Source organism: Oncorhynchus masou, unplaced genomic scaffold, assembly GCF_036934945.1.
Source record: "Oncorhynchus masou masou isolate Uvic2021 unplaced genomic scaffold, UVic_Omas_1.1 unplaced_scaffold_1511, whole genome shotgun sequence".
Classification (NCBI taxonomy): domain Eukaryota; kingdom Metazoa; phylum Chordata; class Actinopteri; order Salmoniformes; family Salmonidae; genus Oncorhynchus; species Oncorhynchus masou.
The window spans coordinates 16,911-79,410 of record NW_027005130.1 but is presented as its reverse complement, the minus strand read 5'-3'; the positions used below and the strand labels follow the sequence as shown (position 1 = coordinate 79,410).

Below are 62,500 nucleotides of genomic sequence, written 5' to 3'. Positions count from 1 at the left end.
AGCATAGACTTGCTATTGAGAAATTGAGAGAGAGACGTGTAACTTGACATACATGTATCAAACTCAAGTCACTTACCAACACACACGGGAGGTTCCCTGGTCCATTGTCCAGACACACAGCTGTTGGTTCTATATCCATGGATCTTATAGCCAGGGTTACAGGTGAACGCCACATACAGCCCACTGTAACGGAAGAATGTTCTACCGTTCTCCACGTGTCTGAAACTACTGCATTCTTCACCCAATGACCCTGGAGACAGAACAGAGATCAACATAAAGACAGTCTGATGCCATGAGGAGTTCCCATTGATCTCAAGTCCTTTTTTACCAACCAAACAGAAACAAGAGATCCAATAGATGAAATCCAAACCAGTTGACATGGTAGACAGACTGACTGACCTGGAGGGAGGGTCCATAGCAGAGCGACTAGCGCAGAGAGAAGCCCTGTCAGAGCCCCCATGGTCTGTCCCTGCAGCAGACTGAGGTGCTCTACTCTTTCTCTCTCTCTCCCTCTCTCTACTCTCTCTGTCTCCCTCTCTCTACTCTTCTCTCTCTCTCTCCCTCTCTCTCCCTTCCTCTCATCTCTCTCCCTTCCTGTCCCTCGCTCTACTCCTCTCTCTCCCTTCCTCAACTCTTCTCTCCCTCTCCCTCTCTTAACTCTTCTCTCCCATCCTCCCTCTCCCTCAACTCTTCTCTCCCTTCCTCTCCCTCTCTCTTAACTCTTCTCTCCCATCCTCCCTCACCCTCAACTCTTCTCTCCCTTCCTCTCTCTTAACTCTTCTCTCCCTTCCTCTCTCTTAACTCTTCTCTCCCATCCTCCCTGTCTTTCTGCGTATTTGTGATTCTCTGGCGCCGTGTAGTTCTGAGTGTGCGTGTTCGCGTGCACGTGTGATCCTGTTTGTGTTGTCCTGTGTGTGTGTTGTCCTGTTTGTGTGTGTGATCCTGAACACCAGACCTGTGGAATGCCTCCGACCCTCCTGAGAGAGGCTGGTCCTGCCATTTGGCCTCCCTCCCTGCCTCCCTGTCAGTCAGAAGTAAGAGGTGTGCTTAACAGTGCTCACACATTGCTTTATAATTATGGGGCTTCCAATACACACCCACCTCTACATGCATGCACAAACATGTGCATACACACACACACACCGAATACAAATGTGAACCAACCGAGTAAGGAAACGGTCAAGGAAACAGCCAGTAAAGAGCATTTAAAGCTACACATCACATTATACAACATAACAGCAACCTTACCGGTTCACTAGTTGATATAGAATAGTGAAGTCTTAGACAAGGCAGCCTTGTCTGAGATAGAACAGCCAATAGGAGCAGGAGTCTGAGATAGAACAGCCAATAGGAGCAGGAGTCTGAGATAGAACAGCCAATAGGAGCAGGAGTCTGAGATAGAACAGCCAATAGGAGCAGGAGTCTGAGATAGAACAGCCAATAGGAGCAGGAGTCTGAGATAGAACAGCCAATAGGAGCAGGAGTCTATTTCCTGTTTCTGTAGTGAGACAGTTTGATGCACAGTACACCCCCTGGACAGGACACTAGTCTATCTCCTGTTTCTGTAGTGAGACAGTTTGATGCACAGTACACCCCCTGGACAGGACACTAGTCTATCACCTGTTTCTGTAGTGAGACAGTTTGATGTACAGTACACCCCCTGGACAGGACACTAGTCTATTTCCTGTTTCTGTAGTGAGACAGCTGGATGTACAGTACACCCCCTGGACAGGACACTAGTCTATTTCCTGTTTCTGTAGTGAGACAGTTTGATGTACAGTACACCCCCTGGACAGGACACTAGTCTATCTCCTGTTTCTGTAGTGAGACAGTTTGATGTACAGTACACCCCCTGGACAGGACACTAGTCTATCTCCTGTTTCTGTAGTGAGACAGTTTGATGTACAGTACACCCCCTGGACAGGACACTAGTCTATTTCCTGTTTCTGTAGTGAGACAGCTGGATGTACAGTACACCCCCTGGACAGGACACTAGTCTATCACCTGTTTCTGTAGTGAGACAGTTTGATGTACAGTACACCCCCTGGACAGGACACTAGTCTATCTCCTGTTTCTGTAGTGAGACAGTTTGATGTACAGTACACCCTCTGGACAGGACACTAGTCTATCTCCTGTTTCTGTAGTGAGACAGCTGGATGTACAGTACACCCCCTGGACAGGACACTAGTCTATCTCCTGTTTCTGTAGTGAGACAGCTGGATGTACAGGACACTAGTCTATTTCCTGTTTCTGTAGTGAGACAGCTGGATGTACAGTACCCCCCCCCCCCTAATGAATTATAATCAGATTCTGTTCATGTTTCTATTGACATGAAATGCCAGGATCGGCCATCAACTGTTTTTATTGAGAAATGGTAATATACATCCAAGTCAGCATCATGGACCGTCAGCTCTGGTGGACAGTCCTGCAGTCAATATGCCAATTACATGCTGCCTCGAAACTTGTGACATCTGTGTTGTGTGACAAAACTGCACATTTTAAAGTGGCCTTTTATTGCCCCCCCCCACACAGCACAAGGTGCACCTGTGTAATGATCATGCTGTTTAATCAGCTTCTTGTCATGCCACACCTGTCAGGTGGATGGATTATCTTGGCAAAGGAGAAATGCTCACTAACAGGGATATAAACAAATGTGTAAACAAAATTTGTGCATAAAATTTGAGAGGAATAAGCTTGGAACATTTGTGGGATTGTTTATTTCAGCTTCATGAAACATGGGACCAACACTTTACATGCTGCCTTTTATATGAGGTTGGAATAATACTGTCAAATTTAGAAAATTACGATGATGACCTTTCAAGTGTAAGAGGTGTTTAAAAATACATATCAGCCTGTTCTGGTGGGATGGTTTTGACCTGCCTGGTGACATCACCAGGAAGTAAATGAGTTAATAGACCAATAAGAAAGACGTCGAAACCTCTCTGCCAATAACAGATTATTTTCAGTTTTCCAGACCACTCCCAGACTGTCATCGCTAAATTCTTGCTTGAGAAATAGCTCTTTGCTAAAATAAGCTATTTTAGTTTATTTTTGACCATTTTAATGAAAAACAATCACAGTAAGGTACTTACCCAGAAATGCTTTAATATTGAGATTGATATTTTTTTAAACGTCTGCATTGGACCTTTGACCCTTGAAGAGAGGATGTAGCAGTCTGGTCTCAGAGTTACAGCCTCAGTCTGGTCTCAGACCTAGAAAAGATGGGGCAAAGTGCAGTTGGTCTGCAGAGCAGAGCGAGGACATGCCGCGGGGAGCTCTTGTCTGCGTTGTCTGTAGAAACCTCACGTGTGTTGGTCCGCCTCCATATCACTAGCTGGTGAGAGTAGTGTGTTCTCCTCTGAGACATGTTCTACACCACAGGGAGAAGGGTGACCACATCTCCTAGATATATTCCTGACGCATGCAACTGCACTGAGTGTATGGTTGACCACAAGACTGTTTAAGCCTGCAGAGCTAAAGTCAAGGCGAGCATGGCTCCCCTCAAGCCTGCTGCTGGTCTTTGTAGTTCTCGCTCAGCATAGAGGCTGTTTTTTTGTAGTTCTCTCTCAGCATAGCAGCTGGTCTTTGTAGTTCTCTCAGCATAGCTGCTGGTCTTTGTAGTTCTCTCAGCCTAGCCACTGGTCTTTGTAGTTCTCTCAGCATAGCTGCTGGTCTTTGTAGTTCTCTCAGCATAGCTGCTGGTCTTTGTAGTTCTCTCAGCCTAGCCACTGGTCTTTGTAGTTCTCTCAGCATAGCTGCTGGTCTTTGTAGTTCTCTCAGCATAGCCGCTGGTCTTTGTAGTTCTCTCAGTCTAGCCACTGGTCTTTGTAGTTCTCTCAGCATAGCCGCTGGTCTTTGTAGTTCTCTCAGCATAGCTGCTGGTCTTTGTAGTTCTGTCAGCCTAGCCGCTGGTCTTTGTAGTTCTCTCAGCATAGCCGCTGGTCTTTGTAGTTCTCTCAGCATAGCTGCTGGTCTTTGTAGTTCTCTCAGCTAGCCACTGGTCTTTGTAGTTCTCTCAGCATAGCTGCTGGTCTTTGTAGTTCTCTCAGCCTAGCCGCTGGTCTTTGTAGTTCTCTCAGCCTAGCTGCTGGTCTTTGTAGTTCTCTCAGCCTAGCTGCTGGTCTTTGTAGTTCTCTCAGCATAGCTGCTGGTCTTTGTAGTTCTCTCAGCCTAGCTGCTGGTCTTTGTAGTTCTCTCAGCCCTGCTGCCAGTGTTGGCTCACTGAGCTAAAGCCAAGTCATTGCCCGGGTAGCTAATGTGAGTCTTCAGCACAACAACAAGGTTTCTCTCAGCCCTGCTGTTGGTCCTTAACATCCAGTTTGTGCACCACCCTGAAGGCCTCTAGGAACTCGTTGAAGTCGATGCTACCATCCTTGTTGAAGTCTATACTCTTAGCCAGTTCATCTATGGCCCGGTCATCCACCTCCACACCTAGGTGAGCACTAAACAGATGCCAGGTCTGACGGAACTCCTCGATGGATATCTGACCTGGATGGGGAGAGACAGTGAGAGAAACTAAGGAATACTAAAAAGGTTTTCTGTCTAACACTCAAATGGTTAATGTAGCATGATGTGAACTAGCAGGCTTATGAGCTGTAAAAGTCATCATCAGAGTAACGTACCAGATTGGTCTTTGTCCATGATGTTGAAGATAATCTCAAGGTCTGTTCGATATCTGTAAAGAGTTTCAGCTAAGTTTGGAGTGACCTGAACAAAACACAGAGAGAGATTTTGTGAAAGGAGCAGCTTTATTCAACAGCTTTATTGATTGCCAAATAAAATCAAATCAATTGTTTGTTCAGTCTCTTCCTGGTTCTGACCTGGGGTATGGGTTGTCCCGGGCCCATGTCCTCGAAGCAGGACTGGTAGTCGATGCTGCCATCTGGTGCCAGCCGTGCCAGGCGCGGGCGCAGAGTCCTCCAGGGCAGGTCCAGTCTCACAACTGACTCCAACACCAGGGCCCACTCACTGACAGAGATACAGCCTGGAACAGACAGTCTAACTCACTGACAGAGATACAGCCTGGAACAGACAGTCTAACTCACTGACAGACAGAGATACAGCCTGGAACAGACAGTCTAACTCACTGACAGAGATGAACAGACAGAAGATACAGCCTGGAACAGACAGTCTAACTCACTGACAGAGATACAGCCTGGAACAGACAGTCTAACTCACTGACAGAGATACAGCCTGGAACAGACAGTCTAACTCACTGACAGACAGAGATACAGCCTGGAACAGACAGTCTAACTCACTGACAGAGATACAGCCTGGAACAGACAGTCTAACTCACTGACAGAGATACAGCCTGGAACAGACAGTCTAACTCACTGACAGAGATACAGCCTGGAACAGACAGTCTAACTCACTGACAGAGATACAGCCTGGAACAGACAGTCTAACTCACTGACAGACAGAGATACAGCCTGGAACAGACAGTCTAACTCACTGACAGAGATCAGCCTGGAACAGACAGTCTAAGTCACTGACAGCATAGCCTGGAACAGACACAGCACAGAGTCACTCATGATACACAATGATGGGCGCGTTCCAGGTGATCTTTGGGGTGTTCTTTAACAGCTGGCAGGCGTTATAGGGTGTTATTGCCAAAATATCTTACCACTGTTACTTGTGTCATACTGCTGAAAGGCAGCCATGAGTTCTGAGCGGTGGGAAAACAGCTTCTCCTGTACAGCCCTTACAGCCGAACCCTCTGACACATTCACCCTGCGGACGGACGGACACACACACACACACACACACACACACACACACACACGATAATCAACTCATTGTCACTCTCTGTATGTAGAGACCAGTAGGAACCGTGATCCCCCAGCCCCTACCTCCACCTCCACCCCATCCACCCCTACCTACCTCCACCCCAGCCCAGCCCAGCCCCTCCCTCCACCTCCACCCCTACCTCCACCCCAGCCCCCCCTCCCTCCACCTCCACCTCCACCTCCACCTCCACCTCCATCCCCTACCTCCACCTCCACCCCCCTACCTCCACCCCTACCTCCACCCTCTACCTCCAACCCAGCCCCTACCTCCTCCCCAGCCCCTACCTCCACCCCAGCCCCTACCTCCACCCCAGCCCCTACCTCCACCTCCACCCAAGCCCCTACCTCCACCCCAGCCCCTATCTCCATCTCCACCCCAGCCCCTACCTCCATCTCCACCTCCAGCCCCTACCTCCATCTCCACCTCCAGCCCCTACCTCCATCTCCACCCCAGCCCCTACCTCCACCTCCACCCCAGCCCCTACCTCCACCCCAGCCCAGCCCCTACCTCCACCCCAGCCCCTACCTCCACCTCCACCCCAGCCCCTACCTCCACCTCCACCCCAGCCTCTACCCCTACCTCCACCCTCTACCTCCACCCCTACCTCCACCCTCTAACTCCACCTCCACCCCTACCTCCACCCCCTACCTCCACCTCCTACCCAGCCCCTAACTCCACCCAAGCCCCTAACTCCACCCCAGCCCCTAACTCCACCCCAGCCCCTAACTCTACCTCCACCCCAGCCCCTACCTCCACCCAAGCCCTTGCCCCTACCTCCACCTCCAGCCCCTACCTCCAGCCCCTACCTCCACCTCCACCTCCAGCCCCTACCTCCACCTCCAGCCCCTACCTCCACCTCCTAACCAGCCCCTACCTCCACCTCAGCCCCTACCTCCACCTCCACCCCAGCCCCTACCTCTACCTCAGCCCCTACCTCCACCCCAGCCCCTACCTCTACCTCCACCCCAGCCCCTACCTCCACCCCAGCCCCTACCTCCACCCCAGCCCCTACCTCTACCTCCACCCCAGCCCCTACCTCTACCTCCACCCCAGCCCCTACCTCTACCTCCACCCCAGCCCCTACCTCTACCTCCACCCCAGCTCCTACCTCTACCTCCACCCCAGCCCCTACTTCTACCTCCACCCCAGCCCCTACTTCTACCTCCACCCCAGCCCCTACCTCCACCTCCACCCCAGCCCCTACATCTACCTCCACCCCAGCCCCTACCTCTACCTCCACCCCAGCCCCTACCTCTACCTCCACCCCAGCCCCTACCTCTACCTCCACCCCAGCCCCTACTTCTACCTCCACCCCAGCCCCTACTTCTACCTCCACCCCAGCCCCCCCCTACATCTACCTCCACCCCAGCCCCTACCTCTACCCCAGCCCCTACCTCTACCCCAGCCCCTACCTCTACCTCCACCCCAGCCCCTACCTCTACCTCCACCCCAGCCCCTACCTCTACCCCAGCCCCTACCTCTACCCCCTACCTCCACCCCAGCCCCTACCTCTACCCCAGCCCCTACCTCTACCCCAGCCCCTACCTCCACCCCAGCCCCTACCTCTACCTCAGCCCCTACCTCTACCTCAGCCCCTACCTCCACCCCAGCCCCTACCTCCACCTCCACCCCAGCCCCTACCTCCACCTCCACCCCAGCCCCTACCTCCACCTCCACCCCAGCCCCTACCTCCACCTCAGCCCCTACCTCCACCTCAGCCCCTACCTCCACCTCAGCCCCTACCTCCACCCCAGCCCCTACCTCCACCTCCACCTCAGCCCCTACCTCCACCTCCACCCCAGCCCCTACCTCCACCTCCACCCCAGCCCCTACCTCCACCTCCATCCCAGCCCCTACCTCCCCTCCACCCCAGCCCCTACCTCCACACCCCAGCCCCTACCTCCACCTCCACCCCAGCCCCTACCTCCACCTCCACCCCAGCCCCTACCTCCACCCCAGCCCCTACCTCTGAGTCAGGGTGAGTTTCCTGGTATTCCTGCTGACCTGGTACTGGAAGAAGCGAGGGACCAGCTCTCTGCCCAGTTTAATGTAGGCTCCACGGTTACTACCCTCCTCATAGTAGTTAGACGCAGAGAAAATGGTGATCACCTGAAAGAACAAAATACACTTAGATCTTATAGAGTCAGGTGGTCTACTAGAGTCAGGTGGTCTACTAGAGTCAGGTGGTCTACTAGAGTCAGGTGGTCTACTAGAGTCAGGTGGTCTACTAGAGTCAGGTGGTCTACTAGAGTCAGGTGGTCTACTAGAGTCAGGTGGTCTACTAGAGTCAGGTGGTCTACTAGAGTCAGGTGGTCTACTAGAGTCAGGTGGTCTACTAGAGTCAGGTGGTCTACTAGCCATGGGGGGGGCGGGACCCAGACACAGACACATTAACTATCATATATCTTATAGAGCTAGTCCTGTTGTCTGCTAGCCATCATATATCTTATAGAGCTAGTCCTGTTGTCTGCTAGCCATCATATATCTTATAGAGCTAGTCCTGTTGTCTGCTAGCCATCATATATCTCATAGAGCTAGTCCTGTTGTCTGCTAGTCATCATATATCTTATAGAGCTAGTCCTGTTGTCTGCTAGCCATCATATATCTCATAGAGCTAGTCCTGTTGTCTGCTAGTCATCATATATCTTATAGAGCTAGTCCTGTTGTCTGCTAGCCATCATATATCTCATAGAGCTAGTCCTGTTGTCTGCTAGCCATCATATAACTTATAGAGCTAGTCCTGTTGTCTGCTAGCCATCATATATCTTATAGAGCTAGTCCTGTTGTCTGCTAGCCATCATATATCTCATAGAGCTAGTCCTGTTGTCTGCTAGCCATCATATATCTCATAGAGCTAGTCCTGTTGTCTGCTAGCCATCATATATCTTACAGAGCTAGTCCTGTTGTCTGCTAGCCATCATATATCTTATAGAGCTAGTCCTGTTGTCTGCTAGCCATCATATATCTTATAGAGCTAGTCCTGTTGTCTGCTAGCCATCATATATCTTATAGAGCTAGTCCTGTTGTCTGCTAGCCATCATATATCTTATAGAGCTAGTCCTGTTGTCTGCTAGCCATCATATATCTTATAGAGCTAGTCCTGTTGTCTGCTAGCCATCATATATCTCATAGAGCTAGTCCTGTTGTCTGCTAGCCATCATATATCTTATAGAGCTAGTCCTGTTGTCTGCTAGCCATCATATATCTCATAGAGCTAGTCCTGTTGTCTGCTAGCCATCATATATCTCATAGAGCTAGTCCTGTTGTCTGCTAGCCATCATATATCTTATAGAGCTAGTCCTGTTGTCTGCTAGCCATCATATATCTTATAGAGCTAGTCCTGTTGTCTGCTAGCCATCATATATCTTATAGAGCTAGTCCTGTTGTCTGCTAGCCATCATATATCTTATAGAGCTAGTCCTGTTGTCTGCTAGCCATCATATATCTTATAGAGCTAGTCCTGTTGTCTGCTAGCCATCATATATCTTATAGAGCTAGTCCTGTTGTCTGCTAGCCATCATATATCTTATAGAGCTAGTCCTGTTGTCTGCTAGCCATCATATATCTTATAGAGTTAGTCCTGTTGTCTGCTAGTCATCATATATCTTATAGAGCTAGTCCTGTTGTCTGCTAGCCATCATATATCTTATAGAGCTAGTCCTGTTGTCTGCTAGCCACCATATATCTTATAGAGCTAGTCCTGTTGTCTGCTAGCCATCATATAACTTATAGAGCTAGTCCTGTTGTCTGCTAGCCATCATATATCTTATAGAGCTAGTCCTGTTGTCTGCTAGCCATCATATATCTCATAGAGCTAGTCCTGTTGTCTGCTAGTCATCATATATCTTATAGAGCTAGTCCTGTTGTCTGCTAGCCATCATATATCTTATAGAGCTAGTCCTGTTGTCTGCTAGCCATCATATATCTCATAGAGCTAGTCCTGTTGTCTGCTAGCCATCATATATCTTATAGAGCTAGTCCTGTTGTCTGCTAGCCATCATATATCTCATAGAGCTAGTCCTGTTGTCTGCTAGCCATCATATATCTCATAGAGCTAGTCCTGTTGTCTGCTAGCCATCATATATCTCATAGAGCTAGTCCTGTTGTCTGCTAGCCATCATATATCTTATAGAGCTAGTCCTGTTGTCTGCTAGCCATCATATATCTCATAGAGCTAGTCCTGTTGTCTGCTAGCCATCATATATCTCATAGAGCTAGTCCTGTTGTCTGCTAGTCATCATATATCTTATAGAGCTAGTCCTGTTGTCTGCTAGCCATCATATATCTTACAGAGCTAGTCCTGTTGTCTGCTAGCCATCATATATCTTATAGAGCTAGTCCTGTTGTCTGCTAGCCATCATATATCTTATAGAGCTAGTCCTGTTGTCTGCTAGCCATCATATATCTTATAGAGCTAGTCCTGTTGTCTGCTAGCCATCATATATCTTATAGAGCTAGTCCTATTGTCTACTAGCCATCATATATCTTACAGAGCTAGTCCTGTTGTCTGCTAGCCACCATATATCTTATAGAGCTAGTCCTGTTGTCTGCTAGCCATCATATATATTATAGAGCTAGTCCTGTTGTCTGCTAGCCATCATATATCTTATAGAGTTAGTCCTGTTGTCTGCTAGCCATCATATATCTTATAGAGCTAGTCCTGTTGTCTGCTAGCCATCATATATCTTACAGAGCTAGTCCTGTTGTCTGCTAGCCACCATATATCTTATAGAGCTAGTCCTGTTGTCTGCTAGCCATCATATATCTTATAGAGCTAGTCCTGTTGTCTGCTAGCCATCATATATCTTATAGAGCTAGTCCTGTTGTCTGCTAGCCATCACCTGTCCGTCGTGGCAGAGTTCGTAGCCCTCCTGTTTACACTCATGTGATCTGATCAGCAGAGTCATGCCGTGTCTCTCCAGCAGGCGTCTGGTCACGTCTGGCCCGAAGTAACTGCCTCCTCCCCTGAAGGTGTTGGGGCTGCAGCCTGGCTGGCTCTTCGGGTCGCTCCACAGCAAATCTACTACCTTCAACATGACACACAGTCAGAACGGTCACGACTACCGGAATGCAGGATTGGTGCATAGGATAACTTCCTGTTGGACAATGTTTCAACTATATATCAACTTTACTAGGAAGAGAAAAGAGCAGGAAGCCAAATTCTGCAAGTCTATTTTGTAATCTTCTTGATCCACCGAACCACCGCGGTTTGGCCTCCAGCCTGTAGGTGGCGCTCTGCTCTCACCTGTTTCCACTCCAACTCCTCCCTGGGTGGCTGACGGACGGGGAGGGCGGTGAAGGAGTCCAGGAAGGGCACCTAACAATAATAATATTATTAATATTGTTATTATTATTGGTTGTTATTATTATCATCATTAGGAAGAACACCTGGAGGTTGTCGGTGGGGCTCAGCATGCTGGGAGAAAGCCAGCGGCACAGAGTGAGGCGGGACGACCCCCGGGGGGAGCACAGTGAGGATGAGGAGGAAGAGGAGGAGCTGCCCTGTCTGGTGAGGTGACGTCTCTTCTTGGGGGTGTTGCCATGGTCCTGACCCCTGCTCCTACACCTGGGGCTCTCTGGCTGGCCCCTGCCCCTACACCTGGGCCTCTCTGGCTGGCCCCTGCTCCTACACCTGGGGCTCTCTGGCTGGCCCCTGCTCCTACACCTGGGGCTCTCTGGCTGGCCCCTGCTCCTACACCTGGGGCTCTCTGGCTGGCCCCTGCTCCGACACCGGGGGCTCTCTGGCTGGCCCCTGCTCCGACACCGGGGGCTCTCTGGCTGGCCCTGAGTAGCGTAGAGAATCTTTATTATCCCTAAGGGTAGACTTTACAGCTGATAGTCAATAAAATACACATATACAAAATAAAACAAGAACACAATGTAATACTGAACATCCTACTGTATCAGGATGTGACCTGTTAGTCACCTCCATCCTACTGTATCAGGACCTGACCTGACTACTGCTCCTAGTCACCTCCATCCTACTGTATCAGGACCTGACCTGACTACTGCTCCTAGTCACCTCCATCCTACTGTATCAGGAACTGACCTGTCTACTGCTCCTAGTCACCTCCATCCTACTGTAGCAGGAACTGACCTGACTACTGTATCAGGAACTGACCTGACTACTGCTCCTAGTCACCTCCATCCTACTGTATCAGGAACTGACCTGACTACTGCTCCTAGTCACCTCCATCCTACTGTATCAGGAACTGACCTAACTACTGCTCCTAGTCACCTCCATCCTACTGTATCAGGAACTGACCTGACTACTGCTCCTAGTCACCTCCATCCTACTGTATCAGGACCTGACCTGACTACTGCTCCTAGTCACCTCCATCCTACTGTATCAGGAACTGACCTGACTACTGCTCCTAGTCACCTCCATCCTACTGTATCAGGAACTGACCTGACTACTGCTCCTAGTCACCTCCATCCTACTGTATCAGGAACTGACCTAACTACTGCTCCTAGTCACCTCCATCCTACTGTATCAGGACCTGACCTGACTACTGCTCCTAGTCACCTCCATCCTACTGTATCAGGACCTGACCTGACTACTGCTCCTAGTCACCTCCATCCTACTGTATCAGGAACTGACCTGTCTACTGCTCTTAGTCACCTCCATCCTACTGTATCAGGACCTGACCTGACTACTGCTCCGAGTCACCTCCATCCTACTGTATCAGGAACTGACCTGTCTACTGCTCCTAGTCACCTCCATCCTACTGTATCAGGACCTGACCTGACTACTGTATCAGGAACTGACCTGACTACTGCTCCTAGTCACCTCCGTCCTACTGTATCAGGAACTGACCTAACTACTGCTCCTAGTCACCTCCATCCTACTGTATCAGGAACTGACCTGTCTACTGCTCCTAGTCACCTCCATCCTACTGTATCAGGACCTGACCTGACTACTGCTCCTAGTCACCTCCATCCTACTGTATCAGGACCTGACCTGACTACTGCTCCTAGTCACCTCCGTCCTACTGTATCAGGAACTGACCTGACTACTGCTCCTAGTCACCTCCGTCCTACTGTATCAGGAACTGACCTGACTACTGCTCCTAGTCACCTCCATCCTACTGTAGCAGGAACTGACCTGACTACTGCTCCTAGTCACCTCCATCCTACTGTATCAGGAACTGACCTGTCTACTGCTCCTAGTCACCTCCATCCTACTGTATCAGGAACTGAACTGACTACTGATCCTAGTCACCTCCATCCTACTGTATCAGGAACTGATCTGTCTACTGCTCCTAGTCACCTCCATCCTACTGTATCAGGAACTGACCTGTCTACTGCTCCTAGTCACCTCCATCCTACTGTATCAGGAACTGACCTAACTACTGCTCCTAGTCACCTTCATCCTACTGTATCAGGACCTGACCTGACTACTGCTCCTAGTCACCTCCATCCTACTGTATCAGGAACTGACCTGTCTACTGCTCCTAGTCACCTCCATCCTACTGTATCAGGAACTGACCTGTCTACTGCTCCTAGTCACCTCCATCCTACTGTATCAGGAACTGACCTGACTACTGCTCCTAGTCACCTCCATCCTACTGTATCAGGACCTGACCTGTCTACTGCTCCTAGTCACCTCCATCCTACTGTATCAGGAACTGACCTGTCTACTGCTCCTAGTCACCTCCATCCTACTGTATCAGGAACTGACCTGTCTACTGCTCCTAGTCACCTCCATCCTACTGTATCAGGAACTGACCTAACTACTGCTCCTAGTCACCTTCATCCTACTGTATCAGGAACTGACCTGTCTACTGCTCCTAGTCACCTCCGTCCTACTGTATCAGGAACTGACCTGACTACTGCTCCTAGTTACCTCCGTCCTACTGTATCAGGAACTGACCTGACTACTGCTCCTAGTCACCTCCATCCTACTGTATCAGGAACTGACCTGACTACTGCTCCTAGTCACCTCCATCCTACTGTATCAGGAACTGACCTGACTACTGCTCCTAGTCACCTCCATCCTACTGTATCAGGAACTGACCTGTCTACTGCTCCTAGTCACCTCCGTCCTACTGTATCAGGAACTGACCTGACTACTGCTCCTAGTCACCTCCACCCTACTGTATCAGGAACTGACCTGACTACTGCTCCTAGTCACCTCCGTCCTACTGTATCAGGAACTGACCTGACTACTGCTCCTAGTCACCTCCATGCTACTGTATCAGGAACTGACCTGTCTACTGCTCCTAGTCACCTCCATCCTACTGTATCAGGAACTGACCTGACTACTGCTCCTAGTCACCTCCATCCTACTGTATCAGGAACTGACCTGACTACTGCTCCTAGTCACCTCCATCCTACTGTATAAGGTACTGACCTGACTACTGTATCAGGAACTGACCTGACTACTGCTCCTAGTCACCTCCATCCTACTGTATCAGGAACTGACCTGACTACTGCTCCTAGTCACCTCCATGCTACTGTATCAGGAACTGACCTGACTACTGCTCCTAGTCAACTCCATCCTACTGTATCAGGAACTGACCTGACTACTGCTCCTAGTCACCTCCATCCTACTGTATCAGGAACTGACCTGACTACTGCTCCTAGTCACCTCCATCCTACTGTATCAGGAACTGACCTGACTACTGCTCCTAGTCACCTCCATCCTACTGTATCAGGACCTGACCTGACTACTGCTCCTAGTCACCTCCATCCTACTGTATCAGGACCTGACCTGACTACTGCTCCTAGTCACCTCCATCCTACTGTATCAGGAACTGACCTGACTACTGCTCCTAGTCACCTCCGTCCTACTGTATCAGGAACTGACCTGACTACTGCTCCTAGTCACCTCCATCCTACTGTATCAGGAACTGACCTGACTACTGCTCCTAGTCATCTCCGTCCTACTGTATCAGGAACTGACCTGACTACTGCTCCTAGTCACCTCCGTCCTACTGTATCAGGAACTGACCTGACTACTGCTCCTAGTCACCTCCGTCCTACTGTATCAGGAACTGACCTGTCTACTGCTCCGAGTCACCTCCGTCCTACTGTATCAGGACCTGACCTGACTACTGCTCCTAGTCACCTCCATCCTACTGTATCAGGACCTGACCTGACTACTGCTCCTAGTCACCTCCATCCTACTGTATCAGGACCTGACCTGACTACTGCTCCTAGTCACCTCCATCCTACTGTATCAGGAACTGACCTGACTACTGCTCCTAGTCACCTCCATCCTACTGTATCAGGAACTGACCTGACTACTGTATCAGGAACTGACCTGACTACTGCTCCTAGTCACCTCCATCCTACTGTATCAGGACCTGACCTGACTACTGCTCCTAGTCACCTCCATCCTACTGTATCAGGAACTGACCTGACTACTGTATCAGGAACTGACCTGACTACTGCTCCTAGTCACCTCCATCCTACTGTATCAGGAACTGACCTGTCTACTGCTCCTAGTCACCTCCATCCTACTGTATCAGGACCTGACCTGACTACTGCTCCTAGTCACCTCCATCCTACTGTATCAGGACCTGACCTGACTACTGCTCCTAGTCACCTCCATCCTACTGTATCAGGACCTGACCTGACTACTGCTCCTAGTCACCTCCATCCTACTGTATCAGGAACTGACCTGACTACTGCTCCTAGTCACCTCCGTCCTACTGTATCAGGAACTGACCTGACTACTGCTCCTAGTCACCTCCATCCTACTGTATCAGGAACTGACCTGACTACTGCTCCTAGTCACCTCCATCCTACTGTATCAGGACCTGACCTGACTACTGCTCCTAGTCACCTCCATCCTACTGTATCAGGACCTGACCTGACTACTGCTCCTAGTCACCTCCATCCTACTGTATCAGGAACTGACCTGACTACTGCTCCTAGTCACCTCCATCCTACTGTATCAGGAACTGACCTGACTACTGCTCCTAGTCACCTCCATCCTACTGTATAAGGAACTGACCTGACTACTGCTCCTAGTCACCTCCATCCTACTGTATCAGGAACTGACCTGACTACTGCTCCTAGTCACCTCCATCCTACTGTATCAGGAACTGACCTGTCTACTGCTCCTAGTCACCTCCGTCCTACTGTATCAGGAACTGACCTGACTACTGCTCCTAGTCACCTCCATCCTACTGTATCAGGAACTGACCTGACTACTGCTCCTAGTCACCTCCATCCTACTGTATCAGGACCTGACCTGACTACTGCTCCTAGTCACCTCCATCCTACTGTATCAGGAACTGACCTGACTACTGCTCCTAGTCACCTCCATCCTACTGTATCAGGAACTGACCTGTCTACTGCTCCTAGTCACCTCCATCCTACTGTATCAGGAACTGACCTGACTACTGCTCCTAGTCACCTCCATCCTACTGTATCAGGACCTGACCTGACTACTGCTCCTAGTCACCTCCATCCTACTGTATCAGGACCTGACCTGACTACTGCTCCTAGTCACCTCCATCCTACTGTATCAGGACCTGACCTGACTACTGCTCCTAGTCACCTCCATCCTACTGTATCAGGAACTGACCTGACTACTGCTCCTAGTCACCTCCATCCTACTGTATCAGGAACTGACCTGACTACTGCTCCTAGTCACCTCCATCCTACTGTATCAGGAACTGACCTGACTACTGCTCCTAGTCACCTCCATCCTACTGTATCAGGAACTGACCTGTCTACTGCTCCTAGTCACCTCCATCCTACTGTATCAGGAACTGACCTGACTACTGCTCCTAGTCACCTCCATCCTACTGTATCAGGAACTGACCTGACTACTGCTCCTAGTCACCTCCGTCCTACTGTATCAGGAACTGACCTGTCTACTGCTCCTAGTCACCTCCGTCCTACTGTATCAGGACCTGACCTGACTACTGCTCCTAGTCACCTCCATCCTACTGTATCAGGAACTGACCTGACTACTGCTCCTAGTCACCTCCGTCCTACTGTATCAGGAACTGACCTGACTACTGCTCCTAGTCACCTCCGTCCTACTGTATCAGGAACTGACCTGACTACTGCTCCTAGTCACCTCCATCCTACTGTATCAGGAACTGACCTGTCTACTGCTCCTAGTCACCTCCGTCCTACTGTATCAGGAACTGACCTGACTACTGCTCCTAGTCACCTCCGTCCTACTGTATCAGGAACTGACCTGACTACTGCTCCTAGTCACCTCCATGTTACTGTATCAGGAACTGACCTGTCTACTGCTCCTAGTCACCTCCATCCTACTGTATCAGGAACTGACCTGACTACTGCTCCTAGTCACCTCCATCCTACTGTATCAGGAACTGACCTGACTACTGCTCCTAGTCACCTCCATCCTACTGTATAAGGAACTGACCTGACTACTGTATCAGGAACTGACCTGACTACTGCTCCTAGTCACCTCCATCCTACTGTATCAGGAACTGACCTGACTACTGCTCCTAGTCACCTCCATGCTACTGTATCAGGAACTGACCTGACTACTGCTCCTAGTCACCTCCATCCTACTGTATCAGGAACTGACCTGACTACTGCTCCTAGTCACCTCCATCCTACTGTATCAGGAACTGACCTGACTACTGCTCCTAGTCACCTCCATCCTACTGTATCAGGAACTGACCTGACTACTGCTCCTAGTCACCTCCATCCTACTGTATCAGGACCTGACCTGACTACTGCTCCTAGTCACCTCCATCCTACTGTATCAGGACCTGACCTGACTACTGCTCCTAGTCACCTCCATCCTACTGTATCAGGAACTGACCTGACTACTGCTCCTAGTCACCTCCGTCCTACTGTATCAGGAACTGACCTGACTACTGCTTCTAGTCACCTCCATCCTACTGTATCAGGAACTGACCTGACTACTGCTCCTAGTCACCTCCGTCCTACTGTATCAGGAACTGACCTGACTACTGCTCCTAGTCACCTCCGTCCTACTGTATCAGGAACTGACCTGACTACTGCTCCTAGTCACCTCCGTCCTACTGTATCAGGAACTGACCTGTCTACTGCTCCTAGTCACCTCCGTCCTACTGTATCAGGACCTGACCTGACTACTGCTCCTAGTCACCTCCATCCTACTGTATCAGGACCTGACCTGACTAATGCTCCTAGTCACCTCCATCCTACTGTATCAGGACCTGACCTGACTACTGCTCCTAGTCACCTCCATCCTACTGTATCAGGAACTGACCTGACTACTGCTCCTAGTCACCTCCATCCTACTGTATCAGGAACTGACCTGACTACTGTATCAGGACCTGACTACTGCTCCTAGTCACCTCCATCCTACTGTATCAGGACCTGACCTGACTACTGCTCCAGTCACCTCCATCCTACTGTATCAGGAACTGACCTGACTACTGTATCAGGAACTACTACCTGACTACTGCTCCTAGTCACCTCCATCCTACTGTATCAGGAACTGACCTGTCTACTGCTCCAGTCACCTCCATCCTACTGTATCAGGACCTGACCTGACTACTGCTCCTAGTCACCTCCATCCTACTGTATCAGGACCTGACCTGACTACTGCTCCTAGTCACCTCCATCCTACTGTATCAGGACCTGACCTGACTACTGCTCCTAGTCACCTCCATCCTACTGTATCAGGAACTGACCTGACTACTGCTCCTAGTCACCTCCGTCCTACTGTATCAGGAACTGACCTGACTACTGCTCCTAGTCACCTCCATCCTACTGTATCAGGAACTGACCTGACTACTGCTCCTAGTCACCTCCATCCTACTGTATCAGGACCTGACCTGACTACTGCTCCTAGTCACCTCCATCCTACTGTATCAGGACCTGACCTGACTACTGCTCCTAGTCACCTCCATCCTACTGTATCAGGAACTGACCTGACTACTGCTCCTAGTCACCTCCATCCTACTGTATCAGGAACTGACCTGACTACTGCTCCTAGTCACCTCCATCCTACTGTATAAGGAACTGACCTGACTACTGCTCCTAGTCACCTCCATCCTACTGTATCAGGAACTGACCTGACTACTGCTCCTAGTCACCTCCATCCTACTGTATCAGGAACTGACCTGTCTACTGCTCCTAGTCACCTCCAGGACCTACTGTATCAGGACCTGACCTGACTACTGCTCCTAGTCACCTCCATCCTACTGTATCAGGAACTGACCTACTACTGCTCCTAGTCACCTCCGGTACAGGACTGACCTGACTACAGCTCCTAGTCACCTCCATCCTACTGTATCAGGAACTGACCTGACTACTGCTCCTAGTCACCTCCATCCTACTGTATCAGGAACTGACCTGTCTACTGCTCCTAGTCACCTCCATCCTACTGTATCAGGAACTGACCTGACTACTGCTCCTAGTCACCTCCATCCTACTGTATCAGGACCTGACCTGACTACTGCTCCTAGTCACCTCCATCCTACTGTATCAGGACCTGACCTGACTACTGCTCCTAGTCACCTCCATCCTACTGTATCAGGACCTGACCTGACTACTGCTCCTAGTCACCTCCATCCTACTGTATCAGGAACTGACCTGACTACTGCTCCTAGTCACCTCCATCCTACTGTATCAGGAACTGACCTGTCTACTGCTCCTAGTCACCTCCAGGACCTACTGTATCAGGAACTGACCTGACTACTGCTCCTAGTCACCTCCATCCTACTGTATCAGGAACTGACCTGACTACTGCTCCTAGTCACCTCCATCCTACTGTATCAGGAACTGACCTGTCTACTGCTCCTAGTCACCTCCATCCTACTGTATCAGGAACTGACCTGACTACTGCTCCTAGTCACCTCCATCCTACTGTATCAGGAACTGACCTGACTACTGCTCCTAGTCACCTCCATCCTACTGTATCAGGACCTGACCTGACTACTGCTCCTAGTCACCTCCATCCTACTGTATCAGGACCTGACCTGACTACTGCTCCTAGTCACCTCCATCCTACTGTATCAGGACCTGACCTGACTACTGCTCCTAGTCACCTCCATCCTACTGTATCAGGACCTGACCTGACTACTGCTCCTAGTCACCTCCGTCCTACTGTATCAGGACCTGACCTGACTACTGCTCCTAGTCACCTCCATCCTACTGTATCAGGAACTGACCTGACTACTGCTCCTAGTCACCTCCATCCTACTGTATCAGGACCTGACCTGTCTACTGCTCCAGTCACCTCCATCCTACTGTATCAGGACCTGACCTGACTACTGCTCCTAGTCACCTCCATCCTACTGTATCAGGACCTGACCTGACTACTGCTCCTAGTCACCTCCGTCCTACTGTATCAGGACCTGACCTGACTACTGCTCCTAGTCACCTCCATCCTACTGTATCAGGAACTGACCTGACTACTGCTCCTAGTCACCTCCGTCCTACTGTATCAGGACCTGACCTGTCTACTGCTCCTAGTCACCTCCATCCTACTGTATCAGGACCTGACCTGACTACTGCTCCTAGTCACCTCCATCCTACTGTATCAGGAACTGACCTGACTACTGCTCCTAGTCACCTCCATCCTACTGTATCAGGAACTGACCTGTCTACTGCTCCTAGTCACCTCCGTCCTACTGTATCAGGAACTGACCTGTCTACTGCTCCTAGTCACCTCCATCCTACTGTATCAGGAACTGACCTGACTACTGCTCCTAGTCACCTCCATCCTACTGTATCAGTAACTGACCTGACTACTGCTCCTAGTCACCTCCAGATGGTTCAGAGTCCTCCTAGGAAGCCTCAGGGCAGATTTCACCTGCCAGAGGAAAGAGAGTACCGTTATCTTGAATCCCCACTGACTGAATGTCACTCTGTTTCACTATAGATGGAAATGAAGCCAGTCAGACCGGGTCAGTAGAAAAATGTGTCCAACTAGCCCTGCCGTTAAGGATATTTTGTATTTTCAAAGATCTCATGGCACTTATTTCGGACCTGAGCCAGTAAAAATTGTTATCTACGAGCCCGGCTAGCCAGTGGCAACAGTCCTTCAGTTTTATCCCAGCCAGTGTGGATTGCAGGCTAGAGAACAGTAGGATGAATCTTTGTTGTCCCAAATGACCGACTGTTTTGTTGACAGAAAACAGGGTCATATGATTCTCTCAATGGAACAACTACACATTCTGGACCATTTCCTCATAGGCTACTACCCAGGACCTACAGTACAGTACATCTACTGTATCTTGCCTATGCTGCTCTGCACCATCACTCATTCATATCTTTATGTACATATTCTTTATCCCCTTCCACTGTGTATAAGAAATTAGTTTTGGAATTGTTAGATTACTTGTTGGTTATTACTGCATTGTCGGAACTGGAAGCACAAGCATTTCGCTACACTCGCATTAACATCTGCTAACCATGTGTATGTGACAAATAAAATTTGATTTGATTTGATTTACAGGACCTAGTACCCAGGACCTACTGTACAGGACCTCCTACCCAGGACCTATAGTACAGGACCTACAGTACAGGACCTCCTACCCAGGACCTACAGTACAGGACCTCCTACCCAGGACCTACCGTACAGGACCTACTCCCCAGGACCTACAGTACAGGACCTACCGTACAGGACCTCCTACCCAGGACCTACCGTACAGGACCTACTACCCAGGACCTACCGTACAGGACCTCCTACCCAGGACCTACAGTACAGGACCTACAGTACAGGACCTCCTACCCAGGACCTACAGTACAGGACCTCCTACCCAGGACCTACCGTACAGGACCTACTCCCCAGGACCTACAGTACAGGACCTACCGTACAGGACCTACTACCCAGGACCTACTGTACAGGACCTCCTACCCAGGACCTACAGTACAGGACCTACTCCCCAGGACCTACAGTACAGGACCTCCTACCCAGGACCTACAGTACAGGACCTCCTACCCAGGACCTACCGTACAGGACCTACTCCCCAGGACCTACAGTACAGGACCTACCGTACAGGACCTACTACCCAGGACCTACTGTACAGGACCTACTACCCAGGACCTACAGTACAGGACCTACTACCCAGGACCTACCGTACAGGACCTACTACCCAGGACCTACAGTACAGGACCTACTACCCAGGACCTACTGTACAGGACCTCCTACCCAGGACCTACCGTACAGGACCTACTACCCAGGACCTACCGTACAGGACCTACTACCCAGGACCTACTGTACAGGACCTCCTACCCAGGACCTACTGTACAGGACCTCCTACCCAGGACCTACCGTACAGGACCTCCTACCCAGGACCTACAGTACAGGACCTACTCCCCAGGACCTACAGTACAGGACCTACCGTACAGGACCTACCGTACAGGACCTACTACCCAGGACCTACTGTACAGGACCTCCTACCCAGGACCTACCGTACAGGACCTCCTACCCAGGACCTACAGTACAGGACCTCCTACCCAGGACCTACCGTACAGGACCTACTACCCAGGACCTACCGTACAGGACCTACTACCCAGGACCTACCGTACAGGACCTACTACCCAGGACCTACAGTACAGGACCTACTACCCAGGACCTACCGTACAGGACCTACTCCCCAGGACCTACAGTACAGGACCTACCGTACAGGACCTACCGTACAGGACCTACTACACAGGACCTACTACACAGGACCTATCGTACAGGACCTACCGTACAGGACCTACCGTACAGGACCTACCGTACAGGACCCACTACCCAGGATCTACCGTACAGGACCTACCGTACAGGACCTACTACACAGGACCCACTACCCAGGATCTACAGTACAGGACCTACCGTACAGGACCTACTACACAGGACCTACAGTACAGGACCTACCGTACAGGACCTACAGTACAGGACCTACCGTACAGGACCCACTACCCAGGATCTACCGTACAGGACCTACCGTACAGGACCTACTACCCAGGACCTACCGTACAGGACCTCCTACCCAGGACCTACAGTACAGGACCTACTACCCAGGACCTACCGTACAGGACCTACCGTACAGGACCTACCGTACAGGACCTACTACACAGGACCTATCGTACAGGACCTACTACAGGACCAGGACCTACTGTACAGGACCTCCTACCCAGGACCTACAGTACAGGACCTACCTACAGGACCTACTACAGGACCTACTACCCAGGACCTACCGTACAGGACCTACTACCCAGGACCTACCGTACAGGACCTACAGTACAGGACCTCCTACCCAGGACCTACTGTACAGGACCTCCTACCCAGGACCTACCGTACAGGACCTACTGCCCAGGACCTACAGTACAGGACCTACAGTACAGGACCTACAGTACAGGACCTACAGTACAGGACCTACAGTACAGGACCTACTGTACAGGACCTACAGTACAGGACCTACAGTACAGGACCTACTACCCAGGACCTACCGTACAGGACCTACTACCCAGGACCTACCGTACAGGACCTACAGTACAGGACCTACCGTACAATCTGTTTTCACCTTGTGTCTCTCTATAGAGCTGAGGAAATCCAGGTCCGTCATGTCAGATATTCCTCCATGGACGATGAGCACCTTGTTATCGATGACTGTTGCTATGGGGAGGAGGCTGAACACATCCTGGACCAGCAGTAGGATGTCCCTGCCATGTGTCTGTAGAGGAGGGAGGGAGGGAGGGAGGAGGGGGGAGAGAGGGGGAGGTCTGAGGGAGGGAGGGAGGGAGGTCCTCGTGAGTTGCCTCGAGAGGGTCATGTGAGAGAGTGAGAGGTTTTACATGTCAGCAGAGGAGAGAGAGACAGAGAGACAGAGAGAGGGAGAGAGTTCAGAGAGGACCTAGAGAGACAGAGAGAGAGAGACAGAGAGAGAAAGACATAGAGAGAGAGACCTCGGTTCAGAGAGGTCTGAGAGACAGAGAGACAGAGAGGAGAGAGAAAGAGAGGGAGAGAGGTGTACATGTCTGCAGAGTGGTCATGACAAGAAGCTGCCACTAGATGGTGGTGAGTACAACTACATAGGTCCGGTGTGAACAGTGAAGGGGACTTCACCTTGTACTTCTGCATAACTTCTTTAGTGAATCCATATCTGAAAAACAGACAACAGAGCAGCGTTAATATACTGCAATGTTGTGCTTGTCATGCATGTTCTTGTGTGTAGGACAGTTCAAAGCAACATTTGTTGTCTTGTAAATAAAAAAAACATAAATAAAGTTTTGGGATTTTGTATCTGAAGCGTTGTACAGGTGTGCTTGTACTAGAATTGAATAGATATGTGAAACAGCTGGGGTTTGTCGAGGACCAATTAGAATGAAAATGCTAACGTGTTTCTCTATCTGGTTCATGATGTGGTCCTCGTGGTTGCCTCTGTTCAGGGTCATGTGGTCTGTGTGTCTGTAACTACAGGAGGTTCATGAGGTGGTCCTCGTGGTTGCCTCGGTTCAGGGTCATGTGGTCTGGGTGTCTAACTACCAGGAGGTTCATGATGTGGTCCTCGTGGTTGCCTCTGTTCAGGGTCATGTGGTCTGTGTGTCTAACTACCGGAGGTTCATGAGGTGGTCCTCGTGGTTGCCTCGGTTCAGGGTCATGTGGTCTGGGTGTCTAACTACCAGGAGGTTCATGAGGTGGTCCTCGTGGTTGCCTCTGTTCAGGGTCATGTGGTCTGTAACTACCGGAGGTTCATGATGTGGTCCTCGTGGTTGCCTCGGTTCAGGGTCATGTGGTCTGTGTGTCTAACTACCAGGAGGTTCATGATGTGGTCCTCGTGGTTGCCTCTCTTCAGGGTCATGTGGTCTGTGTGTGTAACTACAGGAGGTTCATGAGGTGGTCCTCGTGGTTGCCTCGGTTCAGGGTCATGTGGTCTGTAACTACCGGAGGTTCATGAGGTGGTCCTCGTGGTTGCCTCTGTTCAGGGTCATGTGGTCTGTGTGTCTAACTACCGGAGGTTCATGAGGTGGTCCTCGTGGTTGCCTCTGTTCAGGGTCATGTGGTCTGTGTGTCTAACTACCGGAGGTTCATGAGGTGGTCCTCGTGGTTGCCTCGGTTCAGGGTCATGTGGTCTGTGTGTCTGTAACTACAGGAGGTTCATGAGGTGGTCCTCGTGGTTGCCTCTGTTCAGGGTCATGTGGTCTGTGTCTGTAACTACAGGAGGTTCATGAGGTGGTCCTCGTGGTTGCCTCTGTTCAGGGTCATGTGGTCTGGGTGACTGTAACTACCGGAGGTTCATGAGGTGGTCCTCGTGGTTGCCTCTGTTCAGGGTCATGTGGTCTGTGTGTCTAACTACCGGAGGTTCATGAGGTGGTCCTCGTGGTTGCCTCGGTTCAGGGTCATGTGGTCTGTGTGTCTAACTACCGGAGGTTCATGAGGTGGTCCTCGTGGTTGCCTCTGTTCAGGGTCATGTGGTCTGTGTCTGTAACTACCGGAGGTTCATGAGGTGGTCCTCGTGGTTGCCTCGGTTCAGGGTCATGTGGTCTGTGTGTCTAACTACCGGAGGTTCATGATGTGGTCCTCGTGGTTGCCTCGGTTCAGGGTCATGTGGTCTGTGTGTCTAACTACCAGGAGGTTCATGAGGTGGTCCTCGTAGTTGACTCTGTTCAGGGTCATGTGGTCTGTGTGTCTAACTACCAGGGGGTTAATGATGTGGTCCTTGTGGTTGACTCTGTTCAGGGTCATGTGGTCTGTGTCTGTAACTACCGGAGGTTCATGAGGTGGTCCTCGTGGTTGCCTCTGTTCAGGGTCATGTGGTCTGGTCTGTAACTACCGGAGGTTCATGAGGTGGTCCTCGTGGTTGCCTCGGTTCAGGGTCATGTGGTCTGTGTGTCTGTAACTACCGGAGGTTCATGAGGTGGTCCTCGTGGTTGCCTCTGTTCAGGGTCATGTGGTCTGGGTCTGTAACTACCGGAGGTTCATGAGGTGGTCCTCGTGGTTGCCTCTGTTCAGGGTCATGTGGTCTGTGTGTCTAACTACCGGAGGTTCATGAGGTGGTCCTCGTGGTTGCCTCTGTTCAGGGTCATGTGGTCTGTGTGTCTGTAACTACCGGAGGTTCATGAGGTGGTCCTCGTGGTTGCCTCTGCTCAGGGTCATGTGGTCTGTGTGTCTGTAACTACCGGAGGTTCATGAGGTGGTCCTCGTGGTTGCCTCGGTTCAGGGTCATGTGGTCTGTGTGTCTAACTACCGGAGGTTCATGAGGTGGTCCTCGTGGTTGCCTCTGTTCAGGGTCATGTGGTCTGTGTCTGTAACTACCGGAGGTTCATGAGGTGGTCCTCGTGGTTGCCTCGGTTCAGGGTCATGTGGTCTGGGTGTCTGTAACTACCGGAGGTTCATGAGGTGGTCCTCGTGGTTGCCTCGGTTCAGGGTCATGTGGTCTGGGTCTGTAACTACCGGAGGTTCATGAGGTGGTCCTCGTGGTTGCCTCGGTTCAGGGTCATGTGATCTGGGTGTCTGTAACTACCGGAGGTTCATGAGGTGGTCCTCGTGGTTGCCTCGGTTCAGGGTCATGTGATCTGGGTGTCTGTAACTACAGGAGGTTCATGAGGTGGTCCTCGTGGTTGCCTCGGTTCAGGGTCATGTGGTCTGGGTCTGTAACTACCGGAGGTTCATGAGGTGGTCCTCGTGGTTTCCTCGGTTCAGGGTCATGTGGTCTGTGTGTCTGTAACTACCGGAGGTTCATGAGGTGGTCCTCGTGGTTGCCTCGGTTCAGGGTCATGTGGTCTGTGTGTCTAACTACCGGAGGTTCATGAGGTGGTCCTCGTGGTTGCCTCGGTTCAGGGTCATGTGGTCTGTGTCTGTAACTACCGGAGGTTCATGAGGTGGTCCTCGTGGTTGCCTCGGTTCAGGGTCATGTGGTCTGTGTGTCTGTAACTACCAGGAGGTTCATGAGGTGGTCCTCGTGGTTGCCTCTTTCAGGGTCATGTGGTCTGGGTGTGTAACTACCAGGAGGTTCATGAGGTGGTCCTCGTGGTTGCCTCGGTTCAGGGTCATGTGGTCTGGGTGTCTGTAAATACCGGAGGTTCATGAGGTGGTCCTTGTGGTTGCCTCTGTTCAGGGTCATGTGGTCTGTGTGTGTAACTACAGGAGGTTCATGAGGTGGTCCTCGTGGTTGCCTCGGTTCAGGGTCATGTGGTCTGTGTGTCTGTAACTACCGGAGGTTCATGAGGTGGTCCTCGTGGTTGCCTCGGTTCAGGGTCATGTGGTCTGTGTGTCTAACTACCGGAGGTTCATGAGGTGGTCCTCGTGGTTGCCTCGGTTCAGGGTCATGTGGTCTGGGTGTCTGTAACTACCGGAGGTTCATGAGGTGGTCCTCGTGGTTGCCTCGGTTCAGGGTCATGTGGTCTGTGTGTCTAACTACCGGAGGTTCATGAGGTGGTCCTCGTGGTTGCCTCGGTTCAGGGTCATGTGGTCTGGGTGTCTGTAACTACCGGAGGTTCATGAGAGGTGGTCCTCGTGGTTGCCTCGGTTCAGGGTCATGTGGTCTGTGTCTGTAACTACAGGAGGTTCATGAGGTGGTCCTCGTGGTTGCCTCGGTTCAGGGTCATGTGGTCTGTGTGTGTAACTACAGGAGGTTCATGAGGTGGTCCTCGTGGTTGCCTCTGTTCAGGGTCATGTGGTCTGTGTGTCTAACTACCGGAGGTTCATGAGGTGGTCCTCGTGGTTGCCTCGGTTCAGGGTCATGTGGTCTGGGTCTGTAACTACCGGAGGTTCATGAGGTGGTCCTCGTGGTTGCCTCGGTTCAGGGTCATGTGTCTGTGTGTGTAACTACAGGAGGTTCATGAGGTGGTCCTCGTGGTTGCCTCTGTTCAGGGTCATGTGGTCTGTGTGTAACTACCGGAGGTTCATGAGGTGGTCCTCGTGGTTGCCTCGGTTCAGGGTCATGTGGTCTGGGTGTCTGTAACTACCGGAGGTTCATGAGGTGGTCCTCGTGGTTGCCTCGGTTCAGGGTCATGTGGTCTGTGTGTGTAACTACCGGAGGTTCATGAGGTGGTCCTCGTGGTTGCCTCGGTTCAGGGTCATGTGGTCTGTGTGTCTAACTACCGGAGGTTCATGAGGTGGTCCTCGTGGTTGCCTCGGTTCAGGGTCATGTGGTCTGGGTGTCTGTAACTACCGGAGGTTCATGAGGTGGTCCTCGTGGTTGCCTCGGTTCAGGGTCATGTGGTCTGTGTGTCTGTAACTACCGGAGGTTCATGAGGTGGTCCTCGTGGTTGCCTCGGTTCAGGGTCATGTGGTCTGTGTGTCTGTAACTACCGGAGGTTCATGAGGTGGTCCTCGTGGTTGCCTCGGTTCAGGGTCATGTGGTCTGTGTGTCTAACTACCGGAGGTTCATGAGGTGGTCCTCGTGGTTGCCTAGGTTCAGGGTCATGTGGTCTGGGTCTGTAACTACCGGAGGTTCATGAGGTGGTCCTCGTGGTTGCCTCGGTTCAGGGTCATGTGGTCTGTGTGTCTAACTACCGGAGGTTCATGAGGTGGTCCTCGTGGTTGCCTCGGTTCAGGGTCATGTGGTCTGTGTGTCTAACTACCGGAGGTTCATGAGGTGGTCCTCGTGGTTGCCTCGGTTCAGGGTCATGTGGTCTGGGTGTCTGTAACTACCGGAGGTTCATGAGGTGGTCCTCGTGGTTGCCTCGGTTCAGGGTCATGTGGTCTGGGTCTGTAACTACCGGAGGTTCATGAGGTGGTCCTCGTGGTTGCCTCGGTTCAGGGTCATGTGGTCTGGGTGTCTGTAACTACCGGAGGTTCATGAGGTGGTCCTCGTGGTTGCCTCGGTTCAGGGTCATGTGGTCTGGGTAGAGGAGCTGGTAGGCAAACAGCAGGATGATGATCTCCACAGACTTCTTCCCTCGGTCCACGAAGTCTCCGTTGAACACATACGGAGTCTCTGCCGAGGGGAGGCCGTTCTGAAAGAGATGGAATCATTACTATGGAGAAACTAGGCCATTGTTTCTCTTCATGGAGTGTCACAGGTATACTATGGCATGTACAGTATCGTGTCAAGAGCCTAACCTTGTAGAATATGAGCAGCAAGTCATCTAGGCGGCCATGTAAATCTCCTGAAGAAAATTACAAGCATTAGAAGATTTTAAAAAGGTAGTAGACACATTTCCTCCTAGAAATCTGAGCATCCATATCATATGAAACCAAAATGACTGGGTTAATTGGTTAACTGACATTAAATGAGTCATTCATGTTCTGTGTGTGTGTGTTTAACGTTCGTCTCAAGGATTCTTGAGTTTGATGAGATGCGACTCCGACAACAGGGAAGGAGGCCATTGAGGTGAAACAAAGTCTTTTCATTATGTAAATAAACAACCGGGAGACAGAGCTCTATTTTGGGAGCTGAGGGGCTGTTATGTTCTAGATAGTCAGTGTTGTGTCCTAGATAGTCAGTGTTGTGTCCTAGATAGTCAGTGTTGTGTCCTAGATAGTCAGTGTTGTGTCCTAGATAGTCAGTGTTGTGTTATTCTGTCCTAGATAGTCAGTGTTGTGTTATTCTGTCCTAGATAGATAGTCAGTGTTGTGTCCTAGATAGTCAGTGTCCTAGATAGTCAGTGTTGTGTTATTCTGTCCTAGATAGTCAGTGTTGTGTTAGATTCAGTGTCCTAGATAGTCAGTGTTGTGTTATTCTGTCCTAGATAGTCAGTGTTGTGTTAGATAGTCAGTGTTGTGTTATTCCGTCCTAGATAGTCAGTGTTGTGTTATTCCGTCCTAGATAGTCAGTGTTGTGTTATTCTGTCCTAGATAGGCAGTGTTGTGTACTAGATAGTCAGTGTTGTGTCCTAGATAGTCAGTGTTGTGTTATTGTGTCCTAGATAGTCAGTGTTGTGTTATTGTGTCCTAGATAGTCAGTGTTGTGTCCTAGATAGTCAGTGTTGTGTTATTGTGTCCTAGATAGTCAGTGTTGTGTTATTGTGTCCTAGATAGTCAGTGTTGTGTTATTGTGTCCTAGATAGTCAGTGTTGTGTTATTGTGTCCTAGATAGTCAGTGTTGTGTTATTGTGTACTAGATAGCCAGTGTTGTGTCCTAGATAGTCAGTGTTGTGTTGTTGTGTCCTAGATAGTCAGTGTTGTGTTATTGTGTCCTAGAGAGTCAGTGTTGTGTTATTGTGTACTAGATAGTCAGTGTTGTGTCCTAGATAGTCAGTGTTGTGTTGTTGTGTCCTAGATAGTCAGTGTTGTGTTATTGTGTCCTAGATAGTCAGTGTTGTGTTATTGTGTCCTAGAGAGTCAGTGTTGTGTTATTGTGTACTAGATAGTCAGTGTTGTGTACTAGATAGTCAGTGTTGTGTCCTAGATAGTCAGTGTTGTGTCCCAGATAGTCAGTGTTGTGTTATTGTGTCCTAGATAGTCAGTGTTGTGTCCTAGATAGTCAGTGTTGTGTTATTGTGTCCTAGATAGTCAGTGTTGTGTCCCAGATAGTCAGTGTTGTGTCCCAGATAGTCAGCGTTGTGTTATTGTGTCCTAGATAGTCAGTGTGTCCTAGATAGTCAGTGTTGTGTCCTAGATAGTCAGTGTTGTGTTATTGTGTCCTAGATAGTCAGTGTTGTGTCCTAGATAGTCAGTGTTGTGTTAGATAGTCAGTGTTGTGTTGTGTCCTAGATAGTCAGTGTTGTGTCCTAGATAGTCAGTGTTGTGTTATTGTGTCCTAGATAGTCAGTGTTGTGTTATTGTGTCCTAGATAGTCAGTGTTGTGTTGTTGTGTCCTAGATAGTCAGTGTTGTGTTATTGTGTCCTAGATAGTCAGTGTTGTGTTATTGTGTCCTAGATAGTCAGTGTTGTGTTATTGTGTCCTAGATAGTCAGTGTTGTGTTAGTTGATAGTCAGTGTTGTGTTGTTGTGTCCTAGATAGTCAGTGTTGTGTTAGTGTTGATAGTCAGTGTTGTGTCCCAGATAGTCAGTGTTGTGTTATTGTGTCCTAGATAGTCAGTGTTGTGTTATTGTGTCCTAGATAGTCAGTGTTGTGTTAGATAGTCAGTGTTGTGTCCTAGATAGTCAGTGTTGTGTTATTGTGTCCTAGATAGTCAGTGTTGTGTTATTGTGTCCTAGATAGTCAGTGTTGTGTTGTTGTGTCCTAGATAGTCAGTGTTGTGTCCTAGATAGTCAGTGTTGTGTCCTAGATAGTCAGTGTTGATAGTCAGTGTTGTGTCCTAGATAGTCAGTGTTGTGTTATTGTGTCCAGTGTTGTGTTGTTGTGTCCTAGATAGTCAGTGTTGTGTTGTTGATAGTCCTAGATAGTGTGTTGTGTCCTAGATAGTCAGTGTTGTGTTATTGTGTCCTAGATAGTCAGTGTTGTGTCCCTAGATAGTCAGTGTTGTGTTAGATAGTGTGTCCTAGATAGTCAGTGTTGTGTCCTAGATAGTCAGTGTTGTGTAGATAGTCTAGATAGTCAGTGTTGTGTTGTTGTGTCCTAGATAGTCAGTGTTGTGTTAGTGTTGTGTTAGATAGTGTGTTGTGTCCTAGATAGTCAGTGTTGTGTTATTGTGTCCTAGATAGTCAGTAGTTTGTGTTATTGTGTCCTAGATAGTCAGTGTTGTGTCCTAGATCAGTCTAGATAGTCAGTGTTGTGTCCCAGATAGTCAGTGTTGTGTTGTAGATAGTCAGTGTTGTGTCCTAGTAGTCTAGATAGTCTAGTGTTGTGTTATTGTGTCCTAGATAGTCAGTGTTGTGTTGTTGTGTCCTAGATAGTCAGTGTTGTGTTGTTGTGTCCTAGATAGTCAGTGTTGTGTCCTAGATAGTCAGTGTTGTGTTATTGTGTCCTAGATAGTCAGTGTTGTGTTATTGTGTCCTAGATAGTCAGTGTTGTGTTATTGTGTTGTGTCCTAGATAGTCAGTGTTGTGTCCTAGATAGTCAGTGTTGTGTCCTAGATAGTCAGTGTTGTGTTATTGTGTCCTAGATAGTCAGTGTTGTGTCCTAGATAGTCAGTGTTGTGTTATTGTGTCCTAGATAGTCAGTGTTGTGTTATTGTGTCCTTAGTTGTGTCCTAGATAGTCAGTGTTGTGTCCTAGATAGTCAGTGTTGTGTTATTGTGTCCTAGATAGTCAGATAGTGTTGTGTATTGTGTCCTAGATAGTCAGTGTTGTGTTATTGTGTCCTAGATAGTCAGTGTTGTGTCCTAGATAGTCAGTGTTGTGTTATTGTGTCCTAGATAGTCCTAGATAGTCAGTGTTGTGTTGTTGTGTCCTAGATAGTCAGTGTTGTGTTAGTTGTGTGTTACCTAGATAGTCAGTGTTGTGTCCTAGTCAGTAGATAGTCAGTGTTGTAGTCAGTGTTGTGTCCTAGATAGTCAGTGTTGTGTTATTGTGTCCTAGATAGTCAGTGTTGTGTTATTGTGTCCAGTAGATAGTCAGTGTTGTGTCCTAGATAGTCAGTGTTGTGTTGTGTCCTAGATAGTCAGTGTTGTGTTATTGTGTCCTAGATAGTCAGTGTTGTGTTGTTGTGTCCTAGATAGTCAGATAGTCAGTGTTGTGTTGTGTCCTAGATAGTCTAGTGTCCTATAGTCAGTGTTGTGTTATTAGATAGTCAGTGTTGTGTCTGTGTTGTGTAGTCTAGATAGTCAGTGTTGTGTTAGATTCAGTGTTGTGTTATTGTGTCCTAGATAGTCAGTGTTGTGTCCTAGATAGTCAGTGTTGTAGTCAGTGTTGTGTTGTTGTGTCCTAGATAGTGTGTTGTAGATAGTCAGTATTGTGTCCCAGTAGATAGTCAGTGTTGTGTCCTAGATAGTCAGTGTTGTGTTATTGTGTCCTAGATAGTCAGTGTTGTGTCCTAGATAGTCAGTGTTGTGTTAGTCAGTGTTGTGTCCTAGATAGTCAGTTGTGTCCTAGATAGTCAGTGTTGTGTTATTGTGTACTAGATAGTCAGTGTTGTGTTGTTGTGTCCTAGATAGTCAGTGTTGTGTTATTGTGTCCTAGATAGTCAGTGTTGTGTCCTAGATAGTCAGTGTTGTGTCCTAGTAGTCAGTGTCCTAGATAGTCAGTGTTGTGTTATTGTGTCCTAGATAGTCAGTGTTGTGTTGTTGTGTCCTAGATAGTCAGTGTTGTGTCCTAGATAGTCAGTGTTGTGTTATTGTGTCCTAGATAGTCAGTGTTGTGTTATTGTGTCCTAGATAGTCAGTGTTGCGTTATTGTGTCCTAGATAGTCAGTGTTGTGTTAGATTGTGTCCTAGATAGTCAGTGTTGTGTCCTAGATAGTCAGATAGTCAGTGTTGTGTTGTTGTGTCCTAGATAGTCAGTGTGTGTTAGATGTGTGTTGTTGTGTCCTAGATAGTCAGTGTTGTGTCCCTAGATAGTCAGTGTTGTGTTATTGTGTCCTAGATAGTCAGTGTTGTGTTATTGTGTCCTAGATAGTCAGTAGTTGTTGTGTTGTTGTGTCCTAGATAGTCAGTGTTGTGTCCTAGATAGTCAGTGTTGTGTTATTGTGTCCTAGATAGTCAGTGTTGTGTCCTAGATAGTCAGTGTTGTGTACTAGATAGCCAGTGTTGTGTTATTGTGTCCTAGATAGTCAGTGTTGTGTCCTAGATAGTGTCCTAGATAGTCAGTGTTGTGTTATTGTGTCCTAGATAGTCAGTGTTGTGTTATTGTGTCCTAGATAGTCAGTGTTGTGTTATTGTGTCCTAGATAGTCAGTGTTGTGTTATTGTGTCCTAGATAGTCAGTGTTGTGTTATTGTGTCTAGATAGTCAGTGTTGTGTTACCTAGATAGTCAGTGTTGTGTTATTGTGTCCTAGATAGTCAGATAGTTGTGTTATTGTGTACTAGATAGTCAGTTGTGTGTCTAGATAGTCAGTGTTGTGTACTAGATTGTGTCCTAGATAGTCAGTGTTGTGTGTTGTGTCCTAGTGTCCTAGATAGTCAGTGTTGTGTGTTAGATAGTCACTAGATAGTCAGTGTTGTGTTATTGTGTCCTAGATAGTCAGTGTTGTGATAGTCAGTTTGTGTCCTAGATAGTCAGTGTTGTGTTGTTGTGTCTAGATAGTCAGTGTTGTGTATTGTGTACTAGATAGTTAGTTGTGTCCTAGATAGTCAGTGTTGTCCTAGATAGTCAGTGTTGTGTCCTGTGTTGTGTGTCCTAGATAGTCAGTGTTGTGTCCTAGTTATTGTGTCCTAGATAGTCAGTGTTGTGTTATTGTGTCCTAGATAGTCAGTGTTGTGTTATTGTGTCCTAGATAGTCAGTGTTGTGTTATTGTGTACTAGATAGATAGTCAGTGTTGTGTATGTAGATAGTCAGTGTGTGTTGTTGTGTCAGATAGTCAGTGTTGTGTACTAGATAGTCAGTGTTGTGTTGTTGTGTCCTAGATAGTCAGTGTTGTGTACTAGATAGTCAGTGTTGTGTGTTATTGTGTCCTAGATAGTCAGTGTTGTGTTATTGTGTCCTAGATAGTCAGTGTTGTGTACTAGATAGTCAGTGTTGTGTTATTGTGTCCTAGATAGTCAGTGTTGTTGTGTCCTAGATAGTCAGTGTTGTGTTATTAGATAGTCAGTTTGTGTACTAGATAGTCAGTTTGTGTATTGTGTCCTAGATAGTCAGTTGTGTCCTAGATAGTCAGTTGTGTGTCCAGATAGTGTGTTGTGTTATTGTGTACCAGTAGATAGTCAGTGTTGTGTCCTAGATAGTTATTGTGTACTAGATAGTCAGTGTTGTGTCCTAGATAGTCAGTGTTGTGTTGTGTGTCCTAGATAGTGTTTGTGTCCTAGATAGTCAGTGTTGTGTCCTAGATAGTCAGTGTTGTGTATTGTGTCCTAGATAGTCAGTGTACTAGATAGTTATTGTGTACCTAGATAGTCAGTGTTGTGTCCTAGATAGTCAGTGTTGTGTCCTATATAGTCAGTGTTGTATACTAGATAGTCAGTGTTGTGTCCTAGATAGCCAGTGTTGTGTTGTTGTGTCCTAGATAGTCAGTGTTGTGTCCTAGATAGCCAGTGTTGTGTTGTTGTGTCCTAGATAGTCAGTGTTGTGTCCTAGATAGTCAGTGTTGTGTTGTGTACTAGATAGTGTTGTGTACTAGATAGTCAGTAGTGTTGTGTCCTAGATAGTCAATAGACAGTCAGTGTTGTGTTGTATTGTGTACCAGTATTGATAGTCAGTGTTATTGTGTCAGATAGTCAGTGTTGTGTACTATTGTGTACTAGATAGTCAGTGTTTGTGTACTAGATAGTCAGTGTTGTGTTGTGTGTCTAGATAGTCAATAGTGTCCTAGATAGTCAGTGTTGTGTTATTGTGTCCTAGTACTGTGTCCTAGATAGTCAGTGTTGTTGTGTACTAGATAGTCAGTGATAGTGTTAGATAGTCAGTGTTGTGTACTAGATAGTCAGTACCTAGATAGTCAGTGTTGTGTCCTAGATAGTCAGTGTTGTGTTAGATAGTCAATGTTGTGTCCTAGATAGTCAGTGTTGTGTCCTAGATAGTCAGTGTTGTGTCCTAGATAGTGTTGTTGTGTTGTGTCCTAGATAGTCAACTTGCTGATAGTCAGTGTTGTGTTATTGTGTCCTAGATAGTCAGTGATACTCAGTGTTATGTTACTAGTCAGATAGTCTGTTGTGTAGTCAGTATTGTGTCCTAGATAGTCAGTGTTGTGTTACCTAATAGTCAGTTAAAGTCAGTGTTGTGTTATTGTGTCCTAGATAGTCAGTGTTGTGTCCTAGATAGTCAGTGTTGTGTCCTAGATAGTCAGTGTTGTGTCCTTTTAATGAAATTAACCAACAGATAGTCAGTGTATTGTGTACAATAGTCAGTGTTGTGTACAGTACATGGTCAGAATATTGGTCAACATAGTTAGCAGTACTGAAAACAATATTGGACAACATAGTTAGCAGTACTGAACACAATATTGGACAACATAGTTAGCAGTACTGAACACAATGTTGGACAACATAGTTAGCAGTACTGAAAATAATATTGGACAACATAGTTAGCAGTACTGAACACAATATTGGACAACATAGTTAGATAGTCAGTACTATTGTGTCCTAGATAGTCACAATATTGGACAACATAGTTAGCAGTACTGAACACAATATTGGACAACATAGTTAGCAGCACTGAAAACAATATTGGACAACATAGTTAGATAGTCAGTGTTGTGTCAGTACTGAAAGTCATAATATTGGACAACATAGTTAGTCAGTACTGAAAACAATATTGGACAACATAGTTAGATAGTCAGTACTAAAAACAATATTGGACAACATAGTTAGCAGATACTGAAAGATAATATTGGACAGAGTAGTCAAGTCAGTCAGTGTTGTGTCATAGTTAGCAGTACTAAAAACAATATTGGACAACATAGTTAGCAGTACTAAAAACAATATTGGACAACATAGTTAGCAGTACTGAAAACAATATTGGACAACATAGTTAGCAGTACTGAACACAATATTGGACAACATAGTTAGCAGTACTAAAAACAATATTGGACAACATAGTTAGCAGTACTGAAAAGATAATATTGGACAACATAGTTAGTACAGTACTAAAAACAATATTGGACAACATAGTTAGCAGTACTAAAAACAATATTGGACAACATAGTTAGCAGTACTAAAAACAATATTGGACAACATAGTTAGCAGTACTAAAAACAATATTGGACAACATAGTTAGCAGTACTGAAAACAATATTGGACAACATAGTTAGCAGTACTAGATAGTGTTGTGTAAGTCAGCCTTGTGTTAAACAATATTGGACAACATAGTTAGCAGTTGTGACTGAGTTACACTGAATATTGGACAACATAGTTAGCAGCACTGAACACAATATTGGACAACATAGTTAGCAGTACTGAACACAATATTGGACAACATAGTTAGCAGTACTGAACACAATATTGGACAACATAGTTAGCAGTACTGAAAAACAATATTGGACAACATAGTTAGCAGTACTGAAAACAATATTGGACAACATAGTTAGCAGTACTGAACACAATATTGGACAACATAGTTAGCAGTATTGGACTAGAACACAATATTGGACAACATAGTTAGCAGTACTGAAAACAATATTGGACAACATAGTTAGCAGCACTGAAAACAATATTGGACAACATAGTTAGCAGTACTGAAACAATATTGGACAACATAGTTAGCAGTACTGAAACACAATATTGGACAACATAGTTAGCAGTACTGAAAACAATATTGGACAACATAGTTAGCAGTACTGAAACACAATATTGGACAACATAGTTAGCAGTACTGAAAACAATATTGGACAACATAGTTAGCAGCACTGAAAACAATATTGGACAACATAGTTAGCAGTACTGAACACAATATTGGACAACATAGTTAGCAGTTGGACAACATAGTTAGCAGTACTGAACACAATATTGGACAACATAGTTAGCAGTACTGAACACAATATTGGACAACATAGTTAGCAGTACTGAAAACAATATTGGACAACATAGTTAGCAGTACTAGAACACAATATTGGACAACATAGTTAGCAGCACTGAACACAATATTGGACAACATAGTTAGCAGCACTGAAAACAATATTGGACAACATAGTTAGCAGCACTGAACACAATATTGGACAACATAGTTAGCAGTACTGAACACAATATTGGACAACATAGTTAGCAGTACTGAACACAATATTGGACAACATAGTTAGCAGTACTGAAAACAATATTGGACAACATAGTTAGCAGTACTGAATATTGGACAACATATTAGACACTGACAACATAGTTAGCAGTACTGAACACAATATTGGACAACATAGTTAGCAGTACTAAAAACAATATTGGACAACATAGTTAGCAGTACTGAACACAATATTGGACAACAGAGTTAAGTACTGAACACAATATTGGACAACATAGTTAGCAGCACTGAAAACAATATTGGACAACATAGTTAGCAGCACTGAACACAATATTGGACAACATAGTTAGCAGCACTGAACACAATATTGGACAACATAGTTAGCAGTACTGAACACAATATTGGACAACATAGTTAGCAGTACTGAACACAATATTGGACAACATAGTTAGCAGCACTGAAAACAATATTGGACAACATAGTTAGCAGTACTGAACACAATATTGGACAACATAGTTAGCAGCACTAAAAACAATATTGGACAACATAGTTAGCAGCACTGAAAACAATATTGGACAACATAGTTAGCAGCACTGAACACAATATTGGGGTGGTGGATTAGTTTCCTTCATACAGTGTAAAGTGCTTTGATCATCTGGAAAAGCTCTATATCAATCCAACCACTAAAAATATATCAACAACCTACCACATATTGTGATCTCCTTGGCGTAGGGTGTGGACAGGTGAATGACGTTTGGCATCTGTTTCAGGAGCTTCTTAGTCTGGTGTAACAACTGCAGCATGTATCTGCCGTGGAGAGGCTGGAAGAAGAGGAACCATCAGGTAGGACTATAGGTTATTGATCTGTTATTATTCATTAAGCTGTCATACTGTCCACAACAGCTCCTGTACTCCCTGGGCACATATTCAGAAAGCAGTCCTGATCTAGGATCAGTTTGTGCCTTTTAGATCAAAATTAGTATGATTATATGGACACAGTGAAGTTGATCCGAGACCAGCACTACTACTCTGAGACGCTTTAAGAATACTGGTCCTGTAGCACACAGTGGGGGAAATAAAGTTTGAATTGAATGGTACGGTACCTGTTGTTCTTTGAATGCAGAGAGCAGGGCGTTGGTGTGAGAGACGGTGAGGGGGAAGGTGAGGTGAGGACCGCTGTAGGACTCAGGAACAGTGATCTGTTCATACATGTTCTGTCTCTCTCTGTCTGACCACGGGTCAACCACTGGGTCCAGCAGGTGGGAGATCAGATCTGACAACATGGATGGAACACACAGGAACACACAGGTTTAATAGAATAGAACACACAGGGTTAATAGAATAGAACACACACAGGGTTAATAGAATAGAACACACAGGGTTACTAGAATAGAACACACAGGGTTACTAGAATAGAACACACAGGGTTAATAGAATAGAACACACAGGGTTAATAGATAGAATAGAACACACAGGGTTAATAGAATAGAACACACAGGGTTACTAGAATAGAACACACAGGGTTACTAGAATAGAACACACAGGGTTACTAGAATAGAACACACAGGGTTACTAGAATAGAACACACAGGGTTACTAGAATAGAACACACAGGGTTACTAGAATAGAACACACAGGGTTAATAGAATAGAACACACAGGGTTAATAGAATAGAACACACAGGGTTAATAGAATAGAACACACAGGGTTAATAGAATAGAACACACAGGGTTAATAGAATAGAACACACAGGGTTAATAGAATAGAACACACAGGGTTAATAGAATAGAACACACAGGGTTAGAACACACAGGGTTAGAATAGAACACACAGGGTTACTAGAATAGAACACACAGGGTTACTAGAATAGAACACACAGGGTTACTAGAATAGAACACACAGGGTTAATAGAATAGAACACACAGGGTTAATAGAATAGAACACACAGGGTTAATAGAATAGAACACACAGGGTTACTAGAATAGAACACACAGGGTTAATAGAATAGAGTTGGGGGTTTAAAAATGCCAGTAACTTTCCCCAAATCCCCCGGTATTCCTGCTTACTGCCTCCTGATTCCTGGAATCTTCCAACCGGGATTTCTGGAAAACCTGGGAATTTTAGGTAGGTTGCCGGAATTTTACAACTCTAAATAGAGTAGAATCAAACTGAATAGAATCAAATAAAATAAAACTTTATTAACACACTAAAACAGGATGTCAAACACATTTTGTACATGTTCAGGGCATCTCCGTTTCCTCCTCTGGAAAAGCCTGCTACAGTCGGTTAACGTCCAGCCATAGACACTCCTTTATGGAGACAAACAGGCAGGACATCATCATCATCATGTTGTTATTGAAGAGGACAGCAGCCACACCTCTCTCAGACCCCATCTGTGGAGTGGTGCTCTGAAGACAGACGCCACGTCTCTAAACAACCAGTCAGTTTATCATATTCACTCTGATCCAAACCCACAGAGATCACCTATACTGGATCTACTGTAATTAAAAGCACAACTTGTATTTTGTAAGAATAGGCCAGATGGTCTGAGCATCGTCTCCTGTTGTCTTCACCACTAAAGGGCCTGGCTGGCTGATGATCTGCAGCCACGTGTTGGTCTGTACGTGTACAGGCAGGCCCCAGCTGTGGCAGCAGCAGTCACAACACAATATCACACATTACCACAGCAGAGGAAAACAGAATAGCATGCGGATGCGGTTGCTAAGCAACATCTTCACCATAATATGTTTTAGGCAAAGGCTATTAATGGATCGGGACGTTTTTTGTTCAGTCTATAAATAATTATATGGGCATTCCATTTTTTTGTGCTAGGAACTGACAGTCCAACAATTTTCCTGAAAACATTAGAAAATGTTAGTTACCTGGGCCATTCCCGTTGAGTTGAGTGAAGTTGTCCAGCATGAAACTGAAGAAACTGGAGAGCTGAGGAAGATTGAAACATAGTCAGTTGTATTTCATATGGCCAAGTACTAACAGACTGTGTTGGCCTGCTGGGCTAAAGCCGAGGCCTCTTCAGGTCTCAGACAAGGTTGAACCACCTGAGATCCGTCTCCATTACCTGTAGCTGGTCCTGCTCCCCAGCATACTCTATAGACTGGAAGATGTTCCAGGTGCATCGCTGTCTCATCTCTAACCTGGCGATGTAACGTCTGTACCAGCGCTGGATCAGGATGGCTGCCTTCATAGCTGAGAGGACGAGATGGAAGACCAGATAAAACAACAGTTTAATAAAGGTTGCTGTTTAATAACAGCCCCCTGCAGGTAGTTAGCGGTACTGAATAAAATAACAGCCCCCTGCAGGTAGTTAGCGGTACTGAATAAAATAACTGCCCCCTGCAGGTAGTTAGCGGTACTGAATAAAATAACAGCCCCCTGCAGGTAGTTAGCGGTACTGAATAAAATAACAGTTTAATCACGTTGCTGTTGAATAACAGCCCCCTGCAGGTAGTTAGTGGTACTGAATAACATAACAGTTTAATAACAGCCCCCTGCAGGTAGTTAGCGGTACTGAATAACATAACAGTTTAATAACGTTGCTGTTAAATAACAGCCCCCTGCAGGTAGTTAGCGGTATTTAAAACTAATGAAGCCGCAGGATGACCATGGGCATTGACCAATAGGACACAATGATACAGTAAGGTTGACCAATAGGACTGACAATAGGGGTGACATGAGAGGAGGCCTCTTACCCAGTGCAGGGCTGGGAGTTTTCTTGGCCATCTGGTCTGTAGTGAGGAGTGATTAAATAAAATCATTTATAGTGAACCAGTTCAGAGGGAGAGGAAGAGAGGCAGAATTAACAACACACCAGGGAGGAAGGAGAGAATCAGAAGTAGAAAATCCCTTCAGAGTAAATTCATTTAAACAAGTTTGTCAGCTAAAAGAAGAAGTAAAGAAATAAGGCAAATGAAAAGCAGAACATTTGACCAACATCTTGAAAACATCCAACTACAGTATGAGGGAAAACTACATGATTTATAATTCATCAGCTGCTGGCTAATAAACATACTGAATTCTCAAACATGTCAAAAGGTGCTCTATGATCAAACTGTATATTCACTGGATTCACAATCTACGAGATGTAGCCTGGTCCCAGATCTGTTTGTATTGTCTTGCCAACTACAGTTTTCTGCTATGCCAACCTTAACAGATCTGGGACCAGGCTACATGAGTCCTGGGGGAAGACAATCAGAGCCATCACTTGTCCCCAGTCGGTCTCACCTGTCGTCAGTCTCCTCCCCTTGTTGTCGGTGGTGACGGAGGTGCCACATCCCATAATGCTAGTCACCACAGGCGTCCAGCAGTCACTACAGTCGCCTCGTATATCTCACTGGTCATCTCCAAAGCCAACACCTCCTTTGGCCGCCTTTCCTTCCAGTTCTCTGCTGCCAGTGACTGGAACGAATTGCAAAAATCGCTGAAGCTGGAGACTTACATTTCCCTCACTAACTTTAAACATCAGCTATCTGAGCAGCTAACCGATCGCTGCAGCTGTACATAGTCCATCTGTAAATAGCCAACCCAATCTACCTACCTCATCCCCATATTGTTTTTATTTACTTTGCTGCTCTTTTGCACACCAGTATCACTACTTACACACATCATCTGCTCATCATCATCTGCTCATTTATCACTCCAGTGTTAATCTGCTAAATTGTAATTACTTTGCTACTATGGCCTATTTATTGCCTTACCTCCTCATGCCATTTGCACACACTGTATATAGACTTTGTTTCCCTATTGTGTTATTGACTGTACGCTTGTTTATTCCATGTGTAACTCTGTGTTGTTGTTTGTGTTGCACTGCTTTGCTTTATCTTGGCCAGGTTGCCGTTGTAAATGAGAGCTTGTTCTCAACTGGCCTACCTGGTTAAATAAAGGTGAGATGATAAAAAATAATAAAACAGGCGTCCAGCAGTCACTACAGGCGTCCAGCAGTCACTACAGGCGTCCAGCAGTCACTACAGGCGTCCAGCAGTCACTGCAGGCGTCCAACAGTCACTGCAGGCGTCCAACAGTCACTGCAGGCGTCCAACAGTCACTGCAGGCGTCCAACAGTCACTGCAGGCGTCCAACAGTCACTGCAGGCGTCCAGCAGTCACTGCAGGCGTCCAACAGTCACTGCAGGCGTCCAGCAGTCACTGCAGGCGTCCAGCAGTCACTGCAGGCGTCCAGCAGTCACTGCAGGCGTCCAGCAGTCACTACAGGCATCCAACAGTCACTACAGGCATCCAGCAGTCACTACAGGCCAACAGTCACAGCAGTCACTACAGGCGTCCAGTCACTACAGGCATCCAGTGTCACTAAGGGTTCCAGCAGTCACTGTAGGCATCCATGTCTGTCCATTCTGTTAGGGTCCAGGCAGTCATGTCTGTGGCCATTCTGTTAGGTGCAAGGCAGTATGCCTGTGGCCATTCTGTTAGGGGCAAGGCAGTATGTATGTGGCCATTCTGTTAGGGGCAAGGCAGTATGTCTGTGGCCATTTTGTTAGGGGCAAGGCAGTATGTCTGTGGCCATTCTGTTAGGGGCAAGGCAGTATGTCTGTGGCCATTCTGTTAGGGGCATTCTGTTAGGGGCAGGCAGTATGTCTGTGGCCATTCTGTTAGGGGCAAGGCAGTATGTCTGTGGCCATTCTGTTAGGGGCAAGGCAGTATGTCTGTGGCCATTCTGTTAGGGGCAAGGCAGTATGTCTGTGGCCATTCTGTTAGGGGCAAGGCAGTATGTCTGTGGCCATTCTGTTAGGGGCAAGGCAGTATGTCTGTGGCCATTCTGTTAGGGGCAAGGCAGTATGTCTGTGGCCATTCTGTTGGGGGCAAGGCAGTATGTCTGTGGCCATTCTGTTAGGGGCAAGGCAGTATGTCTGTGGCCATTCTGTTAGGGGCAAGGCAGTATGTCTGTGGCCATTCTGTTAGGGGCAAGGCAGTATGTCTGTGGCCATTCTGTTAGGGGCAAGGCAGTATGTCTGTGGCCATTCTGTTAGGGGCAAGGCAGTATGTCTGTGGCCATTCTGTTGGGGACAAGGCAGTATGTCTGTGGCCATTCTGTTAGGGGCAAGGCAGTATGTCTGTGGCCATTCTGTTAGGAGTAAGGCAGTATGTCTGTGGCCATTCTGTTAGGGGCATGCAGTATGTCTGTGAATGGAAACAGAGAGGGAGAGTCAGACAGGCAGACAGAGGGTGAGAGAGAAAAGTTGCGTACTCCTCTCTCCTGAAAACCCATTGGATGAGAAAGCCAGCGGTCCCGCCCCTCTAACCTTCTCCTTCAATGGGTTCTTAGAAGGAGACGAGAGAGGAAGTGAAAAGTACACTACATGACCAAAATCACAGGCATTAATATAGAGTTGGTCCCAGCTTTGCTGCTATAACAGCCTCCACTCTTCTGGGAAGGATTTCCACTAGATGTTGGAACATTGCTGAGGGGATTTGCTTCCATTTAACCACAAGAGCATTAGTGAGGTTGGGCACTGATGTTGGGTGATTAGGCCTGGCTCGCCATCGGCGCTCCAATTCATCCCAAATGTGATAGATGAGGTTGAGGTCAGGGCTCAAGTTCTTCCACACCAATCTCGACAAACCATTTCTGTATGGACCTCGCTTTGTGCATGGGGGCATTGTCATGCTGAAACAGGAAAGGGCCTTCCCCAAACTGTAGCCATCAAATTGGAAGCACAGAATCATCTAGAATGTCATTGTATGCTATAGCGTTAATATTTCCCTTCACTGGAACTAAGGGGCCTAGCCAGAACCATGAAAAACAGCCCCAGACCATTATTCATTCTCCACCAAACTTTACAGTTGGCACTATGCATTGGGGCAGGTGGCGTTCTCCTGGCATCCACCAAACCCAGATTTGTCCATCGGACTACCAGATGGTGAAGCGTGATTCGTCAACCCAAAGAATATGTGTCCACTGATCCAGAGTTCAATGGCAGCAAAGTTTACACCGCTCCAGCTGAGCTTATGTGGTCTACCACGTCGTGGCTGAGCCGTTGTTGCTCTTAGATGTTTCCACTTCACAATAACAGCACTTAAAGTTGACTGGGGAAGCTCTAGCAGGGCAGAAATGTGACGAACAGACTTGTTGGAAAGGTGGCATCCTATAACAGTGCCACGTTGAAAGTCACTGAGCTCTCCAGTAAGGCCATTATACTGCCCATGTTTGTCTATGGAGATTGCAAGGCTGGATGCTCGACCTAATACACCCATCAGCAACAGATGTGGCTGAAATAGGCAAATCCAGTCATTTGAAGGAGTGTCCACATACTTTTGTATACATAGTGTATGCAATTGAGATCTTGAGATGTCGTAATTGAGGCTGTCCCTGCTGAAAAGCCTCCAGTTGAAGCCTAATTGATGTTCACATGTGAATTGGTTAAAATCAGTAATGGGTTGCCATGGAGGCACATGTTTGATATAGCATGAAACAAAAAGTCCTTTGGGATCAACTATGAATAACCAACATCGCCTCGCTCTCAGCGTCTGTTACAATACCCCAGCAGCATCTCATTTGACAAACGGCTCTCGGTGGGGGAAAAAACAAAAACAAATGGCGAAATACGCACATAATTGTGCTCTATTAAATTAAACATGTCGCATAAACTAATTCATCCTGCATGCGTCACTGTTGTATGCCCATTGATCTGCACGAGACAAACACCTGTTGCTGTTCACATGTAAAATCTGCAAAGGTGAATATAGTAATTAAATTCCCTACACAGGATGCAACAGCTGAGTCAGTGACCAATAGCCTATATTGCCAGTAAATGACTTACCCTGCGACAAGTCCAAGACTACCCAACTCCTCTAGGAACACGCCTGTTCCTCCTGCACACCGGTTGGGTTGATAAAGAGGTTTGGTTGTGCCGCAGCAGAGTCTACGCCAAAATGTTAGTCTTGTACATGGTGTATGCTTCCGCTTCCTTAAGCAACACGCGTGATTTGTGTGGGCGTCACGCACCCTGCGGAATAAAAGGGTCCATTTGATTTTCGCCTTCCCCACGCGCCGGAGTTCGGCTATGGTTGACTGAGTTTGGCGCACATCTGCGCCCGACAAGACAAGCAAATGCATCAATTATGGCCATGCCTTTCCCCGCCCCTCGAAGTAATTGGACCGCCATTTGAGGCGAGAGCATACCGCTTTTTTAACATTCAATTATACAGCCTTCAGGTGCGCAACTTGTTTTAAACATTTAGTGGTGCATTGATTTGTTGGAATGACAACACGATTAGTAAAAACAAGACATCTTTATTAAATATACATAAAATTCAAAGCGTTGATAAAAGCATTCAGGCGCCCAGTTGCCTGGCATGTTGTCTCCCTGTTCTCAGCCGTGCCATGGCAGTGTGGACCTCTAGTTGGGTGATGACTTTCCTCCTGTTGAGCCGTGACAGGCGGGCGGCCTCGGAGCCGACCAGACGGACCAGCACCCTCCGTGGGCAGGTAGACTCGTTCACCAATAAACGGTCCATGCTGGGGATGCAGTCACCCTGTAATTTAAAAAAAATAAGCAGTCCTGTAAGTTTCTGCTCCAAACCTAAATCTAACGCACCCGAATCTAATAATTAGCTTGTTGATACATTTCATCAGGTTAGTTACAGAGGTTGGATCGAATACCTACAGCAGGGTAGCGCTCCAGGAATAGGGTTGGCGAGCCCTGTGACATTAATTTACACCAAATAGCTTTAAGTAATGCCAAATGTGGCCCATTATTTCCAACCTCTCTCCGGATCTTGTAGATGAAGGTGGAGTAGGCTTTGTTTTTCCTCTTCTGCTCTCTGAAGGGTTTCTTCGTTGTTCTGCTAACAAATACCTTCATTGTGTTTTTCCTTTGGATAGTCTTATAACATGTTACACTTACAATGACCTTTTTATAGGCCTATGACGCCCACTTTGGTGTTATGAAGATTGAATTCAGCCTTGGGCAATTTATCTATGGTGTGCACCTGTGCTGTTCACGCCTGGCTGGGTCACGTTTAGTTCCAGCATTTTGAAACGCTTTGACACGTCAACCCACCTGACCAATCAGAGAACCTATTTATCTTTAGAAATAAAAATGGTACTTCCTGGTCGGAAAATAATGAAAACCTTATCCAGAAAGTATGGGGTTTGTTGTTACGTCGAACCCCCACACACACTATTCCCCTTATTCTGCAAATAAATCATTTCCTAAAATAGACAACCCCAAATGCCTTGAATACACCTTCTGCTCCCTGATATGGGTGACAGGGTATAGCAGCTGGCCCCCTTCAGGGGATCCAGCCATTAGGACCCTGCTCTGGTACATTACACATTGCATTACTGTTTCCTCATTGCATTTTCCCAACTGGCCCTCAACAGATGAGGGAGGGACTTTGTGAGGAGATAAAGGGCATTACTGGCCATTAGTGTCCTGTGGATTATCCTAATCCAGCCCTCGTGCTGTCAGAGTGGCGACAGCAGAGGGCTTCAGTGTGGTCCTGTCACTGTGTAGCCACGGAGATGGAATCCCATGGACAGTGTGTTCTGTTGGCCCTCCTGCTTGTGTCTAACGGTATGTTTGTCTCTTCTTTGCCTTTGTCTTCCCTCATGATGTCCGTGTGTCTCTGGATGGTGAGCTTGATCAAAGCATGACCTCAGACTATAGGCTTCCAGAGTGTGGTGGGTTGAATGGTTGTACAGCTTTACTAGACACTGTCAAATATTTTCACATATCGGTTGATTGGTGTTGGATTGAATACTGAAAGAAACATATTGGTGTTGGATTGAATACTGAAATATTGGTTGATTGGTTGATTGGGCTCCCGAGTGACGCAGCAGTCTAAGACACTGCATCTAGAGGCCTCACTACAGACCCTGGTTTGATTCCAGGCTGCATCACAACCAACTGTGATTGGGAGTCCATTAGGGCAGGTCACAATTGGCCCAGCATCGTCAAGGTTAGGGTTTGGCTGGGGTAGACCGTCATTGAAAATGATAATTTGTTCTTAACTGACTTGCCTAGTTAAATAAAACATAAATAAAACAATTGGTTTTGGATTGAATAGTGAAAGAATGAAATGTGATTTTTTTTTTTTAAAGGTTAATTGTTATAGTTTTACTGTAGCAGTTGTGTGTCTGGTTTCCCAATATTCAAATCCCTCACCAGACGACATGCTTCTCTGAATAATATGCTGAATATTTGTGGTCTAGTAGTCAGACTGTGGAATGGACAGACTGCACATGTTTAAAATATGAGAGACTTGTTTTGGTTGGAAAGTGTTTCTGTCTTTAACATCTAATGTTCTGTCTCTGTGCTGCGCTGGGGGTCTGTCCCAACAGTTCTAATCCGTGTACACGCTCAGGAGGTAGGTGGAATCAAATCTAGTGATTGATCATCAAACATATTGATAATGTAATGTGTGTGTGAATTGACTGATGTCCTCCAACCTAAGGCAGAGGTCTTCTCCAGCACCTGTCCTGCAGAGCCTCTGGGTGTGCCTGCTTTACTTCACACCCAGCTGCACGTAGTTCTCCAGGAGCTGAGTTGAAGAACCCTGCCCTGGCCTTAGAGACTAAAGTTCCATCTCTCCCTCTCTGTGTTTCAGGGGGAGGAGGTGACTGAGACATGGACAGGACGAGCCTGTAAGTGTGACTGTGAGGGGGCAGAATCCCCAACCCAGTTCACCTCCCTCTCCCCCACCCCACCACGTGTCATGGAGTGCATGCCAGGTAAAGACCAAGCCTTCTGTCTGTCTCTGTCTGTCTCTGTCTGTCTGTCTTTCTCTGTCTCTGTCTCTCTCTGTCTCTGTCTGTCTCTGTCTATGTCTCTGTCTATGTCTGTCTCTGTCTGTGTCTCTGTCTATGTATGTCTCTGTCTGTCTGTCTGTCTCTGTCTATGTCTCTGTCTCTGTCTGTCTCTGTCTGTCTCTGTCTGTCTCTGTCTGTCTCTGTGTCTATGTATGTCTCTGTCTGTCTCTGTCTATGTCTCTGTCTCTGTCTGTGTCTCAGTCTGTGTCTCAGTCTGTGTCTCAGTCTCTGTCTCAGTCTATGTCTCTGTCTATGTCTGTCTCTGTCTCTGTCTGTCTCTGTCTCTGTCTCTGTCTGTGTCTCAGTCTGTGTCTCAGTCTGTGTCTCAGTCTGTGTCTCAGTCTGTGTCTCAGTCTGTGTCTCTGTCTCTGTCTGTCTCTGTCTGTCTCTCTCTCTGTCTGTCTCTGTCTCTGTCTCTGTCTCTGTCTCTCTGTCTGTCTCTGTCTCTCTCTGTCTGTCTCAGTCTCTGTCTCTGTCTGTCTCTGTCTCTCTCTGTCTCTGTCTCTGTCTCTGTCTCTGTCTCAGTCTATGTCTCTGTCTATGTCTGTCTCTGTCTGTGTCTCTGTCTCTGTCTCTGTCTCTGTCTCTGTCTCTGTCTCTGTCTGTCTCAGTCTGTGTCTCAGTCTGTGTCTCAGTCTGTGTCTCTGTCTCTGTCTCTGTCTCTGTCTCTGTCTCTGTCTCTGTCTCTGTCTGTCTCTGTCTCTGTCTGTCTCTCTCTGTCTCTGTCTCTGTCTCTCTCTGTCTCTGTCTCTGTCTCTGTCTCTCTCTGTCTGTGTCTCTGTCTGTGTCTCAGTCTGTGTCTCAGTCTGTGTCTCAGTCTGTGTCTCTGTCTCTGTCTCTGTCTCTCTCTGTCTCTGTCTCTGTCTCTCTCTGTCTCTGTCTCTGTCTCTCTCTGTCTCTGTCTCAGTCTCTGTCTCTGTCTCTCTCTGTCTCTGTCTCTCTCTGTCTATGTCTATGTCTCTGTCTATGTCTGTCTATGTCTGTCTATGTCTGTCTATGTCTGTCTCTGTCTCTGTCTCTGTCTATGTCTCTGTCTATGTCTGTCTCTGTCTCAGTCTGTGTCTCAGTCTGTGTCTCTCTCTGTCTCTGTCTCAGTCTCTGTCTCTGTCTCTCTCTGTCTCTGGCTATCTCTCTCAATTCAATTCAAGGGCTTTATTGGCATGGGAAACATGTGCTAACATTGCCAAAGCAAGTGAGGTAGATAATATATAAAGTGAATATAAAAAGTGAAATTAACAGTAAACATTACACATACAGAAGTTTCAAAACAATAAAGACATTACAAATGTCAAGTTTCAAAACAATAAAGACATTACAAATGTCATATTATATATATATATATATATATATATATATATATATATATATATATATATATATACGACATTCCACGGTAGTTATTGGGGTCATATATACAGTGTTTTAACAATGTACAAATGGTCAAGGTATACAAGGGAAAATAAATTAGCATAAATATGGGTTGTATTTACAATGGTGTTTGTTCTTCACTGGTTGCCCTTTTCTCGTGACAACAGGTCACAAATCTTGCTGCTGTGATGGCACACTGTGGAATTTCACCCAGTAGATATGGGAGTTAATCAAAATTGGATTTGTTTTCGAATTCTTTGTGGATCTGTGTAATCTGAGGGAAATATGTCTCTCTAATATGGTCATACATTGGGCAGGAGGTTAGGAAGTGCAGCTCAGTTTCCACCTCATTTTGTGGGCAGTGAGCACATAGCCTGTCTTCTCTTGAGAGCCAGGTCTGTCTATGCGGCCTTTCTCAATAGCAAGGCTATGCTCACTTAGTCTGTACATAGTCATAGCTTTCCTTAAGTTTGGGTCAGTCACAGTGGTCAGGTATTCTGCCGCTGTGTACTCTCTGTGTAGGGCCAAATAGCATTCTAGTTTGCTCTGTTTTTTTGTAAATTCTTTCCAATGTGTCAAGTAATTATCTTTTTGTTTTCTCATGATTTGGTTGGGTCTAATTATGCTGATGTCCTGGGGCTCTGTAGGGTGTGTTTGTGTTTGTGAACAGAGCCCCAGGACCAGCTTGCTTAGGGGACTCTTCTCCAGGTTCATCTCTCTGTAGGTGATGGCTTTGTTATGGAAGGTTTGGGAATCACTTCATTTTATGTGGTTGTAGAATTTAACGGCTCTTTTCTGGATTTTGATAATTAGCGGGTATCGGCCTAATTCTGCTCTCTCTCTGTCTTTCTCTCTGCCTATGTCTCTCTCTCTCTGTCTTTTTCTCTCTCTGTCTCTCTCTGTCTTTCTTTCTCTGTCTCTCTCTCTATCTACCTGTCTCTCTCTTTTTCCCTGTCTGTCTGTCTGTCTCTGTCTCTCTCTCTCTGTCTGGCTCTCTATCTCTGTTTACCTGTCTATCTCTCCCTGTCTCTCTTTTTTCCCCCTGTCTCTCTCTCTCCTGTCTCCCTCTCTCTGCCTCTCTGTCTCTCTGTCTCTCTCCTCTCCTGTCTCTCTCTCTCTGCCTCTCTGTCTCTCTCTGTCTCAGTCTATCTGGTTGTTTAGTAGCTAGGTGCTACATGTAGCTTTGTCTCTGGCCTGGGATCTCATGATCTGTATGTAGTCGTCAGTACTTTAGGCACGGTAAGCTGGGTGTGCATCATACATAAATTATTATGGACTGGAACCATTCTACAGAAGACTTGCAGACATCCAATCACAGTTAGATGTAGAAGTATCAACTAAATGAACATCATATCGGTATGTTCAGTTACCGTAGTTACCATAGGTCTACTGGTATGTATTCAATTGGAATGGATCAATATTGTTTTTAATTTAAGTTGATTGGAAGCTGAGATCTTTGTAGGGGCTGAGGCTGAGATGTTTGTGTGTGTGTGTGTGTGTGTGTGTGTGTGTGTGTGTGTGTGTGTGTGTGTGTGTGTGTGTGTGTGTGTGTGTGTGTGTGTGTGTGTGTGTAAAGTGACTATGAGCTGGAACCTGAACAAGTCTGTGCCTGCAGTCAGGTGGAATGTCATTAATTAGCAGATGGAGAGCCTCCTTGCTCCACTTCACACAGGCTGTGTGTGTAATCACATGACAGACAGACAGACAGACAGACAGACAGACAGACAGACAGACAGACAGACAGACAGACAGACAGTACTGTGCAGTATGCTAGCAGGATTATCCCTTTACTAGAACAGGGTTGTGATGCACAGATTACTAGGACCAAAATAGGACGTCTGTCCTTCTCACACTTATAAAAAGGAAAGGTGTTGATTGGGCGATCAGAGCCTCCTCCATCTTCCTGTTCAAACAGCAGAGTGGATAGGAGAGGCTGGGCTGCATCCCAAATGAATCCCTATTCCCTCCAATGCACTTCTTTGGAGCCCTATGGCCTGATACTGGTCCCAAAGAGTCAAACAGCAGGCTACTACTATACTATTACTACTATGCTACTACTACTACTATTAGTATTATTACTACTACTACTATTAGTATTATTACTACTATTAGTATTACTACTACTACTACTATACTACTACTGCTACTATTACTACTATACTACGACGACTACTACTATTAGTATTATTACTAATACTACTACTACTACTATACTATTACTACTAGTACTATTAGTATTACCACTATTACTACTACTATTAGTATTATTACTACTACTATTAGTATTATTACTACTACTATACTACTACTGTTAGTATTATTATTACTACTACTACTACTACTATTAGTATTATTATTACTACTACTATACTACTACTACCTATATTATTATTACTACTATACTACTACTACTACTATTAGTATTATTACTACTACTACTACTATACTACTACTATTAGTATTATTACTACTACTACTACTATACTATTACTAATACTACTATTAGTACTACTACTACTACCTATACTACTACTACTACTACTACCTATACTACTACTACTATACTATTACTACTATTAGTATTATTACTACTACTATCTATACTACTACTATACTATTACTACTATACTACTACCATTAGTACTATTACTACTACTACTATACTACTACTACTATTAGTATTATTGCTACTACTACTACTACTACTACTACTACTATACTATTACTACTATACTACTACTAATATTAGTGTTATTACTACTACTACTACTACTATACTATTACTACTACTACTACTACTATTAGTATAATTAGTACTACTATTAGTATTATTACTACTACTACTATTAGTATTATTATTACTACTATTAGTATTATTACTACTATTATGACTACTACTATTAGTATTATTACTACTATTACGACTACTACTACTATTAGTATTATTACTACTATTATTACTACTGCTACTATTAGTATTGTTACTACTTTTATTACTACTGCTACTATTAGTATTGTTACTACTACTACTATTAGTATTATTACTACTACTACTATTTTAGTATTATTACTACTACTACCACTATACTACTACTACTAGTATTATTACTACTACTATACTTGGTTATCCAGGAAGGAAACAACATTGTAGGGTTAAAGCCTCTGGTAGGATGTGGCAGCCAACCATCTGCTGTTCTCTTCTACTAATGGAGTCAGAGGGGCTGGGTGGGTTGGAGGGAGAGGATTAATGTGGTGGTGGTTCTAGGGCACAGGCTACCTCAGTCACCAGACATGACCTTGCTGGCGTTGTGTTTCATAACAACAACCGGGTGGATGTTCCACTTAGCTTCTGCAACCAGGAAGTGTTTTTGCCCTTTGTTGAAGGCAGCAGAGCCCTTCAAATTCAGTTCAGAATGCAGTGTTTCCTGTGTAGAGAAGTGTCTTCCATTGGGCTAGCCTGTAGTGACTATGTGGTCTCTAACAACATACAGTACATGCAGATGATATGTGTCCTAGGACAGGAGGACCTGTGACGATAACTACAAAATAATTAGCATCAGTGTGACGTCCATTGTTTGGCATCCAATGTTAACATTTGAACTACTTCCTTGTTGTCGACCGTGATTTCCGTCTGTCACCTTGGCGTTCCTCCTCTCCAGAGTGTCCGTACCACAAGCCCCTGGGTTTGGAGGCTGGATCAGTCAGACCAGACCAGATCAGCTGCTCCAACGAGGACCAGTACACTGGCTGGTTCTCCTCCTGGCTCCCCAGCAATGCCAGACTCAACAACCAGGGCTTTGGGTGAGTCCCCTGCTCCATCCTCTCCCTCAGGACCAACCCCTGGTAGGGCCTCTATCTCCGCCTCCCTGTAAAGGAGGACATTGGCTCAATCAGTAACCTCAGTGTTCCCTTGGGAAATGGCTCTTCTGACCTCATTGATAAAATAATGGTCCCCTCCAGGTCATTGTTTTTGCCTAGGCTTTAGCTCAGCGGGCTAACATAGTTTCCCTGGCGGTTCCCCTCCAGGTCATTGTTTTTGCCTAGGCTTTAGCTCAGCGGGCTAACATAGTTTCCCCGGCGGTTCCCCTCCAGGTCATTGTTTTTGCCTAGGCTTTAGCTCAGCGGGCTAACATAGTTTCCCCGGCGGTTCCCCTCCAGGTCATTGTTTTTGCCTAGGCTTTAGCTCAGCGGGCTAACATAGTTTCCCCGGCGGTTCCCCTCCAGGTCATTGTTTTTGCCTAGGCTTTAGCTCAGCGGGCTAACATAGTTTCCCCGGCGGGCTAAGGTCATTGTTTTTGCCTAGGCTTTAGCTCAGCCATAGTTTCCCCGGCGGTCCCCTCCAGGCGGTTCCCCTCCAGGTCATTGTTTTTGTCTAGGCTTTAGCTCAGCGGGCTAACATAGTTTCCCCGGCGGTTCCCCTCCAGGTCATTGTTTTTGCCTAGGCTTTAGCTCAGCGGGCTAACATAGTTTCCCCGGCGGTTCCCCTCCAGGTCATTGTTTTTGCCTAGGCTTTAGCTCAGCGGGCTAACATAGTTTCCCTGGCGGTTCCCCTCCAGGTCATTGTTTTTGCCTAGGCTTTAGCTCAGCGGGCTTAGTTTCCCTGGCGGTTCCCCTCCAGGTCATTGTTTTTGCCTAGGCTTTAGCTCAGCGGGCTAACATAGTTTCCCTGGCGGTTCCCCTCCAGGTCATTGTTTTTGCCTAGGCTTTAGCTCAGCGGGCTAACATAGTTTCCCTGGCGGTTCCCCTCCAGGTGTGCATGGCTGTCTAAGTTCCAGGACAACAGCCAGTGGTTGCAGATTGACCTGAAGGAGGTGATGGTGGTGTCTGGTATCCTGACCCAGGGGCGCTGTGACGCTGACGAATGGATCACCAAGTACAGCGTCCAGTACCGCACCGACCAGAATCTCAACTGGATCTACTACAAGGACCAGACGGGGAACAACAGGGTGGGCCCATCATAAAGACCTTTTACATTTAGTCACTGAGAAGATGCTCTTATTCAGAGCGTCTCACAGTCAATAAATACTGTAACAAAACCTTTTTACTTTTTACAATCATAACTTAGTTCATATACATACATCAATACATGGATCATTATGACATCACAAGGTTTACACATGTAATAATGTCCATGGATGTTTTTATAAAAACGACTTGTTTTGTTGGAGGTCAGCTTTCACATCAATAAATGGTTCATTGTGACATCACAAGATCTACACATGTAATAATGTCCATGGATGTTTTTCTAAAAACGACTTGTTTTGTTGGAGGTCAGCTTTCACATCAATACATGGTTCATTATGACATCACAAGATCTACACATGTAATAATGTGGAAGACAGTCTTGGGATTTATACATACAGTATATCAAAATCAATCCTTCTCATCAGATCCCATATTTCTTTGGTTCTGTAGCAGTTCAGTACAAGGTGTTGTAAAGTCTAGTCCTGCTCGGTGAGGCAGGACATCTGGCAGGAGGATTCTCCATCTGTGTTTACTACATGGTGGTCTGTGTCGTCTCTCCTCCTCACACTGCTCCGTTTCTCTCCTCAGGTGTTCTACGGGAACTCGGACCGCTCCTCCTCGGTTCAGAACCTCCTGCGTCCTCCCATGGTTACTCGCTACATCCGTTTGCTCCCTCTGGGCTGGCACACACGTATCGCCATCCGCATGGAGCTGCTGCTCTGCATGAGCAAGTGTACCTGATTCTGTATGTCCTGACGACCAGGGTCACACTCAGCAGGGTACAACACCGTGGAACGTTCAGACAGAAAATGTAATGAATAGAACTGACATGATTCTACATGACTAAAAGTCATATTGGTTCTACACAATATATTTCTATGTGACGGTCCTGTAATGATGCACCATCCTGAACAGGCCCAAGGAGAGCCCTGGTCGTTCCCCTGGTCGTTCCCCTGGATGTTCCCTATGCCAAAGTGGAATCTACTGCTCTGGAAACCCTAGTTTCCTTTCCTTCCCCAAACGGTTAGGTAATATCTCTCCCAGGGATGGGTTATGTGTGAAAAGGTCCATTCTGGTTTCAGATTAGATGTGTTACAACAACAGTTTTATTCATGGTTATTTTTTTTTTACACTGAACATAAAGGGGTGGATGGCCAGGTGTTTCCACTTGGGTGAGGAAGGGTGGATGGCCAGGTGTTTCCACTTGGGTGAGGAAGGGTGGATGGCCAGGTGTTTCCACTTGGGTGAGGAAGGGTGGATGGCCAGGTGTTTCCACTTGGGTGAGGAAGGGTGGATGGCCAGGTGTTTCCACTTGGGTGAGGAAGGGTGGATGGCCAGGTGTTTCCACTTGGGTGAGGAAGGGTGGATGGCCAGATGTTTCCACTTGGGTGAGGAAGGGTGGACAAATACACGCCTGTGAACCGACTAACACAGAGAAATTGGGGATGATTATGTGATGAGGAAAGCTCAGAGAAAGAGAAGACTACCAGTCCTGTGTACTACTGTACTGTGTACTGTACTGTGTTGTGTGCTGTGTTGTGTACTGTGCTGTGTTGTGTATGTAGTTTGTGACAGTGATGTAGAGGTATCGTTCGTTGCTTGTTTTATTGTATTCATTTAAAGTTGACCAAAACCAGTTCCTGAAATAAAGACAAACTCTTGTCCTCTTTTGTTTCGGAGTATCATTGAACAATATTCCTGTGTAATTTTCCTCTGATGTCCAGTTTACAAGACACCTGGAGGAATCTCCACTTGTGATGTGTGAAAACCTTTTCCTGATCCCCCAAAAAAACAATTCATGCCAGTTAACAGGGCAGATCCATGTGGTTTTAATTCTTATTTACAGTCAGAGACCAAGTATACACCTTTATAAATAATATGCTGTTTATGTGTGATGTCATGCAAATTAAAATCCCGTGGGTCAGTTTTAAACAAACAAACAACCGGAAGTGATTTATAATTCAGGATCTGGATCATCTGGACTTCAGGATCATCTCAAACTGATGTGTGTTTCTGCCATTGGAATCCTGTGACGGCGTGAAGGATTGTTCACTTCAAACAACCACGAAACGGCAGTTAGGAATTATAGAACAATGAGTTTTAACATAAACTGCAGGTGGAGGCGATTTGAGTTTAGACATTAGTGGGATAGCCTGGTGGTCCCAGATCGAGCTAAAGAGCACAAACAGATCGGGGACCACCTCGGCTAATTTATAGGTGATCTTAAACCCAATATAATGAAATCACACCGTAAAGATTTCATGATAGATGCTGCAACTGGTCCTTGGAGTGTTTTTGCCACAGAACCCCTGGAAGACATTGAGTTCTATTGGACACAGAACCCCTGGAAGACATTGAGTTCTATTGGACACAGAACGATGGTTAGAGGACCAGGATGCAACGCAGACAACAAGAGAAAAGTGGAACTGAAGTTCAATACTGTAAGTCGCTCTGGATAAGAGCGTCTGCTAAATGACTTAAATGTAATGTAAATGTACTGAAAGTGACGTTTCCAAACTGAAAAAGCATGTATTCAACCTGGACGGTACAATGACAGGTGTCGGCCCAAAGCTGTTCAATTAAAACGTTACTGTCAACTGTTAGTGTAGAACTCAACGTTCAATTAAAACGTTACTGTCAACTGTTAGTGTAGAACTGAACGTTCATTTAAAACGTTACTGTCAACTGTTAGTGTAGAACTGAACGTTCAATTAAAACGTTACTGTCAACTGTTAGTGTAAAACTGAACGTTCAATTAAAACGTTACTGTCAACTGTTAGTGTAGAACTGAACGTTCAATTAAAACGTTACTGTCAACTGTTAGTGTAGAACTGAACGTTCAATTAAAACGTTACTGTCAACTGTTAGTGTAGAACTGAACGTTCAATTAAAACGTTACTGTCAACTGTTAGTGTAGAACTGAACGTTCAATTAAAGCGTTACTGTCAACTGTTAGTGTAGAACTGAACGTTCAATTAAAACGTTACTGTCAACTGTTAGTGTAGAACTGAACGCTCAATTAAAACGTTACTGTCAACTGTTAGTGTAGAACTGAACGTTCAATTAAAACGTTACTGTCAACTGTTAGTGTAGAACTGAACGTTCAATTAAAACGTTACTGTCAACTGTTAGTGTAGAACTGAACGTTCAATTAAAACGTTACTGTCAACTGTTAGTGTAGAACTCAATGTTCAATTAAAATGTTACTGTCAACTGTTAGTGTAGAACTCAATGTTCAATTAAAACGTTACTGTCAACTGTTAGTGTAGAACTGAACGTTCAATTAAAACGTTACTGTCAACTGTTAGTGTAGAACTGAACGTTCAATTAAAACGTTACTGTCAACTGTTAGTGTAGAACTGAACGTTCAATTAAAACGTTACTGTCAACTGTTAGTGTAGAACTGAACGTTCAATTAAAATGTTACTGTCAACTGTTAGTGTAGAACTCAATGTTCAATTAAAATGTTACTGTCAACTGTTAGTGTGTAGAACTCAATGTTCAATTAAAACGTTACTGTCAACTGTTAGTGTAGAACTGAATGTTCAATTAAAACGTTACTGTCAACTGTTAGTGTAGAACTGAACGTTCAATTAAAACGTTACTGTCAACTGTTAATGTAGAACTGAACGTTCAATTAAAACTTACTGTCAACTGTTAGTGTAGAACTGAACGTTCAATTAAAACGTAAACTGTTAGTGTAGAACTGAATCGTTCAATTAAAACAGTTACTGTCAACTGTTAGTGTAGAACTGAATCGTTCAATTAAAACGTTACTGTCAACTGTTAGTGTAGAACTGAACGTTCAATTAAAACGTTACTGTCAACTGTTAGTGTAGAACTGAACGTTCAAAACGTTTAAAACGAACACTGTCAACTGTTGTGTAGAACTCAACGTTCAATTAAAACGTTACTGTCAACTGTTAGTGTAGAACTGAATCTTCAATTAAAACGTTACTGTCAACTGTTAGTGTAGAACTGAACGTTCAATTAAAACGTTACTGTCAACTGTTAGTGTAGAACTGAACGTTCAATTAAAACGTTACTGTCAACTGTTAGTGTAGAACTCAATCGTTCAATTAAAACGTTACTGTCAACTGTTAGTGTAGAACTCAATCGTTCAATTAAAACGTTACTGTCAACTGTTAGTGTAAAACTGAATCGTTCAATTAAAACGCGTTACTGTCAACTGTTAGTGTAGAACTGAACGTTCAATTAAAACGTTACTGTCAACTGTTAGTGTAGAACTGAATCTTCAATTAAAACGTTACTGTCAACTGTTAGTGTAGAACATGAACGTTCAATTAAAACGTTACTGTCAACTGTTAGTGTAGAACTGAACGTTCAATTAAAACGTTACTGTCAACTGTTAGTGTAGAACTGAATCGTTCAATTAAAACGTTACTGTCAACTGTTAGTGTAGAACTCAATGTTCAATTAAAACGTTACTGTCAACTGTTAGTGTAGAACTCAATTAAAACGTTACTGAGTTAGTGTAGAACGTTCAATTAAAACGTTACTGTCAACTGTTAGTGTAGAACTGAACGTTCAATTAAAACGTTACTGTCAACTGTTAGTGTAGAACTGAACGTTCAATTAAAACGTTCAACTGTTAGTGTAGAACTGAACGTTCAATTAAAACGTTACTGTCAACTGTTAGTGTAGAACTGAATGTTCAATTAAAACGTTACTGTCAACTGTTAGTGTAGAACTGAACGTTCAATTAAAACGTTACTGTCAACTGTTAGTGTAGAACTGAACGTTCAATTAAAACGTTACTGTCAACTGTTAGTGTAGAACTCAATGTTCAATTAAAATGTTACTGTCAACTGTTAGTGTAGAACTCAATGTTCAATTAAAATGTTATTAAAATGTTGTGCAAATATATGAAGGAGAACAATCCAACAGATCACCTGATACACACAGTGAATGTGGGGGTTATTAACACATCTCCGTGGAACAGCAAATGTCTTGTTTGAGAACTGGACTGTATTGAGGGGCTTTGAGGAGAGAGGACATCTTTCTGAGGGGCAGTCTGGGGCTTTGAGGGGAGAGGACATCTTTCTGAGGGGCAGGCTGAGGCTTTGAGGGGAGAGGACATCTTTCTGAGGGGCAGGCTGGGGCTTTGAGGGGAGAGGACATCTTTCTGAGGGGCAGGCTGGGGCTTTGAGGAGAGAGGACATCTTTCTGAGGGGCAGGCTGAGGCTTTGAGGGGAGAGGACATCTTTCTGAGGGGCAGTCTGAGGCTTTGAGGGGAGAGGACATCTTTCTGAGGGGCAGTCTGAGGCTTTGAGGGGAGAGGACATCTTTCTGAGGGGCAGTTTGGGGCTTTGAGGGGAGAGGACATCTTTCTGAGGGGCAGGCTAGGCTTTGAGGGGAGAGGACATCTTTCTGAGGGGCAGGCTGGGGCTTTGAGGGGAGAGATATCTTTCTGAGGGGCAGGCTGGGGCTTTGAGGAGAGAGGACATCTTTCTGAGGGGCAGGCTGGTATGGATATCTTTGAGGGGAGAGGACATCTTTCTGAGGGGCAGTCTGGGCTTTGAGGGGAGAGGACATCTTTCTGAGGGGCAGGCTGAGGCTTTGAGGGGAGAGGACATCTTTCTGAGGGGCAGGCTGAGGCTTTGAGGGGAGAGGACATCTTTCTGAGGGGCAGGCTGAGGCTTTGAGGGATGGACATCTTTCTGAGGGGCAGGCTGAGGCTTTGAGGGGAGAGGACATCTCTGGTATGGATATCTCAGGAGGTGTCTCTGGTACAGCACGGTATGCTCTGGTGTGTGTGATATCTCTGGTATGCGTTTGTCTCTGTGTATGTGTATATACTTCTGGTTATTGATATTTGTCCTTGATGTTCACACTATGTGCTGTAGATCAATGACTAGCCAGGGATAAAGATATCCATGACATTATTCTGCCAATATCAGAAAGGTAGGCCTGGGATTTTCCCTTTAAAGCCATATCACAAACTGGTATGGTATGGATATCTCTGGGATGGATATCTCTGGTATGGATATCTCTGGTATGGATGTCTCTGGGATGGATATCTCTGGTATGGATATCTCTGGTATGGATATCTCTGGGATGGATATCTCTGGTATGGATATCTCTGGTACATGGATATCTCTGGGATGGATATCTCTGGTATGGATATCTCTGGTATGGATATCTCTGGTATGGATATCTCTGGTATGGATATCTCTGGTATGGATATCTCTGGTACAGATATCTCTGGTATGGATATCTCTGGTATGGATATCTCTCTGGATATCTCTGGTATGGATATCTCTGGTATGGATATCTCTGGTATGGATATGGTACAGATATCTCTGGTATGGATATCTCTGGTACGGATATCTCTGGTACGGATATCTCTGGTATGGATATCTCTGGTATGGATATCTCTGGTATGGATATCTCTGGGATGGATATCTCTGGTATGGATATCTCTGGTATGGATATCTCTGGGATGGATATCTCTGGTATGGATATCTCTGGTATGGATATCTCTGGGATGGATATCTCTGGGATGGATATCTCTGGTATGGATATCTCTGGGATGGATATCTCTGGTATGGATATCTCTGGTATGGATATCTCTGGTATGGATATCTCTGGTATGGATATCTCTGGTATGGATATCTCTGGTATGGATATCTCTGGGATGGATATCTCTGGTATGGATATCTCTGGTATGGATATCTCTGGTATGGATATCTCTGGTATGGATATCTCTGGTATGGATATCTCTGGTATGGATATCTCTGGTATGGATATCTCTGGTATGGATATCTCTGGGATGGATATCTCTGGTATGGATATCTCTGGTATGGATATCTCTGGTACGGATATCTCTGGTATGGATATCTCTGGTATGGATATCTCTGGTATGGATATCTCTGGTATGGATATCTCTGGGATGGATATCTCTGGTATGGATATCTCTGGTATGGATATCTCTGGGATGGATATCTCTGGTATGGATATCTCTGGTATGGATATCTCTGGTATATCTCTGGATGGATATCTCTGGTATATATCTCTGGTATGGATATCTCTGGTATGGATATCTCTGGTATGGATATCTCTGGTATGGATATCTCTGGTATGGATATCTCTGGTATGATATCTCTGGTATGGATGTCTCTGGGATGGATATCTCTGGTATGGATATCTCTGGTATGGATATCTCTGGTATGGATATCTCTGGTATGGATATCTCTGGTATGGATATCTCTGGGATGGATATCTCTGGTACAGATATCTCTGGTATGGCTGTCTCTGCTATGGATATCTCTGGTACGTGCATTTGTGTGTGTGTATCCTTCATCAGGAAACAACAGGACATCTCAACAGGAATCTCCACATGGGGCCTGGAGTCTCTAATAACTAGATCAGCGGGGGTGACTGTCATGGTTACTGTACTGCAGAATGACCCTTTACAACAAACAGCACCTTACAGTACATTCCCATCTGTTTGTGTTAACTGACCATATGAGTTGAGGCCAGGCAACACATGTTTGTCAAGATGATGTGGCAAATGATTACCTTTAAAAACTACACAACCCTGAGCCATATAGGTATCTCATTATTTTATCATACATTATAACATGATATAATTTGTCTTTGTCCATCTGTCGTACATATATCTCCATAACTCTGTGTCAAATCAGATCAAATAAATACATTAAAGAGACACAGTAAACGGACAGAACAAACAGGCTATACTGTAACAACAATAAATAGAAATTCTGAAAAACCTCCACAATTAAATATTTTTGGATGAAATATTGAATTATTATTATATATAGTTAGAATCTCATAATCTTTTTTACATTTATTTTTAAAGCTCTTGCAATATTACACAATTATTAATTCTACAATACTTATTAAATCTCCATTTAGGCCTACATATTGTTAAATAAAGTAATTTAATTTAAATCAAATAAAAGGAATTTCATGAATAATATAATATAATATCAATACAAATTCTATCAAATGTTTGAAGCATCAAAAAAGGTCAGATTTTTACAGCCAGTCAGTCCACCTCCCAGTTCAGTCATATCGTCCTGAACTTAGAGAGATACAGTATAACCTTCTGAACTCTATAGTCCTAGGTGCGTCTGGCAG

The 62,500-nt window shown here is 46.0% G+C and overlaps 2 protein-coding genes and 1 long non-coding RNA gene across 3 annotated transcripts; 1 reads left to right on the top strand and 2 right to left on the bottom strand.

Annotated features, from left to right (window-relative positions):
* Nucleotides 1-2,591: 2,591 nt before the first annotated feature.
* ppef1 (protein phosphatase, EF-hand calcium binding domain 1) lies at nt 2,592-45,266 on the bottom strand. Its single transcript, XM_064959220.1, has 20 exons — nt 45,051-45,266; nt 41,501-41,674; nt 40,969-41,004; nt 40,338-40,465; nt 40,141-40,201; nt 38,363-38,532; nt 37,966-38,080; nt 28,718-28,764; nt 28,445-28,611; nt 23,777-23,813; nt 23,235-23,384; nt 20,465-20,533; nt 11,176-11,571; nt 11,033-11,104; nt 10,629-10,814; nt 7,754-7,896; nt 5,624-5,730; nt 4,821-4,984; nt 4,623-4,707; nt 2,592-4,488 (listed from the first exon to the last, which is right to left on the bottom strand). Exons 2-20 carry the CDS (start codon nt 41,553-41,555, stop codon nt 4,289-4,291), a joined length of 2,388 nt encoding a protein of 795 aa, XP_064815292.1. The 5' UTR covers nt 41,556-41,674; nt 45,051-45,266; the 3' UTR covers nt 2,592-4,288.
* A 237-nt stretch (nt 45,267-45,503) lies between these two features.
* LOC135531098 (uncharacterized) lies at nt 45,504-46,198 on the bottom strand. Its single transcript, XR_010453953.1, has 2 exons — nt 45,996-46,198; nt 45,504-45,765 (listed from the first exon to the last, which is right to left on the bottom strand). It is a non-coding gene; the product is annotated as an uncharacterized LOC135531098 (long non-coding RNA).
* Nucleotides 46,199-46,593: 395 nt separating this feature from the next.
* Nucleotides 46,594-56,040, top strand: LOC135531097 (retinoschisin-like). The gene is made up of 6 exons (XM_064959218.1): nt 46,594-46,808; nt 47,576-47,601; nt 47,842-47,965; nt 53,071-53,212; nt 54,162-54,357; nt 54,965-56,040. The coding sequence occupies exons 1-6, from the start codon at nt 46,757-46,759 to the stop codon at nt 55,115-55,117; spliced, it is 693 nt and encodes a 230-aa protein (XP_064815290.1). The 5' UTR covers nt 46,594-46,756; the 3' UTR covers nt 55,118-56,040.
* The last annotated feature ends 6,460 nt before the right edge of the window (nt 56,041-62,500 follow it).

Excerpts from the sequence above, each read along its gene's own strand:
- LOC135531097 (XM_064959218.1), top strand. The coding sequence starts at position 46,757 with ATGGAATCCCATGGACAGTGTGTTCTGTTGGCCCTCCTGCTTGTGTCT. Across the intron at positions 46,809-47,575 it reads CCTCCTGCTTGTGTCTAACG|TTCTAATCCGTGTACACGCT; the intron begins GTATGTTTGTCT and ends CTGTCCCAACAG. Across the intron at positions 47,966-53,070 it reads TGTCATGGAGTGCATGCCAG|AGTGTCCGTACCACAAGCCC; the intron begins GTAAAGACCAAG and ends CCTCCTCTCCAG.
- ppef1 (XM_064959220.1), bottom strand. The coding sequence starts at position 41,555 with ATGGGATGTGGCACCTCCGTCACCACCGACAACAAGGGGAGGAGACTG. Across the intron at positions 11,105-11,175 it reads GCCCCACCGACAACCTCCAG|GTGCCCTTCCTGGACTCCTT; the intron begins GTGTTCTTCCTA and ends TATTATTGTTAG. Across the intron at positions 4,489-4,622 it reads CATGGACAAAGACCAATCTG|GTCAGATATCCATCGAGGAG; the intron begins GTACGTTACTCT and ends CTCCCCATCCAG.